The 71,898-nt window shown below is 39.8% G+C and overlaps 6 protein-coding genes across 9 annotated transcripts in view; 3 read left to right on the top strand and 3 right to left on the bottom strand.

Moving 5' to 3' along the window:
• Positions 1 to 16,490: 16,490 nt before the first annotated feature.
• LOC147861438 (uncharacterized) lies at positions 16,491 to 18,164 on the top strand. The gene is made up of 2 exons (XM_087322607.1): positions 16,491 to 17,491; positions 17,621 to 18,164. Exons 1-2 carry the CDS (start codon positions 16,619 to 16,621, stop codon positions 18,104 to 18,106), a joined length of 1,359 nt encoding a protein of 452 aa, XP_087178733.1. The 5' UTR covers positions 16,491 to 16,618; the 3' UTR covers positions 18,107 to 18,164.
• A 2,470-nt stretch (positions 18,165 to 20,634) lies between these two features.
• LOC147861437 (uncharacterized) lies at positions 20,635 to 22,001 on the bottom strand. Its single transcript, XM_087322698.1, has 3 exons — positions 21,639 to 22,001; positions 21,103 to 21,238; positions 20,635 to 20,979 (listed from the first exon to the last, which is right to left on the bottom strand). Exons 1-3 carry the CDS (start codon positions 21,941 to 21,943, stop codon positions 20,953 to 20,955), a joined length of 468 nt encoding a protein of 155 aa, XP_087178824.1. The 5' UTR covers positions 21,944 to 22,001; the 3' UTR covers positions 20,635 to 20,952.
• Positions 22,002 to 31,668: 9,667 nt separating this feature from the next.
• On the bottom strand, positions 31,669 to 35,156 carry LOC147861436 (pentatricopeptide repeat-containing protein At5g27110-like). Its single transcript, XM_087322799.1, has 2 exons — positions 34,906 to 35,156; positions 31,669 to 34,813 (listed from the first exon to the last, which is right to left on the bottom strand). Exons 1-2 carry the CDS (start codon positions 34,976 to 34,978, stop codon positions 31,893 to 31,895), a joined length of 2,994 nt encoding a protein of 997 aa, XP_087178925.1. The 5' UTR covers positions 34,979 to 35,156; the 3' UTR covers positions 31,669 to 31,892.
• Positions 35,157 to 38,462: 3,306 nt separating this feature from the next.
• On the bottom strand, positions 38,463 to 48,738 carry KAK (HECT ubiquitin protein ligase family protein KAK). Its single transcript, XM_087322222.1, has 17 exons — positions 47,347 to 48,738; positions 46,936 to 47,046; positions 46,724 to 46,840; positions 46,460 to 46,639; positions 46,162 to 46,326; positions 45,703 to 45,924; positions 45,493 to 45,614; positions 43,946 to 45,404; positions 43,754 to 43,858; positions 41,990 to 43,666; positions 41,240 to 41,467; positions 41,048 to 41,152; positions 40,283 to 40,363; positions 40,123 to 40,191; positions 39,915 to 40,043; positions 39,560 to 39,706; positions 38,463 to 39,465 (listed from the first exon to the last, which is right to left on the bottom strand). Exons 1-17 carry the CDS (start codon positions 48,340 to 48,342, stop codon positions 39,400 to 39,402), a joined length of 5,979 nt encoding a protein of 1,992 aa, XP_087178348.1. The 5' UTR covers positions 48,343 to 48,738; the 3' UTR covers positions 38,463 to 39,399.
• A 12,239-nt stretch (positions 48,739 to 60,977) lies between these two features.
• On the top strand, positions 60,978 to 65,808 carry LOC147861434 (U2 small nuclear ribonucleoprotein B'' 2-like). Its single transcript, XM_087322832.1, has 5 exons — positions 60,978 to 61,127; positions 61,948 to 62,120; positions 64,678 to 64,771; positions 64,864 to 64,925; positions 65,199 to 65,808. Exons 1-5 carry the CDS (start codon positions 61,055 to 61,057, stop codon positions 65,484 to 65,486), a joined length of 690 nt encoding a protein of 229 aa, XP_087178958.1. The 5' UTR covers positions 60,978 to 61,054; the 3' UTR covers positions 65,487 to 65,808.
• A 1,468-nt stretch (positions 65,809 to 67,276) lies between these two features.
• The window catches only part of LOC147861433 (histone-lysine N-methyltransferase), a 5,481-nt gene continuing 859 nt past the window's right edge, over positions 67,277 to 71,898 (top strand). For 3 of the 4 annotated variants that reach the window (XM_087322783.1, XM_087322786.1, XM_087322785.1), the window contains exons 1-6: positions 67,277 to 67,412; positions 69,606 to 69,667; positions 70,396 to 70,479; positions 70,577 to 70,631; positions 71,259 to 71,394; positions 71,466 to 71,516. In XM_087322783.1, the coding sequence (XP_087178909.1) occupies positions 67,334 to 67,412; positions 69,606 to 69,667; positions 70,396 to 70,479; positions 70,577 to 70,631; positions 71,259 to 71,394; positions 71,466 to 71,516 (467 nt within the window). In that variant the 5' untranslated portion in view covers positions 67,277 to 67,333. The remainder of the gene's footprint in view (positions 67,413 to 69,605; positions 69,668 to 70,395; positions 70,480 to 70,576; positions 70,632 to 71,258; positions 71,395 to 71,465; positions 71,517 to 71,898) is intronic. The other variant, XM_087322784.1, reaches the window with a different exon arrangement.

Raw genomic sequence — 71,898 nt, 5'->3', positions numbered from 1 at the left:
GGGGTGGTGCCTAGAATGGCTCCACCCCCCTCCCAAGGGGGTTCAACGTTAAGGGGAGGGAAGAGAGAGAGAGAGAGATGAAAAGAGAGATAGATAGAGAGAAATGATTCATTTTTCATTCATTCCCCATAAGGGGGTTAAATAGTACAAGAGGGGGTAGATACAAAGGGGTGTAAGCCCCCTAGAGCATTCATACTGGACACTCACTCATACCTCCTCGTATCCATCCACATGCACACACGTGTGCATGTATTCACATATGTATTGACTCACAATTACATTTATGCCCCCTACACATACACAACATTATGATAACATTCGACCCTCGCTCATCACACTTGACTCTCCGTACATCTCGTACGAGGTAACACAATATGGCACGCCCGTGGGAAAGTGCCTTGCACGTCGATCCCACATGCCTTGATAATGATATTTCTTTGACCGGAACTTCCATCGGTCCTTTCAACGATCGACTCCCTCGATCAGAATGCTTGACTCAAACACATTTGTCGGTCAGCAAATCTTCTGCGACACGAACATTCTCGTTCTGTCGACTTACGAACTTCGTAAAATCATTTGGGTCGTCAAAAATATGTTGTATGTATGTGTGTTCTTCCTTTATTTTGAGTTGTGTATGGTCGATCACGTCCATTTCTTTAGGTGGATGAGTTTTCAAAATTTTGTATGTGCCCTTTGATTTTTAAATTAAAAATTAAAAATTTTTATTTTATTTTTTCAATGCCATCATGTTTTTCGAAATTCTTCGAATGCCCTCAAGTTTTCAAAACTCCTCGAATGCCCCTTATCGTTCTCTTTTTCCCTCTTTTTTTCCGTTTTTGTCTTTTTCTTTTTCTTGCCTCTTCTTCCTCTTTCTTTCTGTTTTCTTTTCCCGCTTCTCTACTTGCCGTCCTGTCTCTCCTCTCTTCTTCTGTTGTTCTTCTGTATTTGTCTTCCTCTTCCTTGCTCATTTTTCTCCATCCTCTGTCTTAAGCCTTCTCTGCCTTCTCTTCTATACTCTCTACTTTCCTCTCTGTGTGTTCTAGTTCCTTCTCTCATTCCATGGTCTCTCCGTCACTATCTCCATTTCTTTGTCTCTGTCGTCTACTGGCCACTCGTGACCGTTGGTTGTCGCCGCTCCTCTATCTGTCCCCGATACTATCCGGCCCGTTCTTTTGGCGTCAGTTGTCCAGCCTTTCTGGGCGCATTTCAGCCACTCTGGCCATTCCGGCTGCATTTCGGCCATTTCTGTGCATTTCAGCCGCCTCGACCGCAACCGGCTCCTTTCCGGTGGCTGCCCTTGTTTTGCCGTCATCATCGTTGTTCCGACCGCTCTTTGATTGCTTGTCCTTCTGGTCCTGCATCCGCGGTTGTCTCCATCTACATATTGGTGTATCTCCTTCCGACCGGTTGTCGTCTCTGTCCATTTATGCCTCGTTTGTTGTTGTGTGTGTCTGTTTGGCCCTTCGTTTCATCGTCATCTCCGATCCGGTCGTCGATTGTTCAGCCACCGCCATCGCTCTGGCCGGTTCCGTCTCTGTCCGGGCCTATCTGGCCACTCCGGCCATTGGTTGGCTATTCCGGTCGCTTTGGCCGCTCCTCAGCTCTCGGTTGCTCCGGCTGCCTCCGTTGCAGACTCCATCACCGTCTCTGTCGGTTTCGTCGTCGTTCGACACCGTCCGTCATCCTGGCGGCCTGTTTGCTTCCCTGACCTTGTCCGGCCCTCCGGCCGCTCCGGCTGCTGTCGGTTGGTGATGACCGTTCCTGAAGCCTCTCTCATCTTTGTCGGCCCTGTCCGGCCGGTCTGCAGTCGCGTGGCCGGTCTGTTCAGTCGTCATCCGAATGTCAGCCGTTGATATCTGACGGTTGTCTCTTCGTTCGTCGCTTTTCGGCGTCATTGTTGCTGTTTCGGCTCTGTCTACTCTGACGGCCGCCCGGCCATTACGGCCGCTTCGGTGCCAACCAACTCTTGTTCTGGTTCCAACTTTTTCCGCGTTGCTTCTCTGGAAACTGGAAACTGTGAACACGTCCCATTCCGGTACCGCACATCTTGCTGGCCCACGCTCCACACATTGCGTCTTCCTCCGCAGTCTCCTTGGAACACGCACACGTTGCTGCTAACCGCACATTTGCACATTGTCATTTCCATTCTTGCACACTCATGTAACGCCATCCTTTTGCAACTTGTTTTGCAACTTCCACTCATGCATTGACACCGTTTTTGTACATCTTGGCCAACATTTCTCGGACATTTAGGGCAAAAACAGACCACACAAAACATTCACATATAGAGATTAATTTGTTGTAGAATTGTGCAGCAGTCAATCTTGTCAATCTTCCATTTCTGATTTCTTCCGCCTTTTGCTGCATATCGCCATCATTACCCGGACATCTCTTACATATCATCATCACTATGCCTCACATTGTCGCGTATCATTCTTCAACTCCGTCTCCAAAGGGGGGTCGCCTTAGTGGTCGCCAAAAGGTGTTGTATGTTTTAGGGCTAGGGTTAAGGACGATGATAATCATGATAAAGATATACATGGTGGTTATGATGATGATGGAGAGTATGGGATTGATGGCGAGAGAGATCATGTGCATTGAGAAGCATTGCGGGGTGGGGGGTGGTGCCTAGAATGGCTCCACCCCCCTCCCAAGGGGGTTCAACGTTAAGGGGAGGGAAGAGAGAGAGAGAGAGATGAAAAGAGAGATAGATAGAGAGAAATGATTCATTTTTCATTCATTCCCCATAAGGGGGTTAAATAGTACAAGAGGGGGTAGATACAAAGGGGTGTAAGCCCCCTAGAGCATTCATACTGGACACTCACTCATACCTCCTCGTATCCATCCACATGCACACACGTGTGCATGTATTCACATATGTATTGACTCACAATTACATTTATGCCCCCTACACATACACAACATTATGATAACATTCGACCCTCGCTCATCACACTTGACTCTCCGTACATCTCGTACGAGGTAACACGCCAATGCTAACATTTTGTGCCGGTCCCCACACATCCGAATGGATAAGATCGAGCTTGTTACGGCTTCGATTTCTTTCGGTGGGGAAAGGAAGCCGGTGTAGCTTCCCGAGTTGTAGGCTTCACAAATCTGGGATCTCCGGCCGCTAAACTTCGGCAAACCGAAAACGACTTGTTCCGTTTGCAGGTCTTGAAGCCTCCTGTAGTTGACATGGCCGATCCGCTTGTGCCACAGGTCCATATCCGACTCGACCTTCTGTCCTTTGGCGAATAGTGCGGTGCCGACGTCATTGGTGTTGAGGATAAACATCCTCCCATCTCTGCGCCCTTGCGCAATAACTTCGCCCTCATCCTCAATGAAGCACCCGAGGTGCGTAAACCGCACCTGCATCCCCTGGTCGACGATCTGTCCGACCGACACCAGGTTCTTCGTGATCGTCGGAACATGTAATACATTCATCAGCTTCCCCCTCTGTCCGACGTGGCTCAAAGGGACTTCTCCGACGTGCACGATCGGGTGGGGAGTGTCGTCTCCGGTTTCGACAACTCCCAGTTGATCCGGCTTCTCCAAAAAGGAGAACCACTCCTCGTGGCTCGTCATGTGGTTCGATGCGCCAGAGTCAATGTACCACACTTCCTCCGATTTGGAAGTGGTCTTCTTCATTGAGTTTGCCTTGCGCTTCATCACCAAGGCTGGCCCCTTACTGTTCTTGGATCCTCCCGATCCGTTTGCGTAGTGCGAGCTTTGTCGGCCTTCCTTACCGGTTTTGCCGGATCCGGATTTGTCCGAATCGGCACGCTTTCTCCATCACTCGCTTTCCTTGTGGCCCTTTTTGCCACAGTACCAGCATTCCGTAGCGGATTTGTCTTGCCGGCCTCCGGCACCACCTTGACTCCCCCTGCTTGTGGAAGTTCCGGAACAGCTATTGGCACGCTCACTGTGCCTTCGTTCTTGCTCTTGCCGGCCACCTCTATTGTGTGCCGACCTGCCTCGTCCACCACACCCGTGGGACCGATCCGCTCCTGTGTACAGCATCCGATTGTCTGGGGATGCACTGGTAGATGCACTGGCGTGGTTCTCCTCTACAAGGAGCATCGATTGTAAGTCGAAAAATGAGGGCGTATTCTCCCTTGTACAAACTGCAGTCCGGAAAGCTCCGAACTTGGACGCCAGGCTTCCAAGATAGACCTGCACCATCTCGTCTTCCTCTATGGTGACGTTAATAGAGGCAAGCGAGTCATAGATCCCTTTGATCCGGTCTGTGTAATTTGCCACTGACATGTTCTTCTATCGAACATTGCTCAACTCCTGTCTGAGTTGCATCTTCCGGGCAGTGGTGCTTGCGGCGAAGACCTTTTTCAAGTTTCCCCAAGCATCCTTCGGTGTCTTGGCGTCACGGATATGCCTGAGCAGCTGGTCACCGACACTGGACGCAAAGCAGTACATCACCCTGCTTGCTGCCTGTTCCCACACTGGGAAGTCCTTGTGTGTCGTCTCTGGTGCTGAGTCGTTCACTCTGTCGACATAACTCAAGTAGCCATGCCCAAGCAGGTACTGGAGCATCTTGTATGAACAAGATGCGTAGTTGGTTCTGTCGAGCTTCTCCACCGGGAGCGACGTAGCCATACCTCTGTCAATTTCTCCTTTTGTGTCTATTTTCCGATCTATTAGGGTTTCCTTCACAAGCGTAGATGTCTGCAGTAGAGGTTCTCAACCCATGCGCTCTGATACCATGTGAAAGATTTCTTGCAGAAGCGTTAGAAAGAACAATACACAAAGAGAGAGGGAGAGTACGCGGGAGAGAGAGAGAGAGAGACAGAGACAGAGCAGGACACACTATTCTTCAAAATTATATGAATACTCTGTGCTCTGTATCTACAACACGCTCATCAGCGCTATTTATACAAGTCCACACGGGACTGTTAGAAGTACGGTGTACTTCAATGCTCACACGAGCATCTGACACTAACTACGAGACTATAATTGCCTAGTAGTCTAACCTCTATACTAGGCTTCCGGTTACGGATTGGATACGGCATACCGGCTCCCCAGCTCACCGGTCCTTACTGCTTACCGGCTCAGGCTTATTCAGCCGATCCGGCTCCGGTTGAGCTTGCCGCTCAACAAAAATGTAGCCTTACAAGGAGTCACAACCGACTCTCTATGAAGTAGGAGAAGGGTGCTTTATATAAGGTCACTCTCTCTCTTCATTAACTACCAACTACTCTCTCTTGGGGAATGTGAAGACTCATAGTGATGGGAGTAAGTTCGTGCACACCCGATGTCGTACACCGATTCATGAGGTATACGACGATGTTAGTCGCTTCTGCATAGTACGACTTCGGTAGGTGCTTTTCGTTCATCATGGCTCGTGCCACTTCGAGGATGTGCCGATTCTTTCGTTCGACGACTCCATTTTGTTGTGGCGTATGTCGACTTGAAAACTGTCGCCGAATTCCTTCTTCCCGTAGAAAAGCCGAAAATTCGTCGGAGAAGTACATCTTGCCTCCATCCTACCGAAGACATTGTACATGTTGGCCCATGGCTTTCTCGACTTCATCCTTAAATTTTTAGAAGTGTCTGAACACTTCGCTGTTTTGCAGCATGGGGTAGATCCAAGTGTGCCTAGAGAAGTCGTCGATGAAGGCCACGTAGTATCGGCATCCGCTGAATGTAGCGTTCTGAGCTGGACCCCATACATCGGAATGAATTACGTTGAGTACACCTTTGCTCACATTTCGCTCCTTCGGAAATGGGTGCCGATGTTGCTTGCCGAATTGGCAAGCGGTACACACACCTTCAATCTCTTTCTCCTTGATTGCCAAGAGCCCGATAACGACTCCTTTCGATTCCATTGCCTTGAGCTTTTGGAGGTTGATATGGCCAATCAGCTTGTGCCATAACTCTATGTCAGAATCGGCTTTCGTGCCCTTTGCGAACATGGCCGATTTCATCTCATGTGAGTCGAGAATGAACATTTGGCCCTCTCTTCGTCCACGAGCGATGAGTCTACCCTCTTTTTCGATGAAGCAACTGCCTTGATTAAATCGTACTTGTATGCCTTGCTCAACAATTTGGCTGACGAAGACCAAATTCTTCGTAATGGTTGGTACATGCAAGACATTCTTAATAAAATTTTGGTTACCTTCTTTGCCGAATGGGACATTGTCGATGTGTTGAATCGGATGCGTAGGATCATCTCCGGTTTCGACATTGTCGATGTGTTGAATCGGATGCGTAGGATCATCTCCGGTTTCGACATAGTCGGGTTGTTCTAGCTCTCGAAGTTCTCAGAACCATTCTTGATGAGACGTCATATGGTTCGAGGCACTAGAGTCAACGAACCATACGTCTTCCGGACCGGAGGCACTAGTTGAAGTAGAAGCCGACATAGAATTTGCTCTATGTCTCATCATGAACATTCTGCCACGATTGTCATAGTCGGAGTTGGTGACGTAATTGGTGAGTTGTCGGCTAGTGGAAGCTGACTCGCACATCTTTTTACGACACTCTTCTTCAGGGTGACCGATTTTTCCGCAATATCTGCATTCGACCGAGTTTTGTCGGCTCAGGCTAGAATGGAAGCCCCCCCTTCTTTCGAAGGTTCCTAGATGGCTTTCGTCTTGATGCCAAAATTGCGAGTTGTTTTTGTAAGTCGGGCCTCATCCGCCTCGTCCTTGGCCCAATCGGCCGCTTCTTGCACGGCCACGTCATCTTCCTCCATCCGAGTGTGAGTAAAGCATGTGGCCTTCCAAGGCATTTCTCCTTCTTCGAACATGGTTTTCTTTGACCAACAACATGGATTGAAGATCAAAGGAGGGTGGATTCTCCCGTGCTAATACGACGGTCCTCATCACACCAAACTGTGGTGCAAGGCTGTCAAGGCATATTTGCACCATCTCATCATCGTCCACATTGACGCTTATCAAGCCGAGCAAGTTGCAAAGCTCCTTGATCTTCAAGGTGTAGCTCATGATGGACATATCCCTTGAGATTACACTTGAGATTATTGAACACATACATTTGAATTAGAGAGTGAGGTCAATTATTGCTTGTGCGGCAAATATCTTGGTGGGGTTGGGCTACTTTGCTTATATACCATGTAGAAATATGGAAGTGAGAAAGATGATAACTTTCAAAACATGTCTAGTCTCTTGCAACCATGACATAAGGTCTAGCATTATGGTGGTTATTACTAATTAGTATCCAAAGCCGCACCATATTGAGATTATTGAATACATACATTTGAATTAGAGAGTGAGGTCAATCATTGCTTGTGGGGCAAATATCTTGGTGGGGTTGGGCTACTTTGCTCATATACCATATAGAAATATGGAAGTGAGTTCGAAAAGTGAGAAAGATCAAAACATGTCTAGTCTCTTGCAACCATGACATAAGGTCTATTGTTATGATGGTTTAAAGCCTGGCTAGTATGTAACAACCATGACATAAGGTCTAGCATTATGGCGGTTATTACTAATTAGTATCCAAAGCCGCACCATATTGAATGGAGTGCATCGCTTCATGCTTTAAACATTTTCTATTTTATTCTAATTGTATTTAGTTTCTTTTATTTATATTTTAGCGCGAATATTATATCTCTTAAAGCTTCTTTGTGTTATTTATGTATTTCTATCGGTGATGTATTTTATGTCTATCTATATCTACATATCATTATATGCATGCATGCAAATAAGCATGCATTTATGTATGCTTGTATGGACATATGTATTTCTATACTTGCAAACATGAATGATGGTCGCAAGAGCAATAACAGGAGGATCTTTGAAAGAGCGATTCAAGAAATTAAAGAAAATGTTGTGGAGAGAAGCTTCATGCATTGCGTCACAATGTGACATTGGGTTTCAATGTAAAAATGTTGCATGGTTTTCACACATGGTGCAATTTGATTCCTCATGCAACAATCGTATTGTATGGAGTGATAGGTAAAATAATCACTTGTCGTTATTTTAATGTGTTTCTAATACTATAAGACAACAATTGGTACCCGATACCTTTGATTCATAAGTCAAACAAAGAATGGCCCCAATTCTTGTTGCCATTGTGTTATTGTTGTCAAAGTGCAAACAAAGGTCAATTGAGGATTTTTATAGCTAGGGAAGCTTTTCTATGTTGGATTTTTGTGTAACCAAATAAATTATACAAGTTCAAAATAAATAATTGGACTTGTCAACATTGCATAAATTTAATTTTAAAATTAGACAAGAATTCTCATACTTGATAGGGTAGTGTTTATAGTGGGTTTAAGAAATTACTAATATTTGATTAATTTTCCATATGAAAATAACATTACAACAAGGGTTTCTTGCCAACTTTGTTTCACGGTTTCAAGCAACATTTCCAAGTACAATTTTCTATATGGATTTATATAATTCTCATATATGTTAAAAGTACCAACAAATGGGTAGATTCACATGTCTAGCATGTGAAAGGGAATATACGAGATACTAATGGATAGAGATAACGAGAAAATGATGATAGACAGAAGAGCAAAAGATGGAATAAATGTTGTGACAATAGTCTAGTTGTAAGTGGTAGCATGTAACATGGATAGGTAATGACATATTACATGTATGAAAACCAATCAAAGTAGCGGTGACTACCACATATAGAGAAAGTGTAGGTATAACACAATGTCACAATATTGTCTATCGTGGAATGTTGGCTGATGGCATGTTATATAATTTAAGTCATTGTTAATGGTGAGGGGCATAAGCTATAGAGCAATTAGTAGTTATAATTATTGGTAGATATTATTGGTCTATGTTGTTCTTTGAACATATAAGCTACTAATTGCTCTCTACCTAATGCCCTATTAATTGAACATATAGATCTACCTTATACGTTAACATATTATTAGCTACCAATTTCTTTATAGCTTATGCCCCTCGATTGTGCCTTAAGTTATATAACATGCTATCAACTAACATTCCATTATAGTATCTTGAGTTGTGACATTGTGTTATACCTATACTTCCAAGATATGTGGGAAGTTGCACATGCTTTTATAGGCTTTCGCACATTCACACAATGTTTATTATCCTAAGAATATATGCAAATATACTTACACTGCCTTTTTATTCTTCTACTCTTTTTCTACATGGTTGTCAACATAGTCATCTTGGTAAATAAATAGCGTATTTGAAAAAATTCCCTTTTTGTCTCATAATTTAGTCACACAATGTAACAAGGTAAGTATTGGAACATATATTTTTGGCTTGTATGAAGTTCGGACCCTTTTTCTATTAACCAATGTTTTGGTGGTAAGTGAGCCGCGTCATCTATAAAGGCTATGATTCTCACAACAAAATATAAAAGACGAACTACTTCTATTGTGTTGCTATTAACATGTTTGACATATATGACTCTATGATGAACAAACCCAATGTAGAGAAGTTGATGGCAAGAAAATCCCTTGGTGAAAATATTGTGGATGGAGATATTCCAAATCATGAAAAAAGCATGACAACAAATCACTAAGAAAATGCTATTTACTTATAAGGAATTAAGTGGATAGTATTTGGTTCATCAATGCACTAAAACACCGCCCTTCCTATTTCCATGAATATATGTACATGATTTGTTTGTCTAATTTCTATATTAAACTTTGCCAAAGTAACCTGCATTGGATCTTATATCAAACAAATACCGTTCTTTTGACAAGTTCACGGAGTGATTATTTCTCAACGTTGTCTACGATCTTGTGGTTAAATAAACTTCATTTGGAAGAGCTAAGAATGCCATTTCTTTTCTTATGAATTTCTAAAAATTGTGGCACACGTCAAATGATGTTAAAACAAGAAGTAAAGACACATGGCCATTCCTCACAAATACTAGTGGTAGGGATAAAGGCATATGGTTAGTAAACTAAGTAGTACACAGTAATATGATTTCATTGTAAAACACGACAAGATTATTAATATGTGATGATGGATTGAGCATTAACATGGTCCAAGCTAATGATTAAGAAGTCATCAATTGATGCTCAGCTCTCAGATGTATTCTCAAGGTTTATACTCACACATCGCCTTAACATCTTAAAGTATTTCCATTATTTCATTTCAGGTCATGCACACTAGTTTAGCATGAATATTTCTAAGAAATATTCACTTTTATGTTGTGCTCAAATTGTGTGACATGGAGGACAACATGAGCGAGAGAAGCATGGACATGGGACATACACATGCATTTGATCATGATATTAAAATAAATTGCAATATATACATATATATAGGTAAATATACTATACATACTTCTAGTACACATGCTTTGAGTAGATGGAGGTTGTTAATCTAACAATTTTGTGACAATCATTAGAAATCTGTATCATATGCTCCACATGCCAAGCTTAAAGTGTGTGAAACATCATCATTATGTACAATAGTGAAATCAAGAACTTGCTATATACCTACCCAACAAATTCTATGTACCTCGTTGGCTTGGAATAAGGATAAAGATTGATAGACAAAAAAATAGATTTTTGGAAGAAGAAAAATATGGGCATTTTCCACTCATGTCTGGAATATTATGTAAACCATGTTTTGCAAAATGGGTGTTACTAGGGGTAATAGTATCTCCACTTATGGCAAGTCAAGTAATATGACACCCTTGGCCAATATCACGAAGCGGGATAAATTGAGCACATCACACAATCAAGGAAAATGGGATGAACAAAAATGAAGAGAAAGAAACATGTATTAACATGTTCGAAACAACCATAAAAACGATGTAGTATGAGATGGATCGAACAAGAGATATTAGGTCTCCACTCTTAAAATGTAAGGAAAGAAACAAATAAGTAATAAATAAACAAACAAATGAATAGATACATACAATACATAAATAAGTATTCCTAGAAGTTCACGATTATAAGAGAATAGGGAATTATGAAGCCCAGAATGTAATGGTAATGTGTGGTGTATAAAATGGGTTGGTATTCTCATCTTCCCACATTTAGAGCTACTTGACTTGGATTGTCAAGTGTGGAGGTTTACCCTCTAGGACATGCCTTAAGAACCTGGAGTATTGTTCCTTGTAATGTGTTTCTTTTGCACATGTCACTAGAACATAGTAAGGCATAATATTATTACTACTTGCCATAACGTTGGGTTTTGGAACCCCCATGATCCCAATGGATTTTCATACGAGTCGACTAAGGTTCCCTTCATCTCTCTTCATTACAAGCCGATGAAGGCAATTCCAATAGTAGGTTGCTTTTGATGGTTCTCATGGATTGGTAAGATTACCGATATAGATTCGTTCATAATAATTCGATGCATACATTAAAAATATGTGCACTAGAATTGCACTAGGCCTTAAGCATTTCAATATATTGTGTTCAATGTTTTTTAAACTTAATGCCAAATGAACCCATTGACCTTATAGATATTTCTTCCATCAAAGGACCCAATGCGGGCACTATGTTTGGGGAAGTTTAATTCAAAATCGCTAGATAAGCAATTCTTGTGCAAGGAAAAGTAGTGTTTGTTTCAAAATATTCAAGCAACATTTCCATGTCCAAATTTCTATATGAATTCAATGTAACTCTCATATTATATCTGAGAAGTACCTACCCACAAAGCAACACATTCATGAGTCTAGCATGTGCTAGAATAAAGGACGGGATTGATAGCGTGGCAATATTTTGAATATAATTGGTAGCATGTTAGATGAACCGGAGAGACATGGACAAACAATAACATATTACATGTGTATAAACCAACAAATGTGTGCTGCTTAAGCATGTGTAGGAAATAATGTGACAAATGTTAACAAGAACATACAATTATAAAGGTAGCTTAAGGCCTATATAAGCTACTTAAAGCATTAATTGGGCATAAGTGTATATGTTTGAGAGCATTAACATACAAATATAAAGGTACAAGTCTTATATACACAAGCAATAGCACAATTGTTATACCTTATATATTAAGAAGAGAATACATATATGACAGTATAGGTCCTATACAGGCCTTAGAGTAATTAGTAGCTTATAGTATCTACCTTATCCATCTACATAGATATATCTTCCTTCCTAATTAGTTTAGTCACTAGCATTATGGACCGAATTGCTCATCATGTATACCATTGTGCACTAGGCATCCAACTTATAATATTAATAACCATTCTTACGGTAGTGTCGGCCCAGAGGGAATTTTACACCTGATCGGCTCACAAGCAGCCAATCTATCACGGGAGGATATCCACGCACACAACCATCAACATGTCGAAATTGGTGGCGCATCCGTACTTGCAAGTCAGCTCCACAACAAGTTTCAAGCTCGGCAGCAATGAAGCTGGGCTCAGTTGTGTTACCACAACTTTCAAGCCCATAGCTAGAGCCGATGGTGGTGCTCATGGTGCACAAGTGCAATTGAGCGGCACAGCGTGGGTGAATGCACAAGGTGTCGACAAACCCTTGATGTCGAGCCTTGCACAGTTGTCCCAGTCCACCATTTCCATTTGCAAAAATGTCGCAACCATGTGCAACAGCAGGCATCGAGTCGCCCAAGCAATGTCTATCATAAATGGAGTTAGCCGTGATAGCAACGAGACGACACTCGTGAGGACGGCGGCAGGAGAAGCGGTGAAGTTGCTGAAGAAGGCATATAAACCATCCAAGTTTAATGCACGAGTCCACTTCATCGCGAATGTGGTGAGTGATATGTCGGTGGCTTTAGGGGGTGTGGACAGCAAATTGAACCTGAAGGAGCTTGCAGCAGACTTCTCCGGCACGTTCCTAGATCCATTTAGGAACGCGGCGCACCGAGGATTCGAGTATGCCGACATCTTTGGCAATGGCACGATTGTGGACGTGGTGAAGGCGGCCTATGAAGTTGAGCAAGTGCTTAGCCTTGTGCCATTACCCAAAGCGTCGACCACACATGGACTTCGAGAAGCTGCGGCAAAGCTCCAGTCGGAGGCCCAACACCTACTAAAGATGGTATGTATGTATTATGGAGAATTAATTCATGATGGTTTATATGTATGAATAGAATCATCAGGCACACATTTATTAATTTGTAGTTTGTTTGAAGAGCTTATCTAATAATAGGTCATGCTTATTCTTTCTCTGTGCTACAGGTAAGGACAGTGCAAGACTTGTTGAGCAGAGGATATGGGCAACTTTCGGAGAGTGTTAAAGCGGGTTTCGACAACTACTTGGAACACGATGCTCACCGAGGACCCGCGAAAGTGATAACGGCCGAAGGATTGCTCAACATTGGCGACAACACCCTCGAGCTTAACACAAGCCTTGCAGGTTGCTCGACCAGCGGTAATTGCCCGAACCGTACGACACTACTCACGGTCATCCCCATCGAAGGGAAGGGCCAGTTGTTGGAGAAGGACACCCACGCGGCATTGCTTCTCATGGGTGAAGCAGACATAAATCAGAAAGATGCTGGTGATGGTTACATGTCCTCTTCCATGGCAATCTTTACCCTGACCGGTTGACTTGCACCATTGCATGTGGAATACCTCCTTGCAGTTGCAGCACACTACGGCGGAGTGACAACAAACTGTAACGGCGCATTCATCCCCATTTCGCCCAATTGTGTTGCAAACTGGTAAGCCATGAAATTATGTGTGCTTTATGGTAGGTAGTGCCCCTAGTGCAAGAACTATATATTAGGGTTTAGGATTGTGAGAGCTATAACACTTGTAGCAGGTTGCCACTTCTTTAGTAGTGGTGCATTTTGACTGTATAATTCTTTTTTGTATCAGTGAACTTGTTTTTTATGTATTATGCGATGCATGTTAAAATTTATGAAACTAACAACAGTAAATGAGTACTTTGTGTAAACCGAGTGGAATGAGACATTCTAAGAAAATACAACCTAATCGAGACAACATGTTGCGAAATGTGTAGTACATCCTAATTCTTCACACGTATACAACAACAATGTTACAAAATATGTAGTACATCCTAATTCTTCACACACATACAACAACAATGTTACGAAATGTGTAGTACATCCTAATTCTTCACAAATTGCCATAATGTATTGTCAAGTACGATCACAGGCTTGATCGATCTAGAGTGTTTCGAATACAATTTTTCTCACTTTAAAACATTGGAGTTCATTTGAAACATTTGAGTAACATCTCGTTAAGCATGCTTAGTCATTATTCCAAAATACTAATTATAGGCCTAATCACAATTTTGCGATAACCATAATCTAGTTTTCATATTACAATAATTAACTCTAATAATGCATAATTCGTACTACCTACTCGTGTAATTTTTTTCAAAGAAAGAATTTGCGAAATGTTAAAAAACATAATTTTAAGCGTGTAGGATAGATATATGGACATTTTAATGAAGAATACACACTGAGATTTTTAGTATAAGAATTACTAAAACTAGAGCATCACAAATAAAATGGAAACACAGCCACCATATACCATCTACAAACTCAAAATAATAAACTTGGGCAAAATATGTTATGGAGGTGGCCCTAAAAGCTAGACCAAGTGCCATGCGTTATTTTTGGCCGGAATTACTATATAAACGCAGAGGCAGAGAATATAATCGTAAGAAGTACATCCATTCCTTACTTACTTCAAATAAATCCTTGTTATTATTATATTTATCCAGTGGTCAACACAGCCATATAGAGAAATAATTAGGGTATATCTGAATTGTCCCTTTTTGTCTCATAACTTTGTCACACAATATAACAAGGTAAGGCTAGGAACATAGTTTAGCATGAATATTTCTAAGAAATATTCAGTTTTATGTCGTGCTCAAATTGTGTGACGTGAAGGACAACATGAGCTAGAAGCATGGACATGCATTTGATCATGATATTAAAATAAATTGAAATATATACATATATATAGGTAAATATACTATACATACTTCTAGTACACATGCTTTGAGTAGATGGAGGTTGTTAATCTAACAATTTTGTGACAATCGTGAGAAATGTGTATATATGCTCTACCTGCCAAGCTTAAAGTGTGTGAAATATCATGGTTATGTACAATAGTGAAAGCAAGAACTTGCGATATACCTACCCAACAAATTCTATGTAACTAGTTGGATTGGAATAAGGATAAAGATTGATAGACAAAAAAATACATGTTTGGAAGTAGAAAAATATGGGCATTTTCCACTTATGTCTAGAATATTATGTAAACCATATTTTGCAAAATGGGTGTTGCTAGGGGTAATAGTATCTCCACCTATGGTAAGTCAAGTAAGACACCCTTGGCCAATGTCGCAAAGCGGGATAAATTGAGCACATCACACAATCGAGGAAAATGGGATGAAGAGAAATGAAGAGAAACAAATACATGTATAAACATGTTCGAAACAACCATAAAAACAATGTAGTATGAGATAGATCGAACAAGAGATATTAGGTCTCCACTCTTCAAATGTACGGAAAGAAACAAATAAGTAATAAATAAACAAACAAATGAATAGAGATACATATTATACATAAATAAGTATTCCTAGAAGTTCTAGACTTCTTTGGTCTAAGATACGCGGTTACAAGAGAATAGGGAATTATGAAGCCCACAATGTAGTGGTAATGTGTGGTGTATAAAATGGGTCGGTATTCCCGTGTTCCTACATTTAGAGCTACTTGACTTGGATGGTCAAGTGTGGAGGTCTACTACCCTTTAGGATATGCCTTAAGAACCTTGAGCATTGTTCCTTGGATGTGTTTCTTTTGCACATGTCACTAGAACATAGTAGGCATCATGTTATTACTAGTTGTCATAACATTGGGTTTCAGAACCCCCATGATCCCAATGAATTTTCTTACGAATCGACTAAGGTTCCCTTCATTGCTCTTCATTACAAGCCGATGACGGCAATTCCAATCGTAGGTTGCTTTTGATGGTTCTCATTGATTGGTAAGATTACCGATATAGATTCGTTCATAATAATTCGATGCATGCATTAGAAATATATGCACTGGAATTGCACTAGCCCTTAATCAATTCAAAAACTACACTCTGTTCAATGTTTTTTAAACTTAATACCAAATGAACCCATTGACCTTATCAATACATCGATATTTCTTCTATTTGAGGACCTAATGAGAGCACTATATTTGGGGAAGTTTAATTCAAAATCGCTAGATAAGCAATTCTTGTGCACGAAAAGGTAGTGCTTGTTTCAAGACTTCAAGCAACATTTCCATGCCCAAATTTCTATATGATTTTTCAATGTAATTCTCATATTATATTTGAGAAGTATCTACCCACAAATCAGCATATTCACAAGTCTAGCATGTGTTAGAATAAAGGACAGGATTAATGGCATGGACAGACAATAACATATTACACGTGTGAAAAACGAGCACATGTGTGTTGTTTTGAACACATATCAACCGTGTGTAGGAAATAATGTGAATATAATATTATTTCCAAATGTTCGTAGCATGTAATCAGTATGTCAACATAGGAGCCCCATAGGCTATATATAGAGCCATAAGCTTTATTAAGAAGAGAATATATAACAGTATAGGTTCAAGTTCTATATAGGCCATAGAGCAATCGCTAGTTTTTAGGTTAACATAAAGCTATAGTATCTACCTTATCCATTTATATAGATATATCTTCCTTCCTAATTAGTTTAGTCACTAGCATTATGGACCGAATTGCTCATCATTGTGCACTAGGCATCCAGCTTATAATATATATTATCATTCTTACCCTAGTGTCAGCCCAACGGGATTTTTGCTCCCGATCGGCTCACAAGCTGCCCATCTATCACAGGAGATCCACTCACACAGCCATCAATATCTCCAAACTGGTGGCACATCCCTACGTGCAAGTTGGCGCCACGACAAGTTTCAAGCTCAGTAGCAATGAAGGGGGGCTCAGTTGTGTCACCGCAACTTTCAAGCCCATAGCTAGTGCCGATGATGGTGCTCATGGTGCACAACTGCAGCTGAGCGGCACAACGTGGGTGGATGCACAAGGTGTCGACAAATCCTTGATGTCGAGCCTTGCACAGTTGTCCCAGTCCACCACCGCCATTTGCACGAATGTCGCAACCATGTGCAACAGCAGGCATCGAGTCGCCCAAGCAATGTCTATCATAGATGGAGTTTGCCGTGATAGCAATGAGACGACACTTGTGAGGGCAGCGGCAGAAGAAGCGGTGAAGTTGCTGAAGACGGCATGTAAGCCATCCAAGTTTAATGCACGAGTCAACTTCATCGCGAATGTGGTACACGATATGTCGGCGGCTTTAGGGGCTGTGGACAGCAAATTGAAGCCGAGCGAGTTCGAATCACGCTTCTCCGCCTCGTTCCTAGATCCATTTAGGAACGCGGCGCACCGAGGATTCGAGTATGCGGACATCTTTGGGAATGAGACGATTATGGATGTGGTGAAAGCTGCCTATGAAGTTGAGGAAGTGCTTAGCCTTATGCCATTACCCAAAGAGTCGACCATACTTCGACTTCAAGAAGCTGCCGGAAAGCTCCAGTCGGAGGCCCAACGTTTACTAAAGAGGGTACGTATGTATTATGGATAATTCATGGTTTATAACCATAGGGTCATTAGGGACTCATTTATTTATTTGTAGTTTGTTTCAAGAGCAACTCTAATAATAGGTCATGCTTATTCTTTCTGTGTGTCACAGGTAAGGAGGGTGCAAGACTTATTCAGCAGAGGGTATGGGCAACTTTCGGAGAGTGTTAAAGCAGGTTTCGACAACTACTTGGAACACAATGCTCACCGAGGACCCATTAAAGTGATATCGGCCGAAGGATTGCTGAACGTTGCCGACAATACCCTAGAGCTTAACACAAGCCTTGCAGGTTGCTTGACCAACGGTAAGTGCTCGAACCGTACAGCACTACTCACAGTCATCCCGATAGAATGGAAGGGCGAGTTGGAGGAGGACGCCTATGCGGCATTGCTTCTCGTGGGTGAAGTGGACATAAATCAGAAAGCTGCTGGCGATGGTTACATGTCCTCTTCTATGGCAATCTTTACCCCAACCGGCCGACTTGCACCATTGCATGTGGAAGACCTCCTTACAATTGCAGCACACTACGCAGGAGTGGCAACAAATTGCGATGGTGCATTCGTCCCCATTTCACCTGATTGTGTTGCAAATGGGTAAACGAAATTGTGTGCTTTTGGTAGTTAGTGTCCTTACTGCAAGAACTATATATTAGGTTTTAGGATTGTGAAAACTATAATGTTGTAGCAGGTTACCACTTCTTTAGTAGTGGTGCATTTTGACTGTATAATTCTTTTGTATCGGTGAATTTTTTTGCTTATTTATTATGCAATGCACGTTAAATTTGATGAACACTAACAGTTTAAATGAGGACTTTGTGTAAACCGAGTGGCATGAGACATTCGAAAAAGTACCGCCTAATGGAGACAACATGTTAGGTCACATGATCATGCACATAATAGAATGAAATGGAATATTTGCTATTACACCATTCCATGTTATATTTAGTGACTTCGTATGAAATGTGAGCCTCCATTCTTGCATGTCACGTACCTTATACAAGGGGGGTGGGCACATGCACACATCGATAATGTTACCCTAATTCTTTTACAAATCACCATAAGGTACTGTCAAATATGATCACAGGCTTGATGGCCCTAGAGTATTTCAATACAATTTTGCTCACTTTAAAAGCATTGGTTTTCATTTAAAATCTGTGCATTTGAAACATTTGAGTACATCTTGTCAAGCGTGTGCCTAGTCATTATTCCAAAATACTAATTACAGGCCTAATCACAATACTAATGATTTTGTAATCAGCTCTTCATGATGCCGATGCCCATTTTTTGCACAAATGAAAATAGTTATTATCATGCTAATCATATTAAATTTTGCAGTAATCATAATCTCGTTTTGATACTACAATAATTAATTCTAATAATGATTTTGATTAATGCATAACTCTTACTACCCACTGTTCTAATTTTTTTCAAAGAAAGAATTTGCACAATGTTAAAACATAATTTTAAGCTTGCAGGATATATCATATACGGACATTTTAGTCAAGAATACACAGTGAGATTTGGGTGAACTATAACTTTAACTCTTAGTGCTACTCTCTACTATCCACTCCAAAGCTGGGAGTTCCAATTTGGTTGCAATATAAATCGTTCGGTCGCAGTAAATTAATTAAAACTTCGATAACGCAAATAATAAACATGGGCAAATATGGGCCCAAAAAGCTTGAGTAAGTTTTGCGGCCTAAGTCGGTGGACCTACCCAAGTATCTTTGGACGGAAACACTATAAGTCCATACCCATAAAAAAATCACCCGCACGCACATACACAATAAATAAATAAAAGCAACGAAAAAACGCAGAGTAAAAACGCAAGAAAAAAGCAGCCGCCTGCCATTACTATGTATATAAACACACACACAGAGAGAGAATGTAATCGTAATTAAGTACATCCATTACTTACTTACTTACTTACTTACTTACTTCAAAAAAAAAATCCTTGTCATTATTTATTATTTACGTTGTGCAAAAATCCTTGTCGTTACATACATACATATTTAGCTGTGTTTTATAAACTATATACATACATACATACATAATATAATGGCCCTGTCCCGCCGCCCCCTCACTGCTGCCGTCATGACGATGACGGTGACGGTGACGGTGACGGTGCTCCTGTTAACGTTGACGGCTGCATCTGCGCGCCCTAAGTCCGCCTTCTCTAACCCGAACCCTAACCCTAACCCTAACCCTAGCCTTAGCCTTAGCCCGAGCCCGAGCCCCGCCGCCATGGCGATGCCGCAGAGGTCGTTGGTGGACTACAGCCCGTATGTCTACCACCTTGAACCCCCCGATCTTGCAACAACACTTAACGATCAGAAGTTCTCTGCCGTTCCAGACATGGCGGCGGCGGCGGAGGCTGCACATCATATGCCCATGACCATGCCTCACAACGCCCCTTCGCAGGGTCAGGAGAAGGGCAAGGGAGCTCCACATTGATTGCCATTATCCTCCCATCCCATCCCATCCCATCCATGGCTAACCATCCCATCTACAGATGTGCAGCATATTGTAATTACTCCCTGCAATAGCATTAGTATAGTCTCTCATACAACATTATGCATCTCTCACATCCTGCATTTGCATTGTTACTTAATTCTCCTCTGCCCTTTGGTTAGGATGCTTCCCAATCCTCCTCCTCCTCTTCCTCCTATTAGTAGACTTTATACTGTGATCATGATAGTAATGTAGGGCTGTCTGTAACTCTGTTAATCAATCTAGCACTAGAATGTTGTTTGTAATCTCTTATTCAAGACACTTGTAATCTGTCAAAATTTTAGTATTAATCAAAGCTGTTCCTCATCCTGAATGAATCATAATTAATGATCATGTTAACACAAATCAATACGCATACTCTTATCCTCACATAAGCATAAACTATAATCAAAATTATCACGATATAAGTTATAGTTATGCGCGTAACATGTAAGCAATAATTGAGAATCTCCATCTTCACACTATAGACTGCTATATAATCAAGTTTATCTTATTTTGTACAATGCACTCTATGTAGTGTTCATATACATATATATGTGCACATGCGATTCGTCCATGCTTGATGTGTAAAGCTAAGTAAGAAACCGTGGAAGAATAGGCAAACTTAGAATCGTACATATCTTTTTCAGCGTTTACACTACAGAGAAAGAGCTCCAAACATCTCAATTTCTATACAAAATATACTTCTTACAAAATAGAGTACCCATATTTGGTGATTTTAAGGTCCTCTCTTTCAAAGAAAGCAAGACAAAAAGATCATCATTAATTGATGATGATGATTGATTGATTGATGATTCCAGAGCAGTGACATATATATATATATATTTAAGCATATCATTTTTAGAAGTATATACTAGTAATAGTGGTGGTAGTTGTAGCTATGGATTGGCCAAATTTTGTAGAGACAAATTGAACCCACAACATTAGTCTTTGTCAAATGTCATAGGAATTGTCCAATACCTGCCCATACACACAACAAGAATAGGAGTTTTGTTAATAATACCTATTGACCTTTGTCCTCATCTAATGGAATAGAATGTTGTTAGGAAGAAAACATATATATATATATATATATGTAGGTACCTTGGGTGGAACCAATGAGACATGTGATGGGGGCTCACGAGGTGAGCTCCTCAAATAATGATAAGCTCTAGTCTTGCCTCTTCTGAGCAATCCTTTGGAGACGGGTGAGATGAGGCTATCTGTAGGGCTATTGTACCTACTACCATCAACGCATTAATAAAAGGGTGTCCATCAATTCCATTATAAAGTTCCATGAAAATTGTTTTGTGAAGAAGTTGTAGGCATCTTCCGGGAATGTGCTTCGACAATTCTCCGAATGCCCTTCGGATAATCTCTAACTAAATTTCCGTTATCACCCCAAATGCCCTTGGACATACACACACCAAACCCCTTCTTCCACCCCAAAAGAGCTAAAGAAAGAGGGGGTGATGAATTGGACCATCATATGAGTTTCTACATAAACCCCCCAGGGGCATTTGGGAGAATAACAAAAACTAAGGGGCATTCGCATGAAAATAACGAAAAATTCAGTTTATTTCTTCCTAAAACATTATAAACACAGAAGACAGTTAGAAGAGGATATCATCAGCACTAACCTTCCTGCAGGAAATCCTGTTGTGACCTTTGATCTGGTATCACTAGTAGTAGAAACAGAGGAACCATGGGTTTCGATCTGAGACGGATTGTTGTTACATGAGTCCGGTACTAGATTCTTCTGAGCTTTGAAGAGGCTTACATGATCAGCGGGACTAGGGTTAATAGTGCGATTATTGATCAAGCCAGCACAAGTGTTCTGCTTCTTGCTTTCCAAGAGAACATGCTTGCGATTAGGAGCAGAGGATTGCTTCATCTCAGATTGATCATCACATCTCTTGGCACTCGTAGTGTTGTAGGAGGCCATGATTAAAAAACGCTGAGATGGATTGATGACTAATTAATTAGCTAACGCAGGGATGTTGTTCTTTGCCCCTCTGGATTTCCTCTGTTTTCTCTCTTCTATATACATAAAATGTATACTATACTCACTCACATATGGCGCCGGGAATATGTATGTGTACAGGTTTTGGCCTACCACTAACGGCTACCAACAACATACATACATACATACATACATACATACATGCATGCATGCATAGATACATCCATAGATGTACTATATGTATGTATGTTTTAGGTACACAACTTACTAAACTAGCTACACTACGAGTCTACGACACTTAGAGAGCCCCTTATGTTACTATGATACATACACTTAAGAGAGGCCACCATGTCACACTCTCTTTACATACACTTAGTGAAGGCAATGATCTCCTCGAGTGTCTCTTGAAAGATCTACTATTGCATGACCTATGAGCACGCTTAGTTGAAGCAAGCTAAAACCATAAATGTTTTGTCGCCAAGGGAGTCGTTCGTGTTCTATGCAATGCCTTCTCGTCTCGGAAAAAGCATTGGTGCCCTAGTTCAATTGAATACCTTGTCCTTTCGGTGTTGGAGCTTGTTGAGAACCTTTCTTGGACATTAATGGCTTCAATTCGAGTTAGAAATGTGTCTTTAAAAACCAATAAATAACCCACAAAATAATGTTAGCAAGCAAAAAGACAAGGTAGATAAATCTATGTTTAGAAATTAGCATTTAAAAGTAGGACGTTATACGATTATTCAAATACTTCATCATGTCTCTTCAATGCAAATACAATGAGGATCATGGCAATATCCCTTGGTACTCACTAGTACATCGGAATCACAATACACATTAGCATTGTGAGGTGCCAATTGGAACCATGGCTGACTAGTAAAGAAATACATTAGCTCTTAATTTTTAGATGGCAGATCAACATAGTACGATTTCCATAGCAAAAAACCTCACTATGTTTAAAATTTTGCTAAGATCAAGGACTAATATGATGAGGATTGATGGTGCTTCTCTATGTGAGGGCCGAGGATCAATAAATTGTCCTCAAATCATTAATGTCCTCCCAATGAATGGACAACAAAATCCTTGGAGGTGGTGGACAAGTTGATCAAGAATATGACCATGGTCCATGTTGTTGCATACAACTTCAATGTTTCCATGCTAATTTCAAGATCCATCACAAAATCTTTGTAGTAATTTAAACTTTTTCTTTGATACTACCATATGTTATTTATAAGGACATTACACTATGACTTGCAATTGAATTGAATTCACAACGTAGCATATCTAGTTGATATGTTAAATATCTAGTCCTCAAATTATGTTTTAAACCAATACATATTAATACCTTATGACTATCCCAAAATACAATGATTCACATTCTAACATGTGGTATGCACATTATACATTAGTCAAGGATTCTTTAAGTGCTAATTTGTATATATCTAAATTCAAGAATCAACTGGAGAAATTTGACATCATACAAGCAAAGTATTATACTATCTTAAATTGGAAAGTTAGATATCAAAACACCCTATTACAACATTATGTTATTAGGCAAGGGCAAAATGTGTTAGAGTCTAACTAATTAATTAAGCAAAACATAAGGAATTGTAGACCAAAGAAATTAAAGATGGATGTCAAACCACCCAACTTCCCCTAGTAACAGCGTGATACGGAACCGAACATCCTCGATGTCCCATATACCATTGAGGGTTAATGGGAGTCGTACGTGCTTACTTAACATGAGCCATAGCTACACTCTCATAGCCTCAACATAAGTCAAGCCCCTTCTCATAACCTTGAAAGGAATTGAACTCATGACCTTGTGATACACAAGTTGAGGCCATGCCATTAAGTTATTCATTAAAACACAAAAAAATAGTATTTTCATTTGTTATTTCATTACAAAAAATTTATGTATATTCTAGATTAGTCTAGAACATTTGTGTATATTTTCATTTGTCTAGAACATTTTAGAAACTTCAAGAATACTCCTAAGAATGCTATAAATAGAGGCATATGACACTATTCAACACCAATTCGGTTCAACGCTAGTCTTAAGCCTCTTAGCCATCCTTGTAATCTTCATCATATAATATACTTCTTGTTATCATTCTCTCTCTCTCTCTCTCTCTCTCTCTCTCTCTCGTGATTCCCACACAGTCTTTCCCTCCTCTCTACATCTTGTACTAATCCCAACAATACTCTCTCACTCTCTTTCCTCTATCTCTAGTACTAATCCTCTCTACCCATAGTACTACTTCCGATAGTTTGAACCGAATTTTCTTTCTTCTTATCCTCCAATCCTCTAGTCCTTATCTTCTTAACCTTCTTCCCTCTAGTCCTAATGGCCTCTGTTAGTGCACAAGAATATCAATATGTCATCTCGGAGCTTCAGTGCTCGAAAGAAAAGTTCGTCACACTAGAACAAGAAAATCAATGTCTGTTGGGGGATCTACAACAAATTACCATAGAAAAGCAACAACAACATGGGGAATTGACATTACGAGTACAACAATTAGAAGCAAGTATCGTATCACTACAACAAGAAGGACTGAGTACTCAAGGGATTCCTAAATAGCCCACGATTGGTCTTCCCATGAAGTTTGATGGAACACGATCACAGTTCAGAGGGTTCCTTAACCTAGTATGCTTGGTTATTCAAATTAATTGTTAAGCGTTTGGATTGCACCACAACCAGTCATGAAGAAGAGCGCATCAACAAGGACGTAGTACGTGTTGAAGGACCTACGAAGAGGAAACGGCAAGAGGAAAAGAGGCTAAGGGACGTCCAAGTGTGAAAGGCCCATACCCTAAACGTTGCCGTGACGATTTTCGGCTACGGTGTGAAACCGAGTGAGACGAATAAACCAAGGATGTGCAACATTGCACATACACTTAGCAAATAAGCCTGCAAAGGCCTAGTGGCAATTGAGTTCATACAAAGGGGTGCAAGCAAGGTTTGAACCTTGCACCTCTAAAGATATAAGATAATTGCCTTACCACTAGGACAACTATCACCACTAGGACAACTATCATATAGTGTAGATTTTATGTATTTACTTTTCATATATGAATTATAGATGAAACAACCATTAGAAAACCATGTGCACAAAACCATGGTTCTAAACCCATGGTTTGTGCATGACATAAGCAAAACCATGTGCACAAAACCATGGTTTTAGCCCATGGTTTTGTGCATGTCACAAGCATGGAAAGACCTATAAAAGCCTCTAGTTGGGCTTGTGTAAGGGGCCCAGGGCTCAATATGTGATATCACCAACACCACTATCATCAATATAATTATATTTGTCTTTATCTTCTTCATATTTTTCTACTTCTCAAGTGTAGAATCTTTCTTCTTCTCAAGTGAACAAATTTCATCCAATTTTACATTGATCGTCATCTCTTCGATAATTCCGCGAACGTCCTCCCCAGTCCAAGACCCCGGTGGTCGCTCAAGTAGCACACGCACGCGCGAATCTTCGCGACAACGTGAATGCTATATAAACCACATAGTGGTGGCTTTGTGAGGGTTCTCCCATTTGTAAAGATCTCCTATTGATTAGAGCTAGAGCTTCCTCTCCTCCTTCTTGTAACCTTTGAGGTTAAGAGAGATTAGTGAGGTGTTTAGTTAAAGAACACTAATCTCTCTCCTTGTTGGTGCTAGACCTCTTAGCAAAGAGGGTTAATAAACATACTCTTCCTTCTTATTGTTTATATTTATTAACCTATTGTCTATGAGAGAGAGCTTGAGAGAGTGAGAGAGATATCGTGCTCAATCATTTACTAATCGTTAAGTGAGTGTGAGGCTCGGAGGTATCCAACAACCATCTCCGCCCGATTCGCCATCAAGAGGGTATACGCCAGTCCGAATCCCGCCACAACATAGAGGAGCTTACTCCATCGATATATAGATCCTTAACATTAATCCTTCCCGATATCCAACCAATGCATCACGGGTAGGCTCATAGGCACATTACTTGGTGATACAACATTAGCACAGTTCACTACTTTATTAGAAAAAGGATTTCCTTTGCTAAATAATTTCGAGGAGTTTATTAGTAAGTTCAAAGTGTGTTTTGGAGATACCGATAGTGTTAGGACAATAATCAATAAAATCCGAAGACCATGTCAAGGATATTGTCTCGCCTCAGTTTATGCCACACATTTCCGTCTACTCATAATCGATATCCCATGGGACGACCAACCATTGATGGAACAATTTCGGTTTGGCCTACGCAATGACATCAAAGATTTACTCCTGACTTTTACAAAAAACCAAAGTTGCTCACGAAGGCAATCAGTTGAGCGGTACGATGCAATAATCATCTTTTCGAATGACATTCAGAACAACAACTACAAATGCCAAGGACAAATTTGGACCCCACGTATGCATCAATCATAGCAACACCTTTCCCAAAGGAATCATATAATGCGTCCTCTGCAAATACGCCAACACCAATGGAATCGACACAACACGTCATTGTGGACCATTATCGGAAGAAGAAAAACAACGATGCCGAGCAAATAGCCTATGTGTATATTGCGGCGGTCCAGGGCATATTGCAGGAAATTGTCCCCATAGGCCAAGACTATAGTTAAATCAAGTAGTTGATGTTACTAAACCCGAGTCTATTTCATTAGGAGTGTTTGATAATCCTAGTAGTCCAAGTATCAAACAAATTTGATGTCCTTAGCCAACTAGAAGAAGAGTTAAATTATTAAGTCCGGCCAAAATAGGAGTCGTTTGGTTGGACAACTGGATCCGTGTAGCCCATTAGTGGTTTCATTTCTTCTAAGCAAGTTGTCAAGGTGTTCTTAGCTCAAGTAGAAGTTAGTACTACAAGCAACCGTTCAATACATGTTTTAGCACTCCTAGATATTGGGGTGAATTCTTGCTTCATGGATAGGAATTTTGATCAAGATCATCAGATATCTCTAAGAAAACTTCCTTGCCCAGCTTCCATAGTATTCATTGATGGTTGCCCCATTGCTTTTGGAAATACCGTAGAAGAGTCATAGCCGGTTCGTGTTGTCCTAGATAATTTGGCATGTGTAATACCATTTAATATAAGTAGTAGCCCTGAACATCCAATTGTCTTGGGTTTACCATGGTTTGAGTTACACAACCCCGAAATCGATTGGACAATGAGAGAAATCAAGTATCGAAAATCTCAAGCATCCGCTCATAGAATTCCAACCATTTCGCTACATCAATTACGTAAGGAAAGACAAAAGGAACCAATGTTTTTATTTGCCACATCAATGAAGCCTTCCAGTATCATTAAGGAGAAGTCAACAATTTAACTTCCAGAGAAGTATCACCATTATGCTGATGTTTTTGATAAGGGGACAATGAGAGAAATCAAGTATTGGAAATCTCAAGCATCCACTCACAGAATTCCAACCATTTCGCTACATCAATTACGTAAGGAAGGACGAAAGGAATTAATGTTTTTATTTGTAGCATCAAAGAAGCCTTCCAACATCATTAAGGAGGAGTCAACAATATAACTTCTAGAGAAGTATCACCATTATGCCGATGTTTTTTATAAGGGGACAATGAGAGAAATCAAGTATCGGAAATCTCAAGCATCCACTCATAGAATTCCAACCATTTCGCTAAATCAATTACGTAAGGAAGGACGAAAGGAACCAATGTTTTTATTTGCAGCATCAATGAAGCCATCAAATATCATCAAGGAGTCAACATCTTTAACTTCCAAAGACGTATCACCATTATACCGATGTTTTTGATAAGGTAAAAGCTAATACTCTTCCTCAATATCGACCGTATGATTGTCCCATTGATATATAGGTAGAAACCCTAAGCCATAGCATATTCACACTTGACTACTTTATGCGAAGTGGTCAAGTGATAACACACTTAATAGTTATCCCACACAGTAGAATTGAACATACTCTAACTTATATCCTCGTTCGTTTCATAATTAATCCACATGTACTCATCATAAGAATAGGGAAAACTATAGAAAGTCTATTTCATGATCAGTTATAGTTATGCATGTCACACAATGTGAGTAGTTTTGTCTAGGTGTTGAGCTAAAAAGAGCATATCATTGGTCAAATGGGAGTTTTGGTCAATGCATATGGTTTGATAGTTGTTGTCAAAGTGATTGAACATATGTGGCAGATGCTCAATACAAGGGAGAAGCCAAAATGCTCAACTTCATCATTATTTATAAATGAAATGTGAACAAAGCCATCAATATTCATTATGAATGCAACATCAAAGCCCCTCTAGATATGTTCCATCAAAGCCCCTCTAGATATGTTCAAGGTGGTGGATAGTATGTAAAGATAGTAAAGTTGCCTTCCTTCTTAGGGCAAGTGTTGCCTTATCAACAATACTAGCTTAGCATTCCTCTAAAAATGGATGGATTTGCATACATTGCGTTACCTGACTTGATACCATTATGCTTGTTTAGGCAAGCCTTTTACCAACATGAAGGCTTATAAATGGTGGATGAGCTCCAATGATTTGGATCAACCCTAAACTTGGGCCAACTTTGACGATTTCTTTGAGAAGGAACTCCTTCCTCAAAAGGAACCATTCTTCTAAACTTAACAAGTTCAAATGACTTCCATAATATTCAAAACAATTAGTTGTTTAGGGTGGTTAATCTATTTGGGAATTCATGAGCGATGTGGTCAACTTCCTATACACAACAAGAAAGTGGAGAAAGTTTAGGCCTCCTTAACAAAAAACAAGCCTTGTCACATGTGATACAACTTCTTTCTTTGGATACTTTTTTTGAGAACCTTCAAGCATGGTGGTTGTAATGAAGAGCATGCGTGACTGGTATTTTCATGAACTTATGTCAATTATATCATGGGTTGTGTGAGTTGTTTCATTTGTTGTTTCCCGTATGTCCACATTTGGGCCAATGACAAAACAACTCACAAGTTTTATTTATAAATTGATTGAAAAGTTGAGATGGGTAGAATAGCCAAATACCCACACCTATATGGTTTCTATGAGGTGAGATGAGCCTTATAGATGTTTGGTGGCGTGTAACAATCGGCAACGGTTCGGTTCAGTTCGAGAGTGTCAAACTCAAACTATTTAAAACCGAACCATTTATAAATTTTGAAACTTAAACCAAGCCAAACATTTAAACCATGAAACCGAAACCGTTAAAATTGAACCAGTACAAAAAATCAAATGACCAATAAATGGATTGCATCGAATGCATGTTGAATCATGCATGGACACACCACACAAGGAAGACCCTCAATCGTATTTACCTAGCCAACACATTGACATGCATATTTATGTTAGTAGAGAATCGAACGGGTACCACCATCGTCACTCCTTTGTATGTAGAACTTCTAGCATGTCAACAAAATAATAAAATAGAAAATATTTCCATTTGCTATGATCAAACTATGGTTTGCTAGTGTTTTCTAGATAATGTAGGAGACATTAATGTGAATGATAATGTGGAAACGAATGTCTAGTCAAAACTACAAATTCTTTTATATAATGAATTTCCCACTTTCATGACAAGTAGAGTGTTTTATTGATTTATAAATAGTAAATCAATTATCAAAACACAACATCTCTTAAATGCAAGCGAAAGCCCCTTATATGGATGAGTTTGATAAATTTTCATGAGTTTATGGATAATTTTGCTAGTGTTGCTATTCATCTTATATTTCAATGTGGAATATGTATTGAGTTTATTTGTAAACTCTTTCCAAATAAACATTGGAATGTTGTCACCCCATAGAGAAGCATTAGTGTCACCAATGTTTCAAAGATGTATTTTGTGAGAACCTGACATTTGATTTCTTCTCCATTGAATGTGTTCATTTCTCCTCAATTGCATTGGGAAAGACAAAGGGGAAACAATATGGCTTGCCAGCATTTATGCACCAAATGATGCCATTCAACTATTGGTGATGCTTACATCTTGTACGAGTGGTTGCTCGGTAATTTTAATATGTTGTCAAATTCACCTCAAAAATAAATACATAGTTCAATGGATAATCTAGAAAGAGAGACTTGATATTTGTTCATAGTAGAAGTCATTGAAGTACGATTAGTGAAGTTGGATTCATAGAATAGTTCTTGGTTATACCTTTCAATCTATGCAATGTTAATCAACATGGAGTTTGTTGGATCATATATATGTAATGCATGATGAGGTATACTTGTTCTAAAATATTGATAATGTATATGTGCCTAAGGTATGCATCATCATATGATTTTCGATTTGTCTTGTAATTTGCACATCAAATAGCTCTAGTTGGTTTCCAACCTTTATTAGGGAGATAGCCCCTTTGGTTTATCTTTTGGTTTCTTGAACATGTTTGCAAAGTTTTGAGACAATTTGTAGGAGGGTTTACAAGATGAGTTAAGAGTTCAAGAATTAATAGATAGATGTAATGCAATGTTCGTGTCCCCTCCATTTATGGTTTGGTAATGGATATATAGGTTACCTCATAGCGTGCTCTACAAGACCTTGATGTGCATAATTATCAACAATCTCGTTTTATAGGCTTGAATCTGAAACTAAGTTATTGTAATGGCTAGTCCCATCATTTCTTTTATTGGGGTAAATGTCCGCTATGCTAGATTGAATTTGTTGCAACTTGCACCTAATGATCAACACTAATTTGTTTGCTAACTAATGTGTACTGTTTTTTTTTCCCCAAAAAGAACACTAATTTGAGTTATGATCCCACAAATAATTATTGGCAATATTGTATTCAATATTTCATAAATCTATCACTTTAGGGATGCTCACTTAGTAAGGAGATGTGACAAGCATGGTCAATGTTATTGAGCAACTTAAAGGTCATCTTACGATATTGTTTCAAGATTCGTAAAGTTTCCTAAACCATGGAGATTTGGTCTTATTAACCTTCTACCAAAAATGTTGATGAAAATAATTTCATATCTTATATAAAATCATATTTTATTTTAATATTCCCATGAGCCTTACTAATATTTCCAATTTAAGATATCAAATATGGTTCTAAAGTTATACAAACATCATTTTATGTTCATGGACTGCCCATTGTATACAACGGTCATGCTTGTGTTGCAATTACATGCAAACTACTCTTTATTAGGTGGCAATGGCCAATGCTCAAAGGGCTTATAACATTCTTGTCATTCACCTTATGGATGTTGCTAGATCAAGGGGAGCTCGATATCTTCATTCACGATTCTTTATGTGCTTGATAGATATTTCTACATTTTTTAGTACATGTGACCCATATTGAATCTCAACCCCAATGGAATCTACACATATTCCATTGCTTGATACATTGGCACAAGGACCGCTCTCGAATGGTTAAATCTTATATAGGAGTACTTAAGGATAAAGTATTTACCTTGTAATTTGTACCATCGTAATAATAAAACCAGTACATTATTTATGTCCAAATATGTGTTAAAATGTTGAGTACATCTGAGATTAACTCCAAGATCCTCTCAAAGTAATTAGTTTTATACAAATCCATGATTAACTAAATTAGCCAATGTATTGCATATATACGAATTCATGTATACCCAACTCTCCAGCATTAGTTTGTAATTTTTTAATGATGATTTAGTTTTTTTCTTTTTGCACTAAATCAGACTTTTTTTCTATTTATCCCTTACAATGCCAATCTCTATCACCTTGTGCACAATTGTTATTTATCATCAGTACATTAATATAATATTGAGACTATTTTATCATTAACCAAGATCTTATTGATGGTAACTTCACGTGTAAAAATATACAGAAGTTTATAGCACATATTAAAGAATAGGGTGTTGTTTAATGACATTGTAACAAGCCATGATCAATGCTGATAACAAGGCTTAACTTCATCGTGAACATTGTGGATGATATCAAAGGTTTTACGAACCATGGATACCAATATTATTAGATGGGATGGGAACTCAACATACTCAGCCGTGTTCCAACTCCATTGTGGTGAAATCAGCTCCTACATGCAACCCAGCTGCTGCATTTATATTTCCTATGGCCACATAAGCAGAAGCACAATTTTTCTCTAACACCACTGATTGTTCAAAAGCCCATCTCCCAAGCTCTACATTTGCCCATTTATGGCATGCACCCAAAAGAACCAGAAATAATGGCAAACAGTCCGAGTATGGCACTTTCTCAATGATGTGCATCGCTTTGTTGAAATCTCCAGCACGGCCAAAAAGATCAACCATACATGTATAGTGCTCTAAACTTGGACTTAGATTATAAGTATTCATATGATCAAACACTTTTTGACCCTCATCGATAAGCCCAACGTGACAACACACACTCATCAAAACAAGGTAAGTAACCACATCTGGTAAGACACCTCCTACCATCATCTTATTGAATAACTCAAAAACTATCCTGAACTCACCCAACTGAGCATACCCTGCTATTAGAGCATTCCATGATACCACATTTTGAATTGGAATTTTAGAAAACATTTCATATGCCTTCCGTAGAACACCACACTTGGCATACATGTATATCAATGCATTGCAAAGAACAATGTCTTCTTGTAATAACCCTTGATTTCTCACATCTGAACATGCATCTTCTCCCATCTCAAGAGATCCTATGCTACCACAGGCTTTAAAAATGCAAATGAATGTAACTGCATCTGGCACGAAGCCCTCTGCCCTCATCTCAAGAAAGCATTCCAGCGCTTTATCCATAAGTCCATGCTCAACATACCCAGCAATCAGAGCATTCCACGTCACGACATTCCGTTTTGTAAGTTTGTAAAGTACTTCTTGTGCTATTTCCAACATTCCAAGTTTTGCATACATGTCTACTAATGTGTTTCCGAGGGTAATGTGTTCTTCAAGAAGGTTCTGCTTAATTATCTCTGCATGTACCTCTTCGCCCATTCTCAAAGATCGTATGCCCGTGCAAACCTTCAGCATGCAGATAAAAGTGACCAAATCTGGAAAGATTCCATCATCTCGCATATGTCTAAAGCAATCTATGGCTTTGTTGCTGAGGCCATGATAAGCATACCCAGATATGAGTGCAGTCCATGATGCAGCATCTCGTACTGGAAACTTGTCAAAGACTTCTTGCGCTTTTTCCATCATGCCAAAGTTGGCATACATATTCACTAATGCAGTGCCAAGCACGGGGTCATTTCTCAATAACCCTTGCTTAATAACCTCTGCATAAATCTCTTCTCCCATCTCAAAACATTTCATGTTGCTACAAGCTTTCAGAATACAAGAAAAGGACAGTCCATTGGGCGAGATTCCCTCATCTTGCATAAGCTTAAAGCACTCTAGAGCCTCATTATCCAGCCCATTTTTAGTATATCCACTAATCAATGCATTCCAAGTTACAACATCCCGGACTAAAAGTTTATTAAAGACCTCCCTTGCTTTTCCCATCATGCTAAATTTAGAATACATATGAACTAATTCACTGCCAAGGATAGGATGTTTTTTCATAAATCCCTTCTTACTAACCAGAGTATGTATCTCTTCCAGCATTTTGAGAGATCCAATGATACCACAAACTTTACACATGCAAATAAAGGTGCCAATGTCTGGGCAGATGCCCTGGTCTTGCATCTTTTTGAAGCAATATAGAGCTTCATTTGCAAGTCCATGGTGAGAATACCCAGCAATTAACAAATTCCAAGATATAGTATCCCGTATCAGGAGTTCATCAAACAACTCTCGGGCTTTTTCCAGTACACCACATTTAACATACATGCCCACCAATGCATTTCCAACATTAATATTCTTTTCCAATAACTTTTGCTTGCTAATCTCAGCACGTATCTCTTCTCCCATCTCAATGGATCTTGTAAGGCCACATGCTTTCAAAGCACAAACAAAAGTAATTGCATCAGGGGAGAGGCCCTCACCTTGCATCCGGTTGAAACATTTCAAAGCTTCGTCACCAAATTCATATTTAACATATCCACCAATCAAAGAATTCCAACAAACCACATTCCGCACCCGAAGTTCATCAAACAACTTTTGTGCTTTAGCCATTGCACCACATTTAACATACATGTCCACCAATGCATTTCCAAGCATAACATTTTCTTCCAATAATCCTTCCGTTCTAACCTTAACATGTATCTCCTCTCCCACTTCAAGAGACTCTATGCTACCACAAGCCTTCAAAATCACAATAAAAGTGACAACATCTGGAGAAACCCCATCTTCTTGCATAAGACTGAAGCAATTTAGTGCTTTTTGACCATGCCCATGTTGGGTGTAACCGGCAATTAATGCACTCCAGGATACAACATCTCTTATACAAAGACTGTCAAAAACTTCCTGAGCTCTTTCCAACATGTTGCATTTCACATACATATTTATCAAGGTTGTGCCAAGAGCACTGTTTTTCTCAAGTAAACCGTTCTTTCTAATCTCATTGTGAATCTGTTCTCCTATGTGAAGACATTCTATACTACCACAAGCTTTCAAAATAGAAATGAAAGTGGCGACACCAGGGTAGAAACCATCCTCTTGCATCTTTTGTAAGTATAGCATAGCCTCATCAATTAGACCATTTTGTATATACCCAGAAATCAATGTTGTCCAAGATACAATATCTCTCACTACAAGATTATCAAAGACCTTTTGTGCTTTTTCCAACATATTACACCTGGCATACATATCCATCATAGTTGTGCCAAGTTTAACATCCTTTTCCAATAACCCTTCCTTACTAACTTTTCCATATATTTGTTCTCCTATCTCAATAGAGCCTATATTACCACAGGCTTTCAAAATGTAAAGAAAAGAGATTGAATCTGGAACAAAACCAGAATCTTGCATTTGTTTGAAACACTTCAAAGCTTCATGATCAAGTTTATTTTGAACATACCCTGTGATCATAGAATTCCATGACACGTGATTTAGACATGGAAGCTTATCAAAGACCAATACTGAATCTTTAATGGAACCACATTTTGCATACATAGAAAGCAATGCATTGCTAACCCAAAGGTCATTACAAAATAGTCCTTTTCCGAGTACAAGAGAATGGACATGTCTGGCTCTGCTAAGGTCCTTCTTTGTATTACAACTCTTGATCAAGTTAAGAAAAGTATGGCGATGCTGAGGAAGCTCCTCTTTGTTTGTGTATTTGGGAAATAACGGGGATTCTAAGAAGAACCCATCGTCCATTCTGAAGCAACAGGGGAAATACACATACATACCTGTATATGTATGTTATCACTTTGTATATTTCCCCTATTTCCCCAAATGCCCCTGAGTTTCTACTTATTTCCTCCATTGCCCTTGGGCAACCATATTCTATTCCCACGGCAATTGAAGCGATCGTCGGGGATTTAAGCAAATTTCACTACATGTTCATCGGTGATTTCTTGGAGAAAAGGTTTTATGCCACAGTATCCATACACACACGCCCATGAGAGACTCTAGTTGTGTTAGACACTTGCATTTCATCGATGGTTGATGATATCTTAGCTTGGTTGTTTATGGTGTTGCAACCTCTCATTCATCTAGCATATCCTTTTTGCTAGATTTTCAATTATTTCAATGTGCATTTCCTTATGCCATGGCCTTCTAGCTAGATGTTCATTTGTTTGTATACATGCAACTAGTTTTATGTGAAGGACTAATAATAGTGTCATAGCGTAGCACATGGATGAGAGTTTCGTTGCTTAATTTGCACTACTATATTCTAGATATAAACCTAGCACTACTATACTCTTGATAAGGGTCAACAACATTATTGTGTATCTTCTCTTTTCTCTCGTATCCATTCTTATGCCAGATACATTCCTATTCCATCTGGCTCTACCCGTTTTCCCTTCTAACAAAGGCACCATCCACATAATGATATTTCTTTAAATGAGTGCATCAATGAACCCATGTTATAGGGCCTGGGAAGATCTTTTCTTATCTTTTTTCCCAAACAAATATCCTTCCATTAGTTGTATAAAAAGGGTCATAACAGCTACAACATACAAAGTTTTTCCCCCCCAACCCGTCTTGTGAAAGACACTAGTTGAGGAAACAAATCCAAAATAGAGAAAACAATCCACTCATTGTAAGATATTCCTTAGACACAACGCAAGGTATCATATCCATAGACAACAACCAAAGTACTTATATTTGGAAACAAGCCCTCGTAGGTCATAGTTACGAACCTTTCAATACTTCTTCAATCTAGTCATGTACAACATAATCTTTATCCAAACAACCCCCAATGCTACTAGAAACTTTCAAGGTAGATAACAGTGTATCCCATGTCTGTCTATTGCAGACTTGAAGGCGATCCAATACATTATACTATCAACTCAACAAATATGCTTCCTCTTTCCACATCAACCATCTCGCTGGTTACCACCAATTTCCTATCATACAACGCATTAAGTCAATTGTCTCCTCTCCTCATGAGCTTATGCATCGGCCCCAACACCATCATCACTCATCCTTATCAAAAATATACAAATTGCTTCGTGAAGTCCACATCAACCATCTCGCCGATTACCACCAAATTCCTACATAGAGACAATAAAACGAGTTTAAATTCCTCCACACCATCATCACTCATCTTTATCCAAACCATGAAAATTGCTTCGTTAAGTCCACATCAATCATCTCGCCGAATACCTGCAAAGGGCATGGGAAGATCTTATGCCATGCAATGTAATAGGAGGGCACAATCGTCCTTAAATAAAAACTAATTGAGCTTTAGTTATTAGTTTAGATGCACATTTCAACTTGCATTTGTGTACTCTTTTCTCTCTCTTTCTCACCCTTTTTTATACGAGTGGGTCACATGTGCATAATTTGTAATGACATCGGTGAAATTAGCTTATAAGGAACCCCTCTATGTTATAAGGAATCCTTGAATACCCTTCGTCAAAGATCGTGGTAGGAGAAATGGAAATAACACTAGCAATAAATCAATGTTCGGATCAGCTCTGCACAACACTTAACTTATAAACTCTGAAAGACACAGACATAAACAAACACAGACAATGTATAGCCGAAAGTTATCTCTATATATATTAAGCCCCCTTATACAATACACATGCTCCCTTATAGGAAAAGCATGGAGAAGTTACACTACTAATCGGCACACCGTTTCCACTTTACAGTTACAATGTTGTAAGACATACCGTTACGGATGTCCTATTTACATTATTCTACACAATTCGGCAATATAATTTGGTATTACATAATTCGGCTATTCGGCCTTTCAGCCCTTTCACACTTCGGCCTTCTTTCACTTCACTTTATACCCATACGGGTTACATATGAACTTCATTATATCATAAAATTATCCCCACTAAAAGGTGCCTTGCATTTTTACTTTATTAATAATTCAAGTGTTAACCCTCGTGTGAGTCATATTAGTCGTCACAAATCTTCACTACATCAACAATCATATATTCATGTTATTATAACATTAGACACACTTATTTATGCAACGATTAATATTTGAACTTTTCATTTTGAACATAAGAGTCTCTAATATATAATAAGCTTTATCATTTCCATTTAGAGCATAATAATAACTCATTTTTGTTGGTTAGAACTTAGAATTTAGGAACTCCCAAAAACACAATGCATCGATTTTCATTTCCTAGAATATCCCATCATCTCACATTTAGGAGATAATCATTAGTTTCAGCACTACGGCATGAAGTTGCACAACACACTATGTTTGAATGTAGGACCACCTTCCAAAAATGAAGATGAAACCAATCGAGTCATGAAATCTCGCAAGCTCTATTAACTTTTTATGTTGTGGTCCCTTCACAACCGATGTATTCAGTTATAAATTATTGTGAATGCAACCAAATAACAATACATATCCTCTATTTTCCACCTTGAGACTTCATTTTCACCACCACCCTTGTGCTTTAGGCCTCAATCAACTAGAGTTGCTCCCCTCTCACGTTTTTGTAATCCTTTCTATGTCATTTTCTTGTTAACTCTTAACCAACGGATAACATTTGCAACCTCTTGTTACTGCATCCTATTACTACCAGGTTCAAGACAAAAATTGCCTACAATTTCTCTAGTTCAAAAGGCAATGTCATCGAAATTTTGTTGGATTGAAGCTAATACTATCTCTCTCAGAAGTTGTCTCCATCTTTTGCTTGATCTATACAAGAATGATTAGATTTGCAAGTTGAGGCATAAAATTGGATGTCTTGTAAAGAATGACCATGTAGAGCGACACCTTATAAAATGCTTGCGATACAGTAAAACGTACTCAACAAAACATGAATGCCCTTGTTTTGGGTGTTGCTTTTTTTTATCGCCCACTCATCTTTCTGAGATTAATGTGATTACATATCTAGAGAGCCTCATTTCTTTGATGCTCTGCAAAGTAAACATGTCATTAAAAGGGAATGACTGCATGGAAGCACCCACCAAAAAGGTAATTCCAATTAGTTTTCACTGGAATATATGTTAAGTTCCCTTCGACTATTTATTCCAAAACCACAACGCAATCAAACATATACACAATACAAAAACGTTCAAGTATGATTAAATGCCACAATATTTGTTTCCAAAGCCATTAAGATTATTGCTGTAATTTTCCATTGTAATTAAACTGCATAGGGATGTGACATTCAACCAATCCCAAAAGTCTATCTCTGAGTAATTTGAATGTTCATTACCATATAGCATATTTGAGCATAAATGGGTATATGCATCAACATATTGTGGTTACAAAAAGGATAAATGTCCAACAAATGACAAATGTGATCAGCAGAGAGCATCGGCAAGTACATTTGTCTAGTCATCAGTAACTGACCAAACATTTTTAACACATTCTTGAAATATAATATTAGTCTGTAGCAACCCCAGTATATTGTAATTTTTCATTCAAAGCAACTTCAAAAAAGGCACATTTGAGACTGCAAAGAAATCATCCTTGCCTCAATGCAAAGCTAACAATTGCTATGTGCAACACTTGATAAGATGGTCATAATCTTCACAATCTCCATCTTTAATGTCTTTTGCATCACATGTATATGCACCCATAAAAAATAACTTTCTGGATCCATTTTTCACCCATTCGGCATATATCAACAAATGCATTCAATCTCAAGAAAATCTGAACATGGTTTGCGTTCTCCAACCAATGGGTTCTGTTTGCTCAAAGAGATCAATCAAGGCAAGCTTCACATATTTTCTTTACAAAGATCCACATAAAGAATGTGACGAGGACAGGGGATTTTATCAGAAAGTTGGCAATATATAGATTTGATATCAGTTCAATAGGCGTGTACCAATCCAATGCTCCTCTGTACATGGTGGTCTAGACAACATATCTCCAACCCATTCATTACCTTTAGGAGACCCCCACCAGGAACATGCGTAGGACAGAAGATTGAAAGCAAACTAGCAATGCTTTACCATGCCCATAAACCCACGCCCCAATGAACTTCTGATTCTTCATGCCAAGGAACTCCAGCACTCACGACAAGTCAAAAGAACCCTGCCCTTCAGATATGGCAAAAAGCAGCCTTTCCCGCATCACCTCCTATAATGGAAAGAATGCTTTCTCATTTATAAGAACAATCTCGGAAACAAAAAGTATTATTATACATCCTACACTAGAAACCTTCCTATTTTACCTTGCAAGAATATGGAGGTAGCTTCAAATAGTTTGCGCAGGTCATCACACTAGGTAAGTCACCATCTGCTAATGGAGTTCCTAAAGTTGAAGTTCCAGGTGGGGTAGTACCCAAAACAGATGCTGCACCACTAGCTCCAGTTGGATGCTGGAAATGACGTTTTTAAAAATTAAAATCGTACATTAATCACACTTCTCTTGGCTACCTCTCGATTACTAGAAATATAGAAACTTGCAAATGAAAGTGAAATATACTTTTTCTTGGCTATCTAGCTGTTATTTTGTGAATAATGGTGAAACACACTTTTCCTTGGCTATTTGGCTTAGTTATAATAGTGAAACACACTTTTTCTTACCTTGCGAACAATGGTGAGCTTTGGGTTGAGAGCAGCAAGACCACCAGAAGGAAGCTTTGGAGCTCCAGTTACAAAACGTAAAAACGCACGCTGCTGCTCTGAAGTGAACTCCCCCATGATCTCAAGAAGCTGAAAATGAACAGTGATTAATAAAGGGAGCTTTACATGATTCCTGCTGACCCAAGTATCAGAAGCCTAAAAAACTTACATTTCGAATTGGTGGACTCGCTACTGTATAACCATGATCAAACTTTATATGCTCTGCAAGTGTCTCCGCCTGCATCAACCAGAATAAAGAGCATCAAACATTAGCTCAAGCAAGGCATCAATAAAGTTACCTGGTATACTATTGCGATAGAATCACTCACAGTCCACATTTCGTTGCAACCACAGAGTAAATAGTCAAGCTCATCTTCATTGAATATCTGGAGTGTTGAAATTTGGAAAACCTGTTGTATACAGCATATATAATTCCCTTCTTTTGGTTCAATATTAAAACATAAACTACATCTGAACCTCTTGTTACTAACATTATCTCAGTATTCTCATAAGAAGCAAGTTACAATAAATAAGTTGTGTCCACATTCCTATAACAGAGTGCCAATATCCATGGATGAACAGTTGGAACATTTAGAAATAGAAAGAAGTATTATCCAAACACAGCTTAAAATATGGAGGTTAAAGGAAATTATTGTTTGCATGAATTACTTATAATCAAATACTAAAAATTAACATTGTAAGAAATCGAGAGAAAGAAGAATGCTCACTCACTGTGTTGTTGATGTTTCTCAGTTGAGACTTTCCTATTTTATTATGTAAATATGCTTGTACAATTCACATATTATAATTGGTATCTAGTGAAACATATGTCTTCAGAACATTTCACAGCTTTGTTTTGGTCAACTTAGCACATGATTTTATCCTAAATATCGCTATCTATTGTTTATCATGATCTTAAGCATTAAATGTTAAGCTGCTTGTATGTTGTGTATACAGCTCTTAAAAAAATTGCAATCATCTACACCATCAGAATGTTTCAAACCCTTCAAAAGATCGTTCTAACATGAAACAAGAGACCACTTGTTCAATTAGTACACATCTAATATACCAAACAAGGATATTTTCCAACAAACCTCATTGAACCCAGATCGGAATGCGTCCATTTGTGCAGAAATACCGGCCTTAACAGTAGCATCAACTACAAGATTCACATACTCTTCAAGTGTCTCAAGATTAACCTGTGCCATGATTACGCGAGAAATGAAAATAAGGATTTTAATTCCAAAAAACAATATATGTACAATAAAGACTAAAAGAATCATTACTGTAATATTTTGTCCATCTGGCTTCAAGACATAGTCTGGATATCCGGGAAGAGTAAAGTCCAGGCACAAATCTTCAATCTTGGTGTCACGAAAGAGCAAAGTCTGCAATGCTTGCTTGCTTCCACCTGAGGACTCCAAAAACTGCTTTCTACGAACAAGGTTTTGCATTTCTTGCAGAGTCGCTCCCAACTCAGGATCTAGAAGCTTTATATCATGAAGATCGAGCTCCTGCAAATACAGCTCATTCAACACACGGAAGTTTATATGCTATTTCTATTGATAGTAATATGTATGCCTTCTTCTACCTATCTTGAAGATGAAAATATATATTTCAGCATATACACCTCAGATTGAAAATCTCAGATTGTTTCTGTATTTTACTCATAAACAGCTTTTAGAAAATATACAGATTGAACATAGGAAAGATATTTAGGAATAGTTATGAGTGTAAATCTGCTTGTTCTACCAAAGTTAGCTCTATTCTTGACCGATCCAGCTAAAGAAACTTGATCATGAAAATTTGGTTTTCAGCTACCTTTTTTCACCTTCTAATGCAAAAGTTTCTATCACGGACAGGGTTCAATCAGTTGGGAGAGTGTATGACTGAAGTGGGGATGTTCCCAAGACCAGGGCCTCCATGCAGTGTTCCTTGTCAAACAGTTTATTCTTTGTTCTATTTAAGTTACTAAAAACAGGACGGTTTGATTCATATGTACATGTTTCTGCAATGCATAAAACACATGGAATTACCTGCCCAAGCATAAATTTGTAGAAGGCCGTGGACAGCGGCAAATCCAAAAGGCGGCCGTCCTGAAGGGCTTTGGCCATTGTACGACCTAGAAGACAATAATATGCTATGACCTTCGTGTATCTGGTACTCTCCGAGGTGGTTGGCCATGGACGTGGAAATAACCCATATGGAGCAAGCACATATTCTCCATCTTCGGGGAGTTCATTGCTCACGTCATTTCCCTCAGGCACAACAACATTCTCATCTAAGATTTCAGCATCGGCATCTTGCATAATTAAGTCGCCACTTGAAACACTTTCGCGCATTCCTACACTTGAGCTGTTACGCCACATCTCCAGTGAAACCTTTTGAAGATCACGACTCAACAATGTGTAAAACTCTAATGTTGGGCCTAGGCCTGTCCCTACTTCCCCAAAGTATTCCACTTCTAGTACAGCTTTGTGGCTGGAATACAGCTCCATGACTTTGGCAGCAGAATCTAGAATTCGGTTCCTCGAAACTCGAACCTTCTGGCGTTGCAATCTGCCAATGCGCAATTCTCTATCATTTGAAGGATTAGGGTTATCTGCACTTTGTTGCTGTTGTAATCGTTGCAACGCACGAGATAAACCAAATGCAGTGGAATAAAAATATTGCCTTCTTGTTTCAAAAGGGAAAAGGAATGGACAGGCGCGTGTCAACTGGTAGCACCATGCAGGAAGGCCCCCACTACATAAAGCAAGAGCATCTTGCATTTGACGAGCTAGCTTTGGTGTTAATTTATTGCTCAAAAACTCTTCCTGAGGAATCAAAGGTCCTAAAGCCACGCCATTTGCATGTGTTATCCTTCCTTCTACATACGCGTCTGAAATTACTTGAGCATGCAAGCGAGGGGCTAGGCGGTTCAAACCATCCAATACTCGAAGCAATAGAAGAATGGAGTATGTTGAGTTAGACTTATCTAAATCACAGGGGAGCTCTCCTATCAAAATGCTATCGAGTAATGATTGTTGGCATGATCCGTCAGCTTTAGAATTGTAATTAGTAGTATTGCTCACAGCCATATTACAGACTTCTCCTATAACTTTTGGAGTTGAGCTACTGCTCGAAGCTCCTACAGATCCCTTCTCAGAAACAGATTCTGCTTTCTGATAGCTAATATTATAGACTTCATCCCAAAGCCGTTTACCTTCACCGGAGGAATAATCTGGAGCAGTAAATCGTTCATCCTCATCCTCATCCGCAATGGCCTGCCGTTGTATGGCCTGGAAAATCGTGGATAATCTATTGAGTGGCTTTCCAGATAAAAAGAAAGAAAGTCTTGCAGGTGCAGAAGAGGATGATGATGAAGACCCTGATGGAAGTGAGCGACGGTCTCTTCCAGCACGTACACCTTTACTACTTGCTGATGCAAGTCCAGCCATGGCTGCAGCAGCAAAAGACAAGGAGTTCCTTGACGCAAAGGAGGCCCCTGTTCTCACCTCATGTGAATCAAGACCCCCTGCTGTCAATAGTGATGTGCGATTGCCAAAATGGATACCTTCCACAGCAGAGTTAAATCCAGTAGGTTTAGATACTGTATCACACAATATGCCACTTGTGGAAGGCCCTCCAGTAGCAGACACTCCAGAATCTCCTAGCTGAACAGCATGCACACGTTCACGGACACAAACTGCTGCAGGTTCCTCTCCAAAAACCTTCATACCAACAAAAACCAGTGAGAAATGTGGAAATGAACTGATCCATCAAAATTTTATTCACAATAATGGATCACATCATAATACCTCTTCGTGCTCTTCTTCCTCTTCCTCCTCTGAGAATTCATCCTCATCCATAGCCATAGCCATTGCCTCATCTAACTCAACAGGGGAGACTTCTGCATCATCATCCTGAAAACAATCATTCAAAATACAATGTAAGCCTTCAGAATGTACCATTCATTGAAACATTTACTGATAAAAATGGCAGCATCTTACCTCACTTCCAAATGGTGCTACCGAATCACCATGGGAATGTTTGGACACAGCAACACATGCCGCTACAGCAGCTGCACGCCTCCTCGCAGCTGCATTCCTCGTCTCTGGACCTTTAGTTTCATCTGGGCTCCGAGCACCCATCTTACCTTTCCCTTTCGATGAACTAGTATTGCCAGCAGTTTCCAAATCCTTCCTAGTTCCTGGAGGAGTTTCAGATGACCTTGCTGCCGATGCCCTTGATCTGGTTGAGGGCCTTGTAGTAGGTGGAGTAGATGTAGGTGGAGAAGTTGTGCTTGGTGCACTTGCACCTTCTGAGTTGTTAACAGCTGACGATTTGTGGGAAGAATCGGATCTTTGCACCCGAGGCCACAGAAAATCTTCAATTGATGATAGTGTAGCCAAAGGGTCAATTAAAACAATATTTGATGAGTAATCTCGCAGGCCTCTCTCTCCAGGCACTCTACAGAGACGCAGTTTGAACGGATGGGCTAAAGCACTCAATCCAGATGCAACGCTCGCGTTTCCAGTTACTGATCGAGGTGCATGGCTTAAAATCACAGGAAAACGTTCAAGAGATGCCAGTGCATTCTGGAGTTTTCTAACCAGGACAGTGATAGGCGCTTCTTTTCCATCAATACTGGAAGGAATACCAAGCATAACAAACTGTTTCAATCTCTCCAATGCTTGTTGACGAAGCCCGGGATCAGTTAGATTCTCTTTACATTGATTTCCGCCAGAAAAGAAATTCAAAAGAGCAACAATGATTCCAGACCCCACGAACTCAAAGGTAGACACACCATCCCCCCTACTGAGCTCAGCAAACACCTCTCCTATGGCAGCAAGCATCATTTCATCCCTTTCTGCTGAAGTCAGCACTCCCGCTTTGCCTTTTCCTTTCCATTTACCCTTGCACCCTGGTGAAGTCTCACCATTCAGTTTCGCACACAAAGCCTTAAGCTTGCTAAGGCTCTCGGTCACTCCAACATCAGCAATGGCTGAATCAGCAGGAAAATGAGCTGCCTTGAAGCTTTTGGCAGTTGAGATAGCCAATGCTCGTAGTCCACTCTTTGATGACTGAGCACTAGTGTCACCACCAGAGGATGATGGGGGTGATCCCACAGGGATGAAACTCAAACCTTTCAAATCTTCAGGAGTGGATACTCCAGAACCTCGGCTACGTGTTCCACGTCGGGTTCTCACAGGTGGAGTTCCTTCATGAGTCCCTGCAGATCCATCTCCAGTCTTGGTGACAGATTGTGGAAGTGGAAGTGGAAGTGGAAGTGGTGACGATGAATTCCCATTATCACTAGCAATCAAATTATCGATTGCATGTAGTACCCCTTCTTTCACAAAAAGCTTCATGAATACATCAGGGAGTTTCCTCATCAATATGTCTGCTATTTGCAGAGCAGTAAGAATTATAGATGAATCTTTCAGAGCCAAAACTCCAGCCAAGAAGCTGCAGAAACATCAGGCAGAAAACGTATTGGTTATGAGACTGCTTTTCTTTTAGCCCTTAAGACCAATAGAGCCAAACAACTGTTTACCTTGATATGTTTAAGTCTCTGAAGAGAGATCGTAACATGTCGGCTGTGCTAAAATGTACCAGCTTACTCATTGCAGCAAGACATTTATAACGAACAGGTGGGTTCACACTAGAGCCATATACCTATTGCACAAAACATCATGATAAGAACAATCAATAGATAAAGGACTTCTATATACATGGGGGAAACCAAATCATGCTAAACAAACACCTGGATGAGTACTGAAAAGAGGTCTGTTCCAAACTGTATTAGGATATCTGGATGATCCAAAAGTAGTTTTTCTCGAATGGAGGAATGGGAGTTTTCGTCCAGTTTTGCAGAGGTTGGTTGTCTGCGTGATGTATTACGCGAGATGATTGGACCCTCTTGAGGCACTGCAAGTTGCGGCATTGGTGGAAGCAGTTCATTGACAAGATTCACCAGCTCGTAAAGCTGTAACAGAGAGAGGAAGATGTATTCAAAAGGTTGTCATTTCAGCTTCACATAACTTCATCAATCCACAACAGCAATGCACAACACGATTCAACTCATTGCAAATAACAGAGGTGCATATTCACAAGGATTTATTTTAGATTCAAAATGAACTGTGGGTAATGTGCAAACATTCAATTATCTAATGTGTGTAGAGAAAAGTCAACAAATTTGTATGAAACTTTTCCAGAATAATACCTGCTCTGGAGGCCTATTCATGGAAGATGGCACCACAGAAATACTGGCAACTAGTCCAGACCCAGCCAGAATGTCCTTCAAGATGCTACTAACATTCAGAAGAAGAAGATTCTCAGCAGCAACTGCTGAACCACTCGCACAAGTTGACAACAATCGTATCAAACCCTGAAGTTTAAATTTATTAAATAAATATCTCAGTCAGCTTCCTTTTTTGCATATACAATAAAGGATCAGAATGGCTCCAATTGAATCTCTTTAAAATGCGCTACAAAGCTAAAGGGTGTGTGGTAGCATATACCGTGTATGTTGAGTTGCTAAGAGATGTTTGTGAAACCGAACCCCCACTGGAGGCGCTAACTGAGATAAGACGCACAGCTTGAGAAATGAGACCATGAGAGCAAAGTGTATCCAACTTCTCTGAAGACAAGGCAAATGACTCTGCTATTCGAGTCAAGCAAATTGAAGCATGCTCTACCACCTGCAAAATTATCATGCATGAAAGTTAGGGATCCTGCCAAACTTGAATCATTATCGATATGTCTACATTGAGCATATCAATCACCTTTGCATCTTGGTATTGAAGAAGATTGGTCAATATTGGCACAGCCTCCATAACAAAATCAGATGCATCTGATGGCAGTTGCCGGCAGATATTCGCAGCAGTAGAGACAGCAACCCTCTGTAGGAGTAAGAAAACAAAAGACTTTCTATTAGGTATACCTGGAAAATCTACGATATCAAGTTTTTAGCAAATTGCATGTGATTCTACTGTACCTGAACACCCGTGGAAAAGAAATCCAGATAAGAGAGAACAGCAAGCAGCGCTCCTGCTCTTAAGCATGCAGTTGGATGTTCATGCGATATTTTATCAAGAGCTTGAAGAGACTAAAAGGATAACAATGTGTTCTTAGTCAGATTTAGTTAAGAAATATAATTGAGCAAACAGTTCAATCATAGAATGGCATACATATTCAACATGGTTGAATGTGCTTGAAGAGAGTAAAGGAATAACTGAATGTTTCTCACATTTATTGTAAGGAAAGTAACCAAGCATGAAAGCTAATCATAGAGTGACATATAAAACCGATATTTATGTTACAAAACGTAATCAATCACAGAGTGACAGATGGAGCTGATAGATAGCTAAGTGAGGAATGAAATACTGGAGTGACACGTAATCAATACCTGTTCCGCAAGATCAATGTATTCAATAGTAAGAAGGCGAGCACACAAACAAGGCACCGCCCCATAATGCACAACCGCGGCACACGAGGATGGAAGTACATCGCAAAGGTGTGTAAGTGCACGTGCCGCCAATAGCATCATATCAGCATTATATTCATGGTTCAACAGACTCACAAGGACAGGAACAAATGAATCAACTGAGAAGCTACTAAGTGACTCTTCAGTTCCGATAGAAAGCAATTCGCAGAGCTGAGATAGAGACTCAAGTTGCCTCCCTTCTTCACCATCGGCTCTCAATCCTGACAAAATCCTCTTTAGCTTACTACTTTGATGCGGGCTCGATGAAGGAAGAAGGTCATCAAAACCTGCACCAAGCTTTCTAAGGAGTCCGTGGAGGGCACTACTTGCTGAAGCCAAGTTATATTGCCTACTATTACCCTCCACATCATTGTGTTCTTCATCACCTGAAGGGGCCGGTCCATCTCTATCTCCTCTTTCTCTGTCTCTATCACCGCCAGCCCGTGGCTCTTTCTCCTTCCCTTTATTGTCGGCCGCGGCCTCTCTCTCTCTTTCCATGCGGGATGAGGTTCGACGGCCTAGGTCTTCCTCTTTCTCTTTTTCAGCCTCTTTTTTCGCAGACTTTGATGTGGAAGAAGATGAATGGAAAGGGGGGGAATCCATACTTACGTCTTGGAATCGCGAAACTGCTGTTGTAGTTGTTGTAGTTGTCGTAGTTGTATTTGTATTGAAACTTGTGGGCAATTGAGAAACTGTGGAATTTGCAGGCAATCTAGAAACGGTGGCGGTAGTTGTATTTGTGAGCGTGGTTGTATTAGTAATTGAATTCGTGTAAACTTGATGCTTATTGCTGTTGATGATGGAGCGAGGGAGAGGAGGGGAGGAAGGGGAAATACGAGGTCTTTTGTTGCTAGCGTTATTGGGTGGCGATGGCCGTCTTCCTGTGGCCTCCGCCCTCTTACGGCTTCGTGTTTCCATAAAAGAACTGCCCCCCCTCCTCTCTCACCTCGCCTCCTATCGCTCTATATATTCCTCTGTATACTGTTCGTCCATATGCTTTTTCTATATTTTCCTCTCCTATCTTCTCTTCTTCCCTACCTTCTGTTCTTTCTTCTTCTACGACTCTTCTTCGATTGATCTGTTTGTGATCTAGGTTCTGCTTCAAAACCCTATCAGATGTCCCAGGAGTAGTGGAAAAAGTTACCTGATTTGCGGTGTACGAGATCCGTGGAGGTCTGGCTATGGCTATGGCTATGGCGGTGGAGTGAGGTCGGTGTGAAGAAGCGACCAGCATGAGGGGAGACTCGGTGAGATGGGAAAACAAGATGAAAATAAAGTGAAGAAGAAGAAGAAGAAGAAAACAGAGGAACAAAAAAAAAAAAAAAAAAAAAAGTTGGGGAATGAAGAAAAGAAGAAGAAAAACAGAGCAAAGAGGAACAGAGGAAAAAACAGAGTCTTCGCAACCCCCCCTTTAAAGATTGATCTCTAAATATACACACACACACACACACACAATATACAATGTAATGTAATGTAATGTAATGTTTATAGGTTTGGCCCTATTCCAATCAATCCACACACAAAGACGCATGTATGACACACATGCAAAACACGATCGAGTTTCTATCGCCTTTTTCTCGCACTCTCTCGCTTCGAGTCTTCATGTTATCGCAAGTTAGTTGGTTAGTAGCAACGGCAAAGATTCGAGAAACATGATGCGAACATGTGGTCAAGAGAGAGAGAGAGAGAGAGAGAGAGATGTGGGATAGTCATAAGCATGTGTTCCACAACCCCATCCATGCTCGTGAGCTTGACGATAAGTGAACCAATCTCGAAGAAGTAAGAGTGTGTATGACATTCATACATCACCATTAAGAAACTGTGCAAAGTGTATTGAGAATGAGAGAGAGAGAGAGAGACAAAGACAAAGATAATGAGTGCCCAAATGGATGTAGCTTAGTTGGTAAGGTTGCCCAACGGAGACCATGCGGTCATGGGTTCAATCCCTACATTCCACAGTGGCATCTAGTGAATTAAGAGATATATATGAAGTATATAATACAGAGAACCCAAGACCCAGTGTTTGTAGTGTTAACAACTTACCACTAGGGTAAGCTAATTACGAGAGAGAGAAACTCATGCCCATAGAATGTCTTTATGGTTGATTGTGAGTCATATTCACGTCCATAATATAGCAAATCGATAAAATATATTGTTGATATAATGGTCATCTTAACTATGATAGATCGATAAAATGGGTTGGTTACTATGAAACTTCCCAGCCCACTTAATTGGCACAACATTTCATAAGACAAGATGGGGACAAGTATACATGGTTTGGTGATTGGGAGGGGAGAGGAGAAGAGGATGATGTGTGGGGGGTGATGGATTCAACCCAGCCCCAACTATGACACCTTCACTCGATTTTCATTCCTTTGCCACTATATACCACCACATGTCTTTGCTTGTCATACCTAACTACACCTCATTGTCTTGTTGTAGCCCAAACACCTATGTACCTTCCCCCATATACGGCCACCCATTTGCACACCAATCCATTGCTAGCTCAGCCTCACATTTTCCCTCTTTCCCCTCAACCCAACTCCTATACGCATAACTCTTAGCACCCATGTTATCCTAAACATCACATATCCTATATTTGGTGACGATTCCAACTGCATACCTCCTATGGCACATATTTACTCCCCTTACCAACGCTCTTACCCCCACCCTCACAACAAGTCGTGGCCCTTATCATGTATATCCTCACTCCGTTCTCCCACGCCACACCGCTCCACCCACTACCCTCAAACACACAACCTTTTTCCTCACTCCAGTGAACCCAACCTTACCAATAACACATTATATTGAATAGTTGTGAGGCTCAATCCTTACTAATGTTGCCTTTCATAAAGCCTTTTCATTCAATCACCCTTTTGCACACCAACAATTGCCACTCCCATCACAAGCATAGACTGTTCCATAACAACAATTCAAAAATGGTTGGACATCGTTGATTTCATATATTGTTGTTAGATCAAAAGCATAGAGTCGGTTGACTAACCACCCAATTGATTTGACAATCAACATGTAGCCACAACTCCTCTTGCACTTTGATTTCTACAACTTGGCCCTTCTTCTTACTCGGCTATATTCTTTTTATCTCAATATCATAGATGCATGACGTATATACTTGCTCTTGTTCCTTGCCCTATATAACGATAAAGTGTGTGATGTATCCATGTCCTACATTTGTCCCCGTTGAGTCTAGGAATTGCCTCCACAATGTCCCAAATCTGCTCATCAAACCTCTAGGCACACGATCCCCCTTGACACCTTCATTGATTCACACATTGACCACTAATTTCAATAGTAGTTCACAACCCACCCATCAAGCATATGCACTACTCTATTTGTACCCTCTCCCTTGCTCAATTATTTCATTACTAAGAGAATGTGTCCTATGATTCTCATCAATTAGTCTGCCTTTCCCCACCCTAGTCATAATAAACCCATAGAAAGTCAAGATGCTCCAAATCCTGGAAAATTTCATTGGTGAATACATCAATATCCTTGATAGTAAAATCCAAAGAACATCTCATCTTTTCACATCGTTGTGACTTCTCCTCACCTCACCTACATTCAAGCATTCACATTTCCACTAGTATGGCCTCGAATTTGATCTCAATAAAGGCCTCTCCAGGCACCAAATGGTCGATCTCTATGCATAGTTAACTATCCAATCAACAAGAGTTTGAAATCATGGTCAATACATGGCTCATATTGATCAAGGATTGACCAAGCTAGCACTGGACGCTCTCTAACCACCCCAAGGATAGACTTGTACTTGGTTTGTGTAGGGTAAGGATATGGAAAGTTCTGTCAATCGAGGAAGGTTGTTGGTGGCAACACCTAAAGGTACTAGAAGTGAGAATGCTAACACAAGTAACCCATGTTCTAACCACAAACATATGCATGGAATGAAATAGAATACGCATAACAATGGGGCATAAAATCCTCAACATCCTATCTATCATGTTATTAGACACAAGTGCTCAACCCGTCGAGGTGGTAACATGCAAAAATATGACAAAGACATCACAAAAGTCAAGAATGTGCATGATAAGATATTACCAAAACCTACTTGAAACATTGGGTGCAAGTTACAAAAACTAGTAAGAGTAAAACCCTCTCGTATGGTTGGATGCTCGAGATCATCAAATGGTTTAAACGACAGGGAGTAAAAGTTCTTTTGGAGCTATCATGTAATGCAATGAAGTATATGATCGTCTAGGATAGATTACTAAAGGCATTTGAGGTTAAGTGAAAATATATTAAAATATCAAGATTGGAATATTACAATGCAAATGTCAACCATCAATGTTGTCCTCGATAGAAGGTAAAGATGCTAGAATGTATCCAATCACATTTTACTACCCCCGTATACCTCGCCCTAATAGAGTTTTGACACTTCTTTGAGCTTTCTCAGACAAGTTAGGTGTTGAGGTAGCATCATTTCATCATCACTGAAGTATGATGATCTGTATACTATGTAATAGACAAATATTTTTTAGCGTTCATAGAGAGGCCAATGAAAACATAACGAAAAATCAATATCAACTAGTTATCACGTGCTCAATATGTAAATTGTGAGAGTTGCGAAGAATCATCAACAATCATGATAATTTAAGTGTTGTACTCAAATCTCCACCAAGAAGAGTGAGCACCTATGTAATAGTTATGCACACATAACGTAGGTGAGGGTAGGTCACTAATATTTACAAAACATAAGTGAAGTGTACATTCACCGATGTTAGAAAGAGACTAATGTGATTAGATAAAAGGAATGATTGGTGCATGCACTATCATGATCTTGACAAGCGACAAATGGGGAGTCTTTTAGAAAAACATATATATTCAAGGGGCATAGGAAGAAGGATAACTATGAGGCCTAGCTATGCTCATAAAACACATTACTTCGAAAGGCTAAAGTCTCGATATACTAGTGATGTGATTTCGGCTTTCATCGCAACATCTGTGTTATCTATTCCAAGGTATTAGTCATCTTAATATCAATTGGTATGAGACATAAGCGGTAGGTTGGCTATGTCTTAATCATAGCTCAAGGGTGGTAGGGAGAATCATGTTCTTCTATCCAAACTATTCACCTTTCTTTTACTTTTATTTGGTTTATTGATAGTAATGGACTCCTAACAAGCCTAGCCCAAGGCACTTGTCATGCTAACATCCGTTAATATGGTACATCAATGATAAGTTGGTTATGTCTTAATCAAAACTTCGGAGTAGTCATGAGGATCAGGTTCTTCTATCAAACCTATTCACCTTTTGTTTACTTTTATTTGGTCTATTGATTAGTAATAGACTCTTATCAATAACCTACCATCTTAGGAAGGATTCATCCCCAAACAACATTTGACTGAAGGAATGTCCAGAGCAATGTAATCGACACTAAAAAGAACAACACATTAACTCAATCTAATTCATAATATAAATTTTTGTTGCATAGAATCCAAGTCATTCCTCATTATTATTTTTTAGTAATTATTTTATTAATAGTGGGAAACCTCAAAGTGAGGTGAAAACCCACAAAGAATAAAGAAAAATATACAAGTGTCGATTAGACACTAAAGAGCTTAAAAGCACTCAAAGTAAAGATTATAGATTTGTAGTGTGATGTCTCTAAGTTGCAAACAATCAAATAGAGATTGCCTGAGGGATTGCTTAAAAAAGCTAACTTCATGCATTTGGTTTCGATTAAAGACCTTATTATTGCGGGCTGTCCAAATGGTCCATAGTGCCCAAAATCGTGTCCATTGGAGAAAATAGGCATTGTTGGATAGGGCGCATGGAATTTGTCCAAATAGCCAAAAGTGTTTATCAAACCTTCGACCGGGAAATCTGTGATAAAGAGATGTGCTTAGTCTCTGTACAGATGATGTAGTGAATGAACAAGTCCATAATAAGTGTGGGACCGTTTCCAATCGTCCACCACATCTTGCACAATTTGGTGAGGCTATCGATCTCTTTTGAAGATTCGACCTAGTCGGGAGCACACCCAATAGGCATCTCCATAGGAATACCCGTTGCTTAAGTGGAAGACCAGAGCTCCATAAGCTTGTAAGCCTGTTTTTCCACTAGGACTACGTTTTGTGTAGGTTCCATAATGCATTTGCATGTTCGTGAAACCACGGGACAAGTTGCAACAACATATACATTGAATGTGTTGTAATGTTATGCATTGGAATAACAATGTTTTTTTTTTGTAACATCCAATCTTGAATCCTGCGATCTCCATCTAGAGATGGCACAAGTACTAAGGAAAGGGCCAACTTAGTGACTTGATTCCAAATAACACGATGATGTGGCCCAAAACTATAATGATGATACATCATTCTTGTCACGAAACTATCCAAATGATATGAGGGTGATTATGATGCCCTCAAATAGTATGGATTAGTTGTTGGATTGCATGTTAACTTCAACAAGTCCAAACTTCTACCCTTCACACCATATAGTTGGCATCAACTTTTGTGACCAAGTCAAGTTGTTAGCCCAAATGAAATGGTTGGACATCTTGGCTATGTCGAATACAAGTGTATAATGGACGTATTCACACTATCCCTTTGGGCCATTTGTGTAATTAGCATAAATGGTAGTTGCCCTAAGTCGGTCACTATATATATTGACCTTGTAACCTTTTTGCAAGGTTGGGTGTTGTATTATTGCTTTGTGGAATAAGAAGTCTTTTGTCTCTCTCTCTCTCTCTCTCTCTCTCTCTCTCTCTCTCTCTCTCTCTCTCTGTGCAACGACTAGAAACTGTCATACGCAGGTATTCAGCACTAATCGAATGCTTCTTGATCTTCCGCATAGACGACCTCGTCTGCAACATCTGGTATCAGAGCCTGCACAGTAGTCGGTCCTTCAATCCGCTGTCGGCCGTCGTCTCAGCCTGCACAGCATTCGGTTTCCTGTGTCATTCGAAGAAGAGAGAAGAAGAAGAGAAACGAGGCTTGCATCTCATCGCGTTAGATCATCTTCGCTTGGAGTAAGCCAGCAGGTTGTACTCTATCCCTTGTGATCGTAACCGCTCGAGGTGAAATCCCCTTGTGCAACATTGACACAATCGTGCTCCATTCGGTTAAACGGCATCCGAAGAGGTCATCAAACGCTGCTCGCCGCTCATTGTAACCACTCGGTGCAGATCGGTCTCAAGACAACAACCCAAATTCGTGCTTCATCTGGCTGATCGACATTCGGGAGGATCAGTTGGATCCGTCTCTCTCGTTGCTGCAGTCAACCGAAGCAGAATCGGTCCAGATAATCGGTTTTAATAATCGGTATTCGGCATATATATCTGAAGCGAACCGGGCTCACTCCGACTCGGCAACATTCGGGAAGACCAGTCGGTTCTGTCCCTCAAGCTACCGGAGTCAATTCGAGCAAGTTCCGAAGCCGAACCGACTCGGGTTCAAATCCGACTAGAACGATATCGGGTGAGCCAACCGGCTGCACTCCAACAAGGTTCGTAGTCAACTTCGAACCGAGCTTCGTCAACCGAAACCGAATTTGATGGCATCAACATCCGGCTCGTCAGAAATGAGTCTACGAAAGTTCGATGGATCGAACTTCAACTTCTGGAAGGAGCAAATGCAGGACTATCTCATAGTCAAGGGGCAAATCGATCCCATCGAAAATGAAGAACCTCCAGAAGGATACAAACCAATTGAGTGGCAGAAGCTGGACAGAATCGTCCGCGCCACGATTCGGATGCACCTATCGGAATCGGTATACTTTACGGTGCAATCGTGTACGACAGCATTCGAACTGTGGAAAACACTGTCGGACACCTACGAAAAGAAGGTCGCTGCAACGAAGATGTTTCTGATCCGGCGCCTCTACAACTTGCGGATGAAAGAATCCGATTCGGTTCAAGCACATCTCAACGAGTACGAAAGCATAAGCTCCCAAATCTCATCACAGGGGACGGCAATCGAGGATGAACTCAGAGCAATGATACTCATGAGCAGCCTTCCCTCATCATGGGAAACTTTCGTCACAACCGTGTGCAACGCACGCGTCAACCACGGCTGTTAAATACTCCGAAGTCACGAGCGCAATCCTGACCGAAGCAGCTCGGAGAAAGTCTTTCGCCAAAGACTCAACAGACGACGCTTATGTAGTACAAGGTTCGACAGACCGATCGAACATACGAGGAAGAGATTCCTCACGACCGCCGAACAATCAGCGAAGACGGAGCCAGTCACGGGATAACCGAATCTGCAATTACTGCAAGAAACCCGGACACATCAAAGCCGACTGCCGCGCACTCAAGAACAAGAATGACAAGTCTCAGAGATCAGACAAGAAGAGTGGCCGGCATGAGGAGATCAATTACGTCAGCTTCTCAGCTGATGTGCTACTAGACGACCCGAATATACTATCAATCGAAAATCCAGTCGGATCAGAAGTTCTACTCACGACTGAAGAATCGAGCACATGGCTCTTAGATTCGGGCGCGTCATTTCACGTGACTCCTCATCGATCCCAATTTCGGCAATATACGATCCGTCACTCCGACTCAGTTCGAGTCGGCAACTCACAACACTGTGACATCATCGGAATCGGCACAGTAGAGCTCAACCTTGCAGGCGGCTCTACACTTGTACTCCACAATGTCCGACATGTACCCGAGCTCTCAAGGCCATTGATCTCAGTCGGACAACTAGATGAAGACGGCATTCGTGCCGGTTTTTCTTCGGGAGGGTGGACACTCCACAGGGGGAACCTCCTGCTTGCTAGAGGACCCAAGATACACTCCCTGTATCCGTTACATGTTACGCTCAGAGAGGGTAACCTGTTTTTGGTGGATATTCCTGTGTCATCACTATGGCACAGAAGATTAGGACACCTCAACAAGGCCGGCATCACGCACCTATCTAGAGTCGGATACATCCCCAAACTCTCCTTCTCCGACCATCAATTCTGCGAGCATTGCCAGTATGGCAAACAAGTAGCCGCATCACACCCGACATCAGCACCAAGAGAAACGAGACCTCTCGATTTAGTCCACTCGGACGTCTGTGGCCCAATGCCGCATCAGTCTCTTGGCGGTGCCTCTTACTTCGTCACTTTTATTGACGATTCGACTCGAAAGGTGTGGGCTTATCCAATTCGCACCAAAGATCGGGTCTTCTCGATCTTCTCAGATTGGCTCGCTATGGTAGAAAATCAAACCGACCGAAAGCTGAAATGCTTTCGGACAGACAATGGGGGAGAGTTCAAATCCGAAGAATTCGTCAAATTCTGCCGACAACGCGGCATCCGACGTGAATTTACGGCACCACACAGTCCGGAGCAAAACGGGATTGCCGAACGCATGAATCGGACAATCCAAGAACGGATAGTTTCCATGCTCCAACACTCCGGACTGTCGGATGGCTTCTGGGCAGAGGCTCTACTCACGGCAGTACACATAATCAATATGTCACCCAGTAGACCTCTAGGACTTCAAATTCCTCAGGAACTATGGATCGGCAGTAAGCCGAATTACGACAAGCTGAGGATCTTCGGATGCGAGGCGTACGCCCTTATTCCGAAAGATGATCGCCGAAAACTTGCACCTCGGTCCAGGAAATGCATTTTCCTTGGATATGGATCCGACGGCGAAATGGGATACCGACTCTGGGATCCCGAACGCAGACAAATCGTCCGAAGTTCGAACGTTGTGTTCAACGAGTCGGCTATGAATCCATCAGTCAAAACACCGATCGAAGTCCGAAGGGTCACATTTTCAGATGTACCGACCCTTCAAGAAGGCCCCGCTCTTAACACACGGTCAGCTTCACGGGTAGCTGAACCTTACACTACCGACTCGGACAACTCTGACTCGGCACAGCCGAATGATTCGGTTTCGGACCATCCGACCTCGATACCCGATGCGACCAGTCCAATCATACCTCGACGATCCGAGAGACTGTCGCAACCTCCGGAGAGGTATTCTCCTGGAATTTTCTTCACCGACGCCGGCGAACCGACGTCTTACGAAGAAGCATCGACATCTGTCGATTCCGCCACCTGGCATCTGGCGATGGAGTCGGAAATGCACTCCATTCGGGCAAACAAGACTTGGGATCTGGTCGAATTACCTAGGAACCGACGTGCTCTCCCTTGCAAGTGGGTTTATCGACTAAAAGAGACGTCTGATTCGACCACCCCAAAGTACAAGGCCAGATTAGTTGCGAAGGGCTTCCGACAAGAATATGGCGTCGACTTCGACGAGATTTTTTCACCAGTGGTGAAAATGACAACCCTTCGTTTTCTGCTCGGCGTAGTGGCAGCCGACAACTTGGAGCTGATTCAGCTAGATGTCAAAACAGCCTTCCTCCATGGTGATCTTGACGAGGAAATTTATATGGAGCAGCCAAAAGGCTTCGTGGCAACTGGCCAAGAACATCTAGTCTGCCGACTCAGGAAGAGTCTATACGGCCTCAAACAGGCACCGCGACAATGGTACAAGAAGTTCGACGACTTCATCCAATCGATCGGCTTCTCAAAAAGCGATGAGGACCATTGTCTTTTTACCAACACAGCTCAAGATGGATCACCCATCTTCCTCATCATCTACGTGGACGACATGCTAATTTCTGGACGCCACGCGGGCGAACTTGCCGATCTCATTCGGCAACTGCGGTTGAAGTTTGCCATGAAGGACCTCGGTCCGGCACGACACATCCTTGGCATGAAGATTAGTCGGCATCGCGATAAACGACATCTTTTTTTGTCTCAGACCGACTATATCGGACGTGTCTTGGAACGCTTCAACATGCAATCAGCCAAATCTGCTTCAACCCCGCTCCCCATGAATCTTCGGCTCTCTCAGCGAGACTGCCCGACATCCGGTCCGGAGGGGGAAGATATGAAGTCGGTACCGTATGCACCGGCAGTCGGCTCCCTTATGTACCTGATGGTCGCGACACGGCCTGATATCTCTCATGCCGTAGGAGTCGTTAGCAGATTTATGCACAATCCTGGCCGATCGCATTGGAACGCAGTCAAGCATGTGTTCAGATATCTGGCTGGCACAAAAGACCACGACATTCTTTTCGGTCCGAACCGAACCTCAGGCGTAGTCGGTTACACCGACTCGGATTTCGCCGGCTGTATAGACAGTCGGAAATCAACAACCGAATACTGCTTCAAATTCGGCAATGGAGCAATCTCGTGGAAGTCGAAACTTCAGGAGTGCACAACGACCTCAACGACCGAAGCAGAATATGTAGCTGCGTCCGACGCAGCAAAAGAAGCTTTGTGGCTCGGTCGGCTGGCGCACACGTTTCGACAAGTCGACCATGACTCGGCTCCAGTTGTCTACAGCGACAGTCAAGGTGCTGTTGCCTTGTCGAAAAATCCGGTTCACCACAACGCCTCCAAACATATCGACGTTCGATATCACTTCGTTCGGGACTGCGTCATTTCAGGGAAAATCGGTCTAGAGAAAATATCCACAACCGACAATGTCGCAGATGGAATGACCAAGTGTCTTTCGGCAGACCGCTTTCGGTTTCTTCGGCATCAGATGGGCGTAACGACAAACCAGTCCGGTTAGAGCCGGACACAGAGCAGGATGGTTCCCGACAACCGACATCATTTCCTTAATGATCGGCTTCAACTGTTCCGACCTGACCAGTTCGGTCTTCTGCCTTCGGACCCTGCCGACTCGAACAAAGCTGATATGTCCGAGAACCTAAGTCTATACCTGTAATCTTAGATAACCCATGTATACGCCCATTACGGGGGAGTGTCGAATACAAGTGTATAATGGACGTATTCACACTATCCCTTTGGGCCATTTGTGTAATTAGCATAAATGGTAGTTGCCCTAAGTCGGTCACTATATATATTGACCTTGTAACCTTTTTGCAAGGTTGGGTGTTGTATTATTGCTTTGTGGAATAAGAAGTCTTTTGTGTCTCTCTCTCTCTCTCTCTCTCTCTCTCTCTCTCTCTCTGTGCAACGACTAGAAACTGTCATACGCAGGTATTCAGCACTAATCGAATGCTTCTTGATCTTCCGCATAGACGACCTCGTCTGCAACAGGCTATCCATTGGGATGGAATGCAACAGGGAAAAGAAAGGCCGAATGGGCTTTGCAAAAAGTGAGACAAAAGCTAAGCTATTGGAAGATTGCAACATGGCCACTCCATGCCGTATTACTTAATTATGATTGATTGGCCGAAACACATGATACAAAAGATTAACGAAGAAATCATAAGCAACTTTTGGTGCTCTAAGTAGTCGCATAGAGGTATACGACTCCTATCACTAGAGAAGACACACACTCCACGATTGAGTGGAGGGCTAAGTATTCTTAATTTGCATTTGCATATGTTGGCTAGAAAAGCTACTTTATTGCCAAAATTTGTTGAAAAAACATTGCCTTGGGCGAGAATGCTATATGATATGTTTGATCATTTGAAAACCAAGTGATTTGGCTCATGGGATACTAACCATTGGGATGTAGTGTTTGGAAAGCTTGACGGGCACATCAAAGGTTGTCCATTTAGCTCAAAGCTTCTAAAGCACTGGAAGGAAGTATTGCACCACATAAAATAGTGAGGTAGGAATTTAGAATCAGGGAACTCTTTACGCCTTGAAAGCATACATTGGAGTGCTATATTCCCATAGTCACTAGCTGAACAAGAGCCTAGGAAAGCTTATTTCTTAGCAAAGACGGGCCTGAAATCAATTGCATATGTGGTAAATGACCAAGGTCCCTTATCGCCATTCCTCATTAAGATTAACAAACTATATATTTCATTTATAGTTTTCCTAAACAATGCAATCCCACTTTTCAATAAGATTGGTAATGACTAATGTAAGTTTACAATGATATTAATTAGTATATGCTCAAATTCTAATTCGAAACTTAAGTGACAAATTGAGTATTTGACAAATTAAGACAACCATCCACTTTCTAGGTACAACAATGAAATATTGTAATTAACATAACATCTTGCTTGATGATTGTATATATGAGTGTTGACCCTTGGTACTTTCATAGATTATTGGGCATAATTTTTCCCGAAATTTTGATGCATCAAGCATATTTTGGCAATTTATCCTCACTTATTCAAATGGAACAGGGAAAGAATGAGATCATAAATGACAAAATTGGGAATCAAACACTTATGTTTTCTCCTTCCACGCTACATCAAAGCCGCAGAATTGAGAGAACCCAAGTTCGATCCTCACAATGGTGAGCTCCCCCCCCATCTCATAGATCACAATCAGTCTTTCGTAGACGCCAAAAGGACACCTTTGTACACTCTTAAACTCGTGTTTATATAATATTTAAATGGGGGAGGGGCTTAGAAATTGAAGGTTTTTTTCTTCATTAAAAACCTTGTTTGTGGCATGAAGAGTGAAAAGCTTCTTAAGACCCTAATGACAATAATCCAAATGAATTTATCTAAATATTTGATAGTTCCACATATTTATAAAAGTGCCCCCCTAAACATTGGAAAATATAAAAACAGAGTAATTCTTCTGCAGGAAGCAGTAGCAGCAGCAGAAGAAGACTCTGTGAGAAGAAGAGCAGCAGCAGAAGAAGAAGAAGAAGAAGAAGGAAGGAAGGAAGGAAGCGAAAGACACAGGAAGAGAAAGGATAAAGATGATGCAGGCAGATGTTCCTCCGAATCAGACCATCTACATCAACAATCTCAACGAGAAGATTAAGAAAGAAGGTATCCATTCACACCCACCCTCTCCTCGTCGCTCTTTTTGCCTCTTGCATTTTTGATGTTCTAGGGTTTTATTACTCTCTGAGCTTCTTCTTTTTGAGCAAGCAAGAAGGTATGCACGCCCCTCTTTAAGTTCGCTCCTTTTCTATCTTTTGTTTTTCTAGGGTTTTATTACCCTTTTGGAGTTCTGTTTTTTATTTTGACCTAGCAATGAGGCATGCACACTCTTTTGTTTGCTCTTTTTGCTTTTTTTGCCTCAATATATTTTAGGAAAGGGGGGGATAGTTTCCAAATGAAGAAGGCGATGTATGCAATTTTTCTTTTTTCTTATGATATAGAGCCTTGTTTTTGACCAAGAAGGAAGGTATTCATACAGATTTTTTTCGAAACCTAGTGCATTTTCAGGGTTTTCATTTCTATGAAGATGGACAGTATACTCACAATCTTTCTATTGCGTGTTTTTATTTTTCACTTTTCCTTAAACATAGGGTTTGTTCACACTCATGTTTCTGATGAAGGAGGGTATGAACATGGTCTTTCCTTGAGCTTTTTTGTTGCATTTACTTGGACCTATAAGGTTTATTCAAATTTTAGTTTTCGGTCAAGAAGAAAGTTATCGTTTTTTCTCTCTCTAGATCAAAGGTTTCTTTTTGGAGTATTTAGATTTTAGTTTCTGAACAACAAAGAAGTTATTTTCCTGGGGGTTTCTCTCTGAACTTGATTGATTTCTTTTTTGCCAGATTGGGGGTTTTTATTTGGAGCTCATTATTTCTTCTTTTTTGGTTCTTTCATGAACTTATGTGTTCTTTACCGGATTTTGCAGAATTGAAGAAATCACTGTACGCAGTTTTCTCGCAGTTTGGGAAGATTGTAGACATTATTGCTTGCAAAACATTGAAGCTTCGTGGACAAGCTTGGGTAGTGTTTGAAGATGTCACTTCGGCAACAAATGCATTGAGGCAGATGCAAGATTTCCCTTTCTATGACAAGTCCATGGTATGATATTCAATTAGAGAGAGTAAGGGAAATAATTCTGAAATATTAATGTTCATGGGGCCACAAATTACCCTTGTGACCAAAATTGTTACAATGCACTCTCCCCAGTCATAGGCGAGGAATTTCAAAATAATAGAAGGAAAAAATGTAAAAGCTGAAATGGAATGGAAATCGAAACCAGTCCCCAAATTTCATTGTTTTGATATTCCATGATTTTGGTTCTGTGGTCAAATAGATGAGGAAAGAGCATGCCTAGTGTTGTTGTATGATTCTGTCCTTGTATGATGTCTTAAATGCTGGTACGGTTTTGAAATCATGCTTAATGTCCTGACATGCAAGGCGCTCCAAAGTAACATGTTCTTTCATTTCTGGTATATTATGAAGGATGTAGGCTGTAATTTTTTTTTTTTGTTGCATAATATCATCTTCTATTTTCAAATGTGATGGCACATCTTGCCTTCTTGGACATGGATGTTTGGATGTGAGCTTGGCCATTAACTACTACCCTTGCGATTTTCCCAATATTGGGTATTAATGCCACTGCAATGATACTCGTACTGAGATCTATGTGGCGTTGTTCTCCATTCTATTTTGTGTGGAGGGTTTCCAAAGTGGAACCTGTCCTTATCTTTTGATCTATGTGCACATCCAGATGTTCTTCAATATGCCATCTTCCAAACCATTTCCGGATTTCTTGGACCTAGCTGGCTGAAAGAAAAATCCCACCAATTTCCCTTGCAAAGGCAAATTTGGGGCCTTTTTCTTTCATTCATTGTTTTGGCTTCCACATGTTGTGGCAGCTTTACCCTTGCTTATATAGGTGCATGATCTGAATTTAAGGATCTATTTTGAACTTCAACATTGTGTATTAAATTTAGGACATCAAGTTTGACTAGCACATAGTTGATGACACTAGCCCCCTTGCTTGCCAACAATTATTTAAGGCAGGGAAAGTTTCTATTTCATTGAGAGCTACAAGGTGTGTAGAGTTCATATTTGTCACAAGCGGTGCTTGTGCTCTAATAGTGCAGTCACTTGAGTAGTGTTCTCATTTGGGATCTATTTCTACGAAATCATGCTTGTCATATGGATCATTTGAGATATCTGCCATTTTTTCATGAATATATGCAATACTTGCATTCATATTTCCAATGATCAGCACTTCTCTTCATTCTTTTTGGGCTTACATGCCAAATTTCATCATAATAAAGTCTGAAAATAGCTCGAAGTGTGCATATTTAGCAATGCCCAGACATATACAAGAGATTGAATCATCAGATTTTATTGTGTCTTGTCTGGCTGCCATCAACTGTGTTATTCTAATAATTTGGCTGGCCTACATCCATCACATTGTGGAAACACAAAAGAAAATTTTCATCCTTTATGACTATGAATTTCCAACTAAAGTGATGATGTGCAACAACACTTGGAGAATAACAATGTGAATCTTGTATGTCTTCTAGATCCATCAAATAGTGTAAAAGTAAAGCTACATTTGTCATGCATTATAATTAAGAGGCTACAACTGAAAAAAGAATATGCAACAACATTTGGAGAATCAACAAAGAGAGGTGAAATGGTAATTTAACGGTGGAAGGATTCATGAAAGAAGTGAGCGAGGATCAGGCAATGAGGAGCAAGAAAAGTAATAGGAGACATAACAAGAGAGGATTTAGGAAGGAGGAGAAGCGTGAGGAAAGAGGAAGAGGAAGAGGAGGATCAAGGAGATAGGGAGGAGGACCAGGAAGAGAGGCGCAATAGGATGAGGAATGAAGCAAAATCAACATAAAGGAGAAGGGGAATCAACAAGGAAGAAGTGGGCGCAATGAGAAAGAAGAGTCACATGATCTTTTTCGAGAAAAAGATTAATCAAATACTCATTTTGGTTTTGTTTTTTACCTTTTTATTGTGTGCTCTTCAATGTCATTCTGAAGCATTTTAAACATTTGAAGACATTTCATCTGTGTATTGCAAAATAAAGAGGAAGCAGCACTAAAGAAGGATGTGCAGAGGAGAATATGAGAGTTGCAAAAAAACTGGGTTTTGTTCTATAAAATTTTAAATTCGTTTTTCTTTTCAAAATTTGCACCTTGTATTTTATCTGTGGCTTGAAACATGCAGGCCACCTGAAATACATCATCGTGCTGTTGATTTACTAGGATAATATTTTCCGTTTCCCTGAAATACATCATCACTGTTTACTTCGGAGCTTTATATTTATATTACATATGTTAAAATGCCACATTCACACTTTTTAGAACATACTTAATATGAGCCATCTTATTTATTATCAGAAAGATGCATTCATCTCTCATGTAATAACATCGTTCATTTTGTTTATTAAATAAATAGGCTACCTTTTTGATCTAATTATGATTATTAAAGTTATTCTTTGTTGAATTGACCTAAAATTCTGCGATTCAATGGTGGGATTGTACACAAGACGTTTCATAAAAGTGGAGGGCTGTGCATCTCTTTGATTAATGAGATATGAATTTCTGTTCTTTGTTGTCTCTATTAATGTGCTTCACTATATAATTTTTTGTACTATTACCAGAGAATACAATATGCAAAAACAAAGTCGGATGCCATAGCGAAAGCAGATGGGACCTTTGTGCCCAAGGAGAAGAGAAAGAAGCAAGAAGAAAAAAGTATGTAAATTCGTAGAGTCTAGTGTTGAAGACCTGTACTGCGATATTCTTTTTGTATGTTAAGTTTCTGTGGTATGTTGTTTTTTGTTCAGCTGAGAAACGACGCAAGGATACTCATGGAGAGCCTCATGTTGCATCACAATACGGTGCTGCGGTAAGTGCATTTAGAGTGGAAGTTGTTGAAAGTGTTTTGGTCATTTTCTTAGCTATTGCTCATCTTGGAGCTATTTTATTTTCATTATATTGGTCATAACCTGTGATATTTGTTTTTTGTTATTTCTGAGCTATTCATCATTAATATAGTTCTTTTTTGGAGTTCATCATTGTCAAATTGGGCTTTTGGTCATATTTCATGATCTTTTCACTATCATTATGTTTCATTTCCTGAGCTATATCCTTAACCTTAAAATGAATGTGGTATGTACAGGTACCACCTCAATTTCAAGCACCGAAGCCTGTTGTTCCTGATGCACCGGCCCTTCCGAACAGTATACTTTTTGTGCAAAATCTGCCCCATGAAGCCAACTCTATGATGTTGCAAATGTTATTCCAACAATTTCCAGGGTTTAAAGAAGTTCGAATGATTGAAGCGAAACCAGGTATTGCTTTTGTGGAGTATGGAGATGAGATGCAAGCAACAACTTCACTGCAAGCTCTTCAGAACTTCAAGATCACACCACAAAACCCTATGCAAATCACGTATGCTAAAAAATAGAGTTGTGGTGTTTGTGATAGACTGAAGCTTGTTTTGTTTCATATTCAGGCTTTTACGTCAAATATTGAAAGAATGTAAGGAAATATCTACCTGGCAAGGTCCAGATCCTGTTAACAACAAACTTGTGTTGTAGAGTTTATGGCATTCTTCTCACATTTACTTATCCTTCTGTTTTGACACTATAACATTCTCTGTAGCTCTGGAATCTCAAAAGTACTTAGGTGGATGTATTGATAAGTAGACTTAATACAGCCAGTCGGGTTTGTGAACAGTCTGAAAGTTTATTGAAGATTGTCTCTCTAATTTACGTGTGCCTTAAATCTCTCCTTTACATCGAACCTCGATTGTATTTGTGCTATATGACAAGGTAACAGAATAGTACTACATTGTGTGAAAGCCACCATGGACGTATCATGTGATTGTAATCTGTGGTTTTATAATTGGGGTAAAACTGAAAGTACAATACATATAATTGGGGTAAAATCGTAAGTAAAATACATACTTCAGAAGTAATGCCCATAGAAAAATTATTGAAGAATTGTTGATGTTTTATTTTGTTACCACAAATTTCTAATTCCTTGCTTAGTTCTATATTATTTTCCTTTTGAATGTTGTGAATGGCAGATTTTGTAGTAGTAGAATTTGGTTTTTGATTGTACAAAATTTAGAGAGCAAAGTTGTTGCATTAAATCTTGATCAGTTTTGGTAACATGAGCTTGTTAATATTGAATGATAAGAGATTTAGATTTCTGTGAATGTAAAAAAGCAATGTTTGTATGTGTTTACATTATTTATTGGAACGTAGGGACAACAGAAGGAAATGAATCAGATTATTGTATTGAGTTGTTCAACAATTAGGGGCATCCACTTATGCAATGTTTAATTGGATTATGATCATATGATATGTTGTTTCCTTTAAAAAAGTTTGCGATTGTCATCATTGAAATTCAGTCAACATTTTAATGAAACATTTGCTAGACAATGCACCAACGTAAGATAAGATATCGATTGCAAATGTAAAATGTGATGCATTGCTTCTTTGTAAGAGTGATAAATCATGCTTCCAACTACTAGTAGAGGAGCATAGAAAGTCCCACCACTAAAAAATGGAAACCTTATTAATTAGAAGTACAAAATGATAAATTTGTTTCTTTTTACTTTTGGAAGTAGCCTATTATGAACAATAGATTGCCTCTTGCTCAGACATTACAAAGTCGAATGTGATGTACTACCTCTTGTTTGCGATTGTACTATTAATCATGAATTAACACAAATGAGATTTGGGTAAAAAAGAGAAGACCAATCATGAATCATCTCTATAATTAAAATGAATACAATCTTTTCACGCTAAGAGAAAAGGTCAAGTGAATTAGGTGTCAAAACATGACACACTCCCAATTATTCATGAAGTTTGCTGCTTGAAACCGAAAAGAAAATCATTTGAGCTTTGCTTGATTCACAGTTCTTGGCAAGAGGATGATGGATATTGCCTTCTTTGCATGATAGAAGTTGAAATTGCACCATTCCATCCTTTCCACAAATCGTGTGGCGTTAAAAATTATGAGCTTCTTGAAGGTTCAAAAGAACTTCACAAGAGCCAAATGAAGGAAAGGGCTGATAAAGGGTGCCAAAACCAGAAAGAGAGCTATCTATATAAGGAAAGACTGAAGATACATAAACCCTTTTAAGAGTAACAAGTCAAATTTGTAGTTCTTGCGATTTGTTTGGGACACAATTGTAAGTCTGTTGTGATTCTTTTGTTTTTCAAACACTGAATGAGAAAAAAAAACAGAGGATCTGGTCTACTCTGTTTTTGTTCTCAATTGTCAATCCAGTGGAATAAGAAGATGAAGCAGCTGTGGAGACGGAAAGAGTCTGATGCTCCCCTTCCAATCTCCGACACCACAGAGTTTCTCGACATAGCAGGTCCATGAATAACCAACCCTATCTCGCTCCAATTTTACATATCTGCTCTGTCACTGCCACAAGAAACACCCTAAAACATGTTTTACCTCTTTGTTGGAAGAGTATGGAGGCAATGAAAGGGCAAATGATTTTTTCTTTTTCTTACATTATTTTTGTAGAGAGAAAAAACCAGCAAAAAACTATTTTTAGTAGAGGTAAAAACCAACTTGTTCAAGTTGAAAACCGCCTATTGGCTTTTGGCTAGAAAAACCACGGCACAAAAACGTCATGTTTAGAAGGCCTGGAATGGCTGCGTACATATTTGCCAAGTTAATGTGATAGTTATGGAAATGGAGCTCATGTTGAAGTTGTTTTAGTTCAATGTGATCCACGAAACAAAGCATGGTGATGTTTTTTCTAACATGTTGAACAAAACATCTCCTAACATGCAACAGAGGAATCAATGTCCCATTGTGTGATCTTTGAAAAAGTTAAAGGAAGAATATTTTTCCTTTAGGAGGAGATGATGCCTTGTAATGTAATGTATCTACACTTCATGCAGTGAAATTTAGGCCTAAGCTCTCCTTCATAACAATACTCATGATAAGGTCGTATAAAACAAAAGAAAGAGCATGTGAGTACAAGAAACCAAATCAAAGACCATTTCAGACATGTGCCCAAAAGATATTGATCATTGCCCAGACTCTATATAGGAAAGTTGCCAAGATCGAAGGATATCAAGGATAGAAAAGAGAAAATAGAACGTGCACCTAGCAGAATGGCAGCAAGAAACAATAGAAGAAAGTAGAAAGTAAGGGAGATGCATAGTCTAAGAAAGCAAAGGTAATCTTTTCTGCAGTTGATATTATATCCTCAGTATGCCCCTCATTGGATATTCTAGATAAAAAGCGTCAGAACAATGTGGCCCATGACTCCTATGCTGGGCAATGATGGATAAAAATGGGTCAGATGTGACGCTGTGAATGAAATCTGGAGGTCTTGGCCATTTCATGCAACAGAGTCCTATAGCTCTTTCCACGGGTGGAGCTTTGGCTATGGAGAAGTTTTGTGATGGTTCCCTGGTTGTTTGAGTTGGATTGTTTCCTGGAAGGGGTATTCCATTTCTTCTCAAGAGTTTCTTCTAGGAACATTGTTGTTAGAGCAAGAAGAGTTCCAGGAATATATGCCCCTCAAAGTCCATAAAATTTTGGAAGAGTTCCAGGAATATATGGCCCTCAAAGTCCATAGAATTTTGGAAGAGTTCAAAGCATTCCTGAAAGAACTATTGGTATCTTCCTCTGATTTAATGGAATACTGGCAACAGCATACATGTTACTCCTCTGTTTCAACCTCTAGAGAGCATAACTAGCAGAAGTTGTCATCTGGTTCCGGGCCTTGATATCTCCTTGTCTGTCTCTGCAGTAGGTGTGATGATGTGTAGATCTGTCCAAATTCTGCGACCTATTCCATGTGAGGCATGTGTATCCATTCAGGTGGGATGGATGGCAAATTCATCTGATGATATGTGTAGGAAACTATTGTCGTAATGTTCTATCCTTATGCCTATGGGGAATGGTGGGATCATCCAAGCCTGTTCCATGTTTGAGTTCTGTGTGGTTAAATCAAGAAAGGGTGCTCAAGGCTGTAGGAGATAATCAATTTCCATGCTGTGAAGTTTCAGCCAGTCACTCAATTGTGCATAACAAGACAGTGTATCGCTTTCTCTGCCTAGCTGCTTTAATGAGTTAACTGCAATTTATGGGTGTCTTTTTTTGGCGGAAGTTCCCCTAGAAGAGCGAGACATCTGGAAGGCTGTTGCCAATATGAAAGGCTGTAGTGACCCCTAATGTGTAAGCATGCTGCATGCTCTTAGTTGGAAGGATGCCCAGTGGCACATTAATTTTTGTTTTCACAATAGGTTGATTTGTTGGTTTTCAGAGGCAAAGTTTGAATACTGTTGTGTTGACTAAATGAAAGGATATAGTAGTGGATAAATTGTGTTTTTTATTATAAAATATGGATTTTTTAATCTACCAATTTAATTTTTGTATTTCCCTTATAGGTTTTTAAATACTTCATCAATTAAGGTATTAATCAGCATCTAGTGAAGTGAAATTAGTTTCATATTATCAAGTAGTGGATATGGATGCGTTTTTTGAATCTACCATATGTTTGATGATTATATGCTCACTAGTTTATATTTGGATGCTGTAGAGCAGGAGAAGGTTGTACTTTCGTTAGAAACCAGTCATTCCAGACAGAGCTTTATGTGGAGGGTGGGACATACTTGCAAATATTTATCTATTAATTTACTGAAAGAAAAAAACTTTTAGCTAATACTTTATTATTGTCCTTGGTTAAAGGAAAAGTATGTATATAGTGCAACAAATCATATCCTTAATCCTCAAACAAAAGGGTTCAACACATCTGCATTTGAAATTGTCTTCTCAAAATTTAAAATTGCAAAATTAATTACTAGTTTTTCAAGAGTTTAACACTCCAGTTGGTATGTGTGAAACTGTTGATGAAGCTTCATGCCATATAGTGACTCTTTTTGAGATCTAATGCCATGCAAGTGTGGATTGACACTCTAAATTTATGTTTATGACTGTATGCAAGATTATGCTATGTAGAGTTTTCTACTGCCTCACTTTTCATCATAGCACAAAAATAGTCAGAAAAACAAGAAAGAATTTTGTTACACTTTTTTCAATACTAAGAACTCCACAAGTAGCCGGCCAAATCTGCAATTAAATCATATTTGCATAAATAATCATGTTTGACCTATATTTGTAATGTCTGAAGGTCAGATGCTTTTCTTAAATTTTATTTTTTTAATTTCAGTTTCTTCACTTTTGTCGTCCTTTTGCTAACCTTGTGTTCTCATTTACACTCATTCTTCACATATTCTATAATGTGACGTTTGGAATCATTCTCAACAAAACCTCACATTGGACATAAATGTTCTGTAACACACATTCTGCTACAAATGCTTCTTCTCTAGGTGATATTCGGAATAATGATATGTACCTTTAGCCTCTTCCTTCTGTTTTCAGCTGTTTCACAAACCATCTTCCCATGGGAAATGGTAAGTTTCTTTTTCTGCAAGAATGCTGTCACTATTCTATATACTTTGGAAGGTCTTTCCTTTTTATTTACTGTGGTAATTGTATGTGCATATGCAGAAGTACCATGCATATTTCATGGATGATATGAGCAGTATGTCGGTGGTTATTGCAGGTCAAATTCTTTGCAGACCTGATTTGATTTATAGTTGGGTTGAAGAACAATACCCAGAAAATGAGTACATATTTCTGATTAAAATTGTTAAAATAGGATTACAAGTATTTCTTACAACATAGTTTTGTAAATTAGGATGTAAATTCCGAAGAGGGGAAAATGGTATATTTAATATCCAAAGTTCGAAACATCTTTAAGAAAAAAATATGCTGGGTGGTACGGTTTTTTTTCCCCGATCTGCATTGGTATTATCAAACCATTTGCTGCACCTGTTGTTGCTTTCATAGACATTATGCTTGTTGGTTTTCAAATCCTCCACATTATGTTAGGAGAGGAGAGGCAATCATGTTGCTACTTTTGTATGCATCATTTTATCATAGGATAATGGTAAAACAGAATAGTTCCACTACTGATTCATCTTTAACCCATCGATAGAATATTTTTTCTTGACCTTCGGTGCTTTTGTTTTGCATAGATTTTTGTGAAGCAGCTATCTATGCCTGTGTTTTATAACATTGTAATTTCTATCTAGTAGTAAAACAAAATTGTTCCATTGATAATTCTTGTGTAATTCCATCTAGAAATTATAATATTCCTTGAGCTTTAGTGGGCTTTTGATTTGCATAGACGTGGTTGGAGCAGCTATCTACGCCTTTGTTGCAGGGCGTATATTATTTTCTGAAATAATCCATCCCAGCTTACTACAAGGTTCACTTACAGCAGGACTTGCCTTGGCAATGTTCTGGCTATACCACATGCAAAGGTATATTTCTCTTTGAAAACGAAATGTTAAAATTTTGGACGAGCAACTGACCTTTTTTCTTTCCTCTTTAGCTTATCAAAGATGCATTGGGAGTTGCTTTGGCTACCTTTAGGACCTTCAAGGTATAATGTTTATGAATTAATTTAGGGGAAAACACTAAAATACCCCAAACGTTTTCCACATTTACCAGAATACCCCTAGCTTTGAAAAACTTTCTGAATGCTCCCTACATTTAATACTACGGAGGGGTATTCAGGTAATTACTCAATTGCTCATTTTTTGTTCCCTGTATAACTTAAAGCATAAAAATGAAAACGCTTCAAAATTGATTTAAGGTACTTAACATTACTCTCCTGATTGTATTGAGCCATCCATGTGCATTTGACTGGACATCCCTACATTCATCTTTTTGACATACAAAACTTTCACGTTCTATGTTTTCTTTCCATGATAATAACCGTTCTTCAGCTGCAATACTTGTACACCAGTGGATTCCTGACTTCT

The sequence above is a fragment of the Azolla caroliniana genome, unplaced genomic scaffold (assembly GCF_043228905.1).
Source record: "Azolla caroliniana isolate FFs.n. ecotype wild unplaced genomic scaffold, voAzoCaro1.0.p SCAF_7, whole genome shotgun sequence".
NCBI classification, from domain to species: Eukaryota; Viridiplantae; Streptophyta; class Polypodiopsida; order Salviniales; family Salviniaceae; genus Azolla; species Azolla caroliniana.
Note: the sequence above shows the minus strand (reverse complement) of the source record. Positions and strands in the feature narration are given on the sequence as shown.

Bases quoted from the DNA above. Each gene is read 5' to 3' on its own strand.
- LOC147861436 (XM_087322799.1), bottom strand. From the start codon at position 34,978: ATGTCCATTCTCTTGTACTCGGAAAAGGACTATTTTGTAATGACCTTT. The intron at 34,814-34,905 runs GTATGCAAAATG...CTATGATCACAG, and splicing joins AGCAATGCATTGCTTTCTAT to GGTATGTTCAAAATAAACTT.
- LOC147861438 (XM_087322607.1), top strand. From the start codon at position 16,619: ATGGACCGAATTGCTCATCATTGTGCACTAGGCATCCAGCTTATAATA. The intron at 17,492-17,620 runs GTACGTATGTAT...TGTGTGTCACAG, and splicing joins CCCAACGTTTACTAAAGAGG to GTAAGGAGGGTGCAAGACTT.
- KAK (XM_087322222.1), bottom strand. From the start codon at position 48,342: ATGGAAACACGAAGCCGTAAGAGGGCGGAGGCCACAGGAAGACGGCCA. The intron at 47,047-47,346 runs GTATTGATTACG...TTATCCTTTTAG, and splicing joins ACATTGATCTTGCGGAACAG to TCTCTTCAAGCTCTTGATAA. The intron at 45,925-46,161 runs GTATTATTCTGG...TCTCTGTTACAG, and splicing joins TGAATAGGCCTCCAGAGCAG to CTTTACGAGCTGGTGAATCT.
- LOC147861437 (XM_087322698.1), bottom strand. From the start codon at position 21,943: ATGGCCTCCTACAACACTACGAGTGCCAAGAGATGTGATGATCAATCT. The intron at 21,239-21,638 runs GTTAGTGCTGAT...TGATGGTAGTAG, and splicing joins ACAGGATTTCCTGCAGGAAG to GTACAATAGCCCTACAGATA. The intron at 20,980-21,102 runs GTACCTACATAT...GTGTATGGGCAG, and splicing joins TCTCATTGGTTCCACCCAAG to GTATTGGACAATTCCTATGA.
- LOC147861434 (XM_087322832.1), top strand. From the start codon at position 61,055: ATGATGCAGGCAGATGTTCCTCCGAATCAGACCATCTACATCAACAAT. The intron at 62,121-64,677 runs GTATGATATTCA...TACTATTACCAG, and splicing joins CTTTCTATGACAAGTCCATG to AGAATACAATATGCAAAAAC. The intron at 64,926-65,198 runs GTAAGTGCATTT...TGGTATGTACAG, and splicing joins CATCACAATACGGTGCTGCG to GTACCACCTCAATTTCAAGC.